This window comes from Phaethon aethereus (assembly GCF_964289735.1).
Source record: "Phaethon aethereus genome assembly, chromosome: 3".
In the NCBI taxonomy this organism is placed as follows: Eukaryota; Metazoa; Chordata; class Aves; order Phaethontiformes; family Phaethontidae; genus Phaethon; species Phaethon aethereus.
In genome coordinates, this window is record NC_138576.1 from 108,454,546 (window position 1) to 108,526,634 (window position 72,089).

The following is a 72,089-nucleotide window of genomic DNA, read 5'->3' on the forward strand; positions in this document are numbered from 1 at the left end:
AGATTTAGACTAGAAGGAAGGAATTTTTCACAATGAGGGTGGTGAAACACTGGCACAGGTTGCCCAGAGAGGTGGTAGATGCCCCATCCCTGGATACATCCAAGGTCAGGTTCAATGGGGCTCTGAGCAACCTGACCTAGTTGAAGATGTCCCTGTTGGGGGGTTGGACTAGATGACCTTTAGAGGTCCCTTCCAACCCAAACTATTCTATGATTCTATGCTAAACATCAAGCATCCTTTAATTTGCCACTAATCATCCCTGGTGAATACCTAAACCCTTTTGCTGCATCTCTGAATGTCCAGGATAATTATGCACAAAGGCATGGGGGTCATAGAGCTGAAAAGCCAACAGGAATGGTTTTCCCCAAGATTTATTAAATGCTCTGAATTATAAAAGCCATGTGTTGCCTTTATAGAGATAAAGGCATACCTTGATTTCTTACTAGCATCTTGTAACAGGAAAAATAGACTTTCACTCAAGCTCAGAACAGGCACGGGACTTCAGCGACAAGGCTGTTGGCACAGCCAAGCACTAGGAAAGCACAGCTGAAGAAGTCAGTCATGGGCACCGTGAGGTCCTTGGCTTTCAAGCGTACGAACTTTGATACTTCCTACTTCTTGAGTTGCTCTTTGGCAATTCAAAGCACTATATTGACTTCAGTTGCATAATATTGTTTCACAAACATATTAATGTTCCTGCTCTCGTTAATAAGCATTCCTATCCTGTTACCGCATGCAGCACCAAGTGCTCTTCAAGTGCTTTCAGGGTGAATTCAGAGAAGTGCACCGATATTTGCTCCTTCGGCCACAGCTCCTCTTTGAGGACCTCCAACCTAACTTCTTCCATCCATGCTTTCTGCGAGGAGCGCCATCCTCTGAGACGCAAGCAATTCCCTCCCCTCATTTTACAGGCAAGAATGCTGAAGATGAGAATCAAGATCACGCTTCAGCACATCAATATCTGTCTGCCCAGAAAGAGAACCAGAAACAAGGAAACCTCCCCTGACATAGCTGTCAGATGAGATCCCAGATCAGGGAGATCAGCCCCTGCTGTAACCCCTGCACTGGCTGGTGGCCAGCCTTGGGTAAGGATGTGCTCCAGGAAAGGGCTGAAGGAGCTTGCATCCCTCGGAGTGGGAACACAGCATTGCTACAGCCGCAGCACCACTCTCAGCAGAATGGTTTGCTCTTGATGTTGGCTTGGAGTCGACAGCTTTCAGGGGTCCCAGCTAGGATGGACCGCTCACATGGAGATCCAACACTGAACATCCAGCTGAAACACATGTCCAGAGTCAACAGCAAAGGAGGAGTAGCACTTCCTGGGACTACAAACTTAAAATTCCTGTGAGGCCTTCTCCTACTACTATTTTTCCAGTAAACATAGCTGAATGCTTCTAGTCTGAGTGCTCCAAAGGGGATCAGGCAAAGAAACATTAGGAAGGAAGAAAAGAAATACCACCACAGAGTATGTTGTTAGAAACTGTCATCTAGAAGGAAAGCTTCACTTCCCTCTAAGTCTGGCTGGCTGAAGAGACTGAAGTAGTAGTTTCAGAAAGCTTGAAAAGAGAATTTCACCTTCCCATTAAGACCGGATTCAGGTCCCACTTTGCAACCACGTAGTCTTTGTAGAACAAATACATTGTCGACACCTATCCTCCAGGCAAGATGCAGCAGCCTTGCAAGGGCTGTCAGTCGTTGACACAGACATTTTCCCTTCTCAGCCACAGCCCCATAAAGTCTGGTTTAGCAGTACCATGACCAGGAGTCCGTGCCGCAGAACAAACTGCCTGAAGACAATACAAAAAAGGACACAGGAACCTCTTTCTCTTTCCTCTCACCCACCAAGGCCAGGCTGGACACTTCTCCTACCTGGCTCCAACCACAAGTGAACTCTCAGACTCGCTTGGAAGAGCAGCTGCCATGTTTCAGGATGTCAGCACACCACTCTGACATCATTAACAGATCTGGATCATACTCATGACACAGGCAGTGGAGACAGGTGGTGTGCACCAGTGGTCCCACCAGTGACCCACACAGACCCCAAACCAGCCCCTGGGGAGGCACCTCCACAGCCTCAGGGTACTTCAAAGTCTGTACAACAAACGAGGCAGTCAGGCAAAAATCCTCTCTCTGCTCACATTTACTATTTGGGATTATTATCCACTGGGAAATATTGACATTCCTTATTGGAAGAAACATGATCATTTAAAAAAACTGCCTGCACCAAGCTATTTAAAAATTATTCCTTTACAGATGACTGAAAAGTTTGATAAAAGTCAAAGCATTTCTTCCCAAAAGCAACTTTAATTCATTTTAGATATGCATTCCAAAGATGAAGTTCTTTTTTGAGGTGAGCAATTGAACAGTTTCATTGCTAAAAAGGTCCAAATGATACACATTGATCTTATCAAAAGGGCTTCTTTCCAATTATTTTCCAAACAAAAACCTTATTAGAATTATGCATTCCATGCAATGCTTTACTGTTAATGAAATGAATGATTTTCCTAATGAAAATTAAATTATTTTCATTTTCCTAATGAATAAAATTAAAAGATCTTATTCCAAAAATTCTCACCAGTTCCACTTAAAAGAGAATTACCTAAGAACACAATGGAAATAAAGCAAATCAGTGTCAGATGAGCGCAAAGAGGTGCTTAGCCTTGACACCCACCCAGCATGGAAAATTTTAGCCTCAAATAGCTCAAGTTAGCAAAGTTATAAGGAACTGAAACATAAGCCTTCTCATGATAAGTGCAAGGAAACCACAATGAGACTAACAGAGCCAGACCAGTGATGACGAAGTGCCCAAGTCCCCTCTGTGAGGCAACAGAATTTAACCTTCACGGCAAAAGGGTTGCAGAGAAGCCAAGACGGTTTTCAGGTGGGTGAAGCTGCCAACAGGCTGGAAGTCCAGCCTTGTCTCCCAGCATTAGGATGCCAGTTGGACCCAACCAGCTCTCAGTCACCAGGAGGCAGCCAGCCCCAGGCCCTCCCTGGGAAGCTGAAGACTCCAGGAGGATCTCAAACCCTTGGACAGCACGTGATGTCTCCATTGCCTTCTGCAGTTATCCTATCTCAACCCAGCTCTCCCAGCTGCCCAGAGAGAGGGACTAAGGTGGACTTTTGGCCACGTAGAAACTCCTTTTCTATCTGGGTCAGCATTTCCACCTCACTGAAACAGGACAATGATATCATAAAGAAATGCGTAAAGTAAAATTGTTTTGCTCCAGGCCGGCTCCCAAGGCTCATTTCTTTCCCTGGTCAGCAGCTCATCTCAAGAAGTCTAGATACCAACTGCCAGAGGTGGCGTTCCCCATTCTTCACCACTCAGCAGAGATCAGGCACTGTCCCTCAAACCCAAGTGAGGAGGGACTCTCACTTCTGCGCCCAGTTTTCCCTGTGTGTGCCATCCTCTGCTTCTTAGCATCTCCCACGCATGACACTTTTCGGCAAGGTGGCTATGCCTTTTCTTCCCTCCAATCCTTAAAAGCCTGAACTTTTTTTCACCTTAAAGGTAAAAAAGGAAGCAAAGAGAAATACCATCTCCAGCTGAAACAGAAAGGAGACTTAATAGGCAGAACATCATGATTCTGTGGGTGTAGACCATGTGCCTGGAGTGCTACTGAAGGCATCGGGCAGACAGAAACATAAAATAGGAGAAGTTAAAGAAGTAAAAATACTATAGTATATTCCTTGGGAGCTTACAATGATCCAGAAATCCTTTTGCCCAGTTTCTCCATACATGACCCTTACTCTGACAGATTGCACCAAGTCACGGTTCCTCTGCTTCCTCACGTACAACGCGTGGTCATCCTAGCGAAAGCAAGGCAAAGGTAGCAGGATTTTATTTACTTAATTCCCCAGTGGTTTCTCTAGCCATATCTAGCACAGTCATCCCAGGAATTCAGCTGGGAGGGACATTAGGTCCAGCATACCCTGGATCCGACAGCTTGCAAGAAGCAGCTCTTTGCAAGGTGGTGAGTGGGAAAGGGCTCAGCTCTGCAGAAGCCTGTCTTAGACCAGGCTGGTACCGACCAAGTGGCTGCACGCATTCAGCTGACACGTTCCCCCCACACTGGGGTGTGCTATAAGATGCTGCTGTCTAGCTGTTCAGTCTTCGAAGCCAGTAAGATGCACACAATGAAAATAGACGAGGAAAACATTCCTAGCCTTCAACAGGCATTAGCCTGTCCCAAAACCAAACCTCCTGTCTGCACAGTACTTAGTGACCTGCGTGCCATGTGGGTGCAGAAGACTAAATCCCCATTTAGCAGCCAAAACAGTGATACCACCATGTGCTTGCCCTGTCGCTATGGTCCTTGTCTTCACACAACCTTCCTCCGTCCTGTAACACCAGGGAGGCAGCACTCTGCATCTCACAGTGCACCACGCAGACTCTGCCCCAAGCAGGGACGTTTCCCGAGTCACCGCCAGATCCCAGCTTTGGCTTTTTGGTCCACGTAGTCCCTGACTCCACGCTGCTATTGCGAGGTGGGGCCGCCACCACCCCCTGAGTGACGAGAGATGCTGGTGGGATGGTTCAATGCTCACCAGCACAACTGCCTGTGCCGCAGGACCTGCCAAACCGGCACTCTTGCTCAGCCTGAAGTCAGGGTTGCCCGGACATCTGCACGCACCCTGAAACGCTGCGAAGCGCCCCCCACGCCCTGGATTGTCTCTGCCATGGAAAGGCAGCCCGGACAATTGGGAGTACCCCTGGTGCTGTGCTGGAAGCTTGTCTTTTCCAAATACGTCGAAAACAGAAGGCCAGGGCTGGATGCAGGTTTGCTGAGATCAGGGCTATTCTGGTGCAGACAGGCTATGTGCTGCTGATAGGGAGGATTAATGAGCCAGGCTGCTCATCCGTTGCAATTAGAAACAACACTACAACTATTTTGGTGCCATTTCTCTGCAGGGTACTCAAATGGCTTATCAGCCCCTTCTATATCTCCGTGCAATCGTGGCTTTGTTAAATATAGGATGGTAAACTGCCATATGCACGCACTGCTTTTCCTTTAGAGCTAAGGTGCAGAGGACCATTTGCTAATGCTCATACAGCAGTAGAGAGGGGTTTAGCAACCGGCACTAAGACGACTCCAATCTCACTTCGTGGAAGCTAAAATTGCTCTGGCATTTTCAGTGCATATAGGACAGCTGGACACAAAGGACCTAATTTGCTCCAGCTTCAGGGAGAAGGGCCTCAGTGTCTGAAGCTGTGGCTAATCACCACATTTATCAGCAACCAGTTGAAGTTTTGAGAAACAGTTTTCTGACATTAGTAAAGCAAGAGGAGTTCTAGCTCCTGGGCTCCGTTCCTCACACAGCTCTCTGACCATGGACACCCTTCTCATCCACCCCAGCTGCAAAATGGAAGGGACAGAACCAGCATCTAAAGGATGAGGTCTTGCCTCCTGCTTCCACAGTATTATTTACAAGCATGGGTGATACTTAGGGGCAGAGAGGGACTCCCACAGAAATCCAGTCCTGTCTTATAGCAAACATACTGTTTCATGCAGAACCTATAGGGCTGTAAATGTGTTATCTGCCTTGACTCCCTGACAAAAATAATCCATGACTATGCACCAAAACTTCAACAAAAATTCAAAGTAGCAACTGGGCTCACATTTCAAGTTTTCTGAAAAGTTTTCAGTTTTAACTGATGCTACACGGGCAGGAGTTCAGCCAAGTCAGCCAGCAGCAACAGCCCACCCAGGGCACGGGAGTTTCCCTTTCAGACACTGCCACAGACCCCAGCCCAGAAGAACCAAGCCCCAAGGGGTTTCTCCATAGGTCACACTTCAGTGGGACCAACATCTGAAGCACAGCTGGATTCCACGCCATGACCTGATGGTCACCACAGCCCTCGCCACTCAAAGAACGCAGCTGAAAACAGAGGAGGGTTTGGAGAAGGAGCATGAACTGTCAGTGTGCTCCTCAGCACCCGTTTGCCTCCCAGTGGAAACAAATCCCCATAAGCTACTATCGGTAACTGCAAAAATTTGGTCTCAGGTGCTCAAATATTAAAAGATAGAGCAAAGCAATATGAGGCAGGTGCACAGCACTGCATCAAAACTGGGTGCCTTGAAAAGAGCTTTCAAATCACAGAATCATTAAGGTTGGAAAAGACCTTCAAGATCATCAAGTCCAACTGCCAACCCAACACCACCATGCCCCCTAAACCATGTCCTGAAGCACCATGTCCACACGTTTTTTGAACACTTCCAGTGATGGTGACTCCACCACCTCCCTGAGCAGCCTGTTCCAATGCTTGACCACTCTCTCGGTGAAGAAATTTTTCCCTAATATCCAGTCTAAACCTCCCCCGGCGCAACTTGAGGCCATTTCCTCTCATCCTATCACTAGTTACTTGGGAGAAGAGACCAACACCCACCTCGCCACAACCCCCTTTCAGGTAGTTGCAGAGAGCGATAAGGTCTCCCCTCAGCCTCCTCTCCTCCAGACTGAACAACCCCAGTTCCCTCATGTGGATGCCAGCAGAGCAAAACTTTGTTCAGGACTGTCAGACAGACCTTTGAAAACGTAAAAAGCTCCAGGCAAGCTCCTCAACCCAGTTGCCAATATCTCATAGTTTTTCACAACAGCATCCTCTTCCATCGCCCAAATGGATTTTAACAAATGACCAGAACATGCTCCTGGGCAAGTCGCTGCCTACACCTCTGGCTAGACATTTTGTACCTGCATGCATCCTGGACCAGAGACAGCTCTTATAAATCCAGTGGCTCTCTATTCAGAGTCCCTGCACCTCAGACAAACCTCTGTCCATCCTTATAGCAACTTACTACTCCGCTCTACAATGTGATCTTCTTTAAACGCTCCACTGGCATCTGCCAGAAGCGCAACTTGATACGAAGCCCCCAAGTGCCAGACAGCTCCTTCAACTCCCCATGACAAATAAATCTTCATGATAAATCCATGCTCTCCAATGTCACCTCTTATATATAGACAATCAAAGAAGCTAAGGTACAGCAAGTAGAAGTGTGAAGACAAGGCATATGAGTCAAATTACATTTAACCTCTGGTTTAGTGCTTTTATCTAGCAGAAACAGTTTGTCACATGTTCTAGCTTTACTCCCCAATTCATGTTAGGTTTGGGGTTTTTTTAAGTGTTTCTGTACTGTACTTTCCCCTTCCCCAGACACAGCAGTTCTTATCCCCGGGAATAAAACTAGGGGTTATTTTTCCTCATCACTGAAATGAGCCCAGCCCTGCGGCCGGAGCTCATGGGCTCTGTGCTTACTCCGACAAACCCACGTCACAGATGTCTTCATTCCACCAAACCCGCGTCACAACCCAGGAACACGCTGAACAGACAGGCATCTCACAGCAGAGGATTTAAGCCAGACTGGATCCAGCCAAATTCGATAGGAGCTCAGGCAACTTCTGAGGCAAGGGACCGTACCTCTACATGCTCCAGGATGTTGGCTCCACACAGACGCAAAGAGAAGGGCAGCAGCTCAGTCACCAGCTGGATTTCTGACTGCACACCGGGTAAGTCCTGCTGCAGCTCATTGCACACCTGACAGGCCTCCCCACCCTGGGGGAGACCAACTACTCAGCAAGTGATTGCAACACAGAATTTTGTCATCCCAACAGCCTCCCTTGTTTCTAGTAAGAGGCAGCTGCAAGATTGCAAGCAGAAAGTGCTGAAGGAGGTCTTGGGCTCTGGCCTCCTGCGAGAGATGCTGTCTGGGTAATACCCAAATCAAACCAAGAGCCCATCAGGGTGGCTGAAAATGTTCATCCTGCTGCAGTACACCTTGCAAATGACTGGCTTTCCTCTAGTCTGAGAAACAACATGGTTGGGAAAGATGCAGAAGACAGCTAAATCAAGGCAAGAAAGGAGACTGCTCCTCCAGCTCGTGGTCCACTGGGACAAGAGTCCGAGAGAGCAAGAGGAGATAGCAGAAGAAAGCAATCTCTCAGCAAAGAGAGCACCGAACTGAACGGAGAGATAAAATTGCACCCAGCAGCAGGAGGATGCCGGGGGCTGGCAGCACCTGGGATCGCTCCTGGGAACACGGCACGGCTTGAACCACCTCCCTTTGCTGCCAGCAGCAGTATGCTGCGGGGGGGAACCCAAGGGCTCTAATTATCAGCTACTGATGTCAGGCTGTGCTCAAATAATTTGAAACCTGCTCATCAGTAACCTCCTCTGTGGTACCTACAAGAGCAGCAGGCAAACATGCCACAGGAAAGCAGATACCTGCTAATGAGACAGCCATCAACCACTTGTTATCTCTCTTCGATTACCTCCTTAACACAGTCAAGGGATAGCATGCTTTATTTTTGTCATCCCACTGAATCAGCATCTTCAGTTCCCGGGAAGCTTTCCTGCTGCAGGTAGCACACGGACCGAGAGCCAGCTCCACTGTGGCCAAGCGGGACCCAAGGCCGAAACGCTCGGAGTCTGCTCGGCACTTTCCCACACCCCATGTGCCTCCTATCTCGGTTTCATCAGCTCCTGCATGTGCTTTTGAACACACCTTCCTACAATGAGTCTTTGGCAGATCTTGTCACCATAGGGTAATGATACACTTCCTACACATTTGCTTCATCTTGAAACACTCCTATCCTATATCTGTCAAGGGGGTAAGAGAGGGACCTTTGATTCGTCTTTCCCCAAAGGATGTTAGTACAACATTTGTGAAAGGTAAAGTCATGGGAAGCCTCAGAAAAATCAACTGCCAAGACAAAAAGGAGGATTCCGTTCAGTCCCTGGTGTGACCCAGAAAAATAAAACATACGAGATACTTAGCACGGAAAGTTAAACACGCTCTTGGCTCTGAAAGTCCAACCTTAAAACCTGGATAGCTTGCAAGATCAATGAATTGAACAGCTTTAGTTTTAAGAGATTTACAGCAGGTCTTAACACTCACACACTGATAGCACACCATTCAGTAGAGTTCCTAGTTTGTAAAGAGAAAGTAAATTCACAACCAGAAGCGGCACTTGCTCTGAAAACCTTGCCTTCCTTTGCAAGTTGGATCTCAGGGTGCTGCTCACAAGACCCGGGTCTCAAGGGCAATGCTCTCGGAAACAAGCACTCAGGGGTCTACCCCAAGCTCCCAAAGGGGAACAATGGAAAATAAGTTACAAGGTAATAGATTTTCCAGGACCGTACCTATTTCAGCGTACCGCGCACACAGGCACATAATGCTGATGCTGAGCAGGGAAAAGCAGGTCCTGTACTCACCGACACCCACACATGCATCAATGGCCATCAAATTGTTTTCCCAATTTATGTTTTGTTTCAACTGCGCCCCATCTCGGAGAGGCTGGGAGCGTGTTGCAGCCAGCGGTAAGAGCAGGGGATTGGTCTCAAGCCTCAGTTCTGACCTTAAAGTCAGAAATAACCTTTTTGGAGGCTTCTGTGGCAAAGCAATGCCCACGTCTACTTAAAATCCTAGTTAGCTGTGATACTCAGGCAGGAGCTTTCTACTGATAGCCAGGCACATATTCACATATTTGCAGTGCACCGTATCAGGTACCAGGAAAGGAGGCATCTCCAACCCAGGTGGTCTGAATCTCAAGTGACCATTCACTAGCTTCAGTAAATTCTGCCTGGGGAGGAAAAAAAAAAAAAAAAAAAAAAAAATCAGTATTTGTCCCCAGCCTGTCTCCCAGTGAAGTGACTCCCAGGCTGCCATTTCTCAGCATTGCCTTCAGTGGGACATAGCCCTCCCAAGCTCCTCTCCTCCAGCCCAGCTCCAGTCCCCTCCAAGGAAACAGGTCACAGAATCATTAAGGTTGGAAGAGACCTTTAAGACCATTTTAAGCCCAATCACCAACCCAACACCACCATGCCCACTAAACCATAGCCTGAAGTATCACGTCTACAGGTTTTCTGAACACTTCCAGCAAAGGTGACTCCACACAAAAGGAAGGGTTTGATCCAGCCCATCTCAGCTACTGACAGACCCACGGCAAACTCCACTTAGTCACAACCTCGCCTCACCCTGCCCCATCGTTTCCAAGTTCATCACACCGGAGAGCAAAATTAGGCACTACTTCTCACCACGACAAGCGCAAAGGCCAGTGGGGCTTCTGCAGCGGGGAGCAAGCCCTCCAAACCCTACGCCGGCACACGCAGCAGCCGCGCTGCTCGGCCTTACCAAGGCAAACACACTGGATCCTCCACTGCCACTAACTTACTCAGGGCTGCAAGGGCTGTTCTTTGGCTTAAGTAAGAACCAAATGCAAGAACTTACATGGCTGCAAACTCGATCCTGATCCAAGGCAGCACGCGTGGCAGCTGAGGCTGAACCAGGGAGGACGCTGCGAGCCACGTCGATGTGGCAGCCCCCTCCTGCCGCTGCAGACTTTCACATCAGGCCACTTAGCACAGGAGCAAGAAAACAATAGTAACAGAGAAGACCAATTTTGAATTTAATCCTCCTGCCCCTCATGCTTCAGAGGGCCGTGTCCCAGGTAGGCAGCTCACACACTCTCCCTCACTGAATAACCCACTTCCCTGGTGGAGCTTCAGTGCTCTTACGCAGCGCTTACAGCCAGGAACACAGGCTGTAAGGACCAACTTTTCAGCCAGCCCTCAGTCCCACTGCAGCTTTTGCTTCTCTGGCAAGAAACGAAGAGGTTTTCTGACCTCCTCCCTGCTATCAAACAACCTGCACCTGCAGTTCATGGAGAACAGCTGGAAGAGGCTGAGTCCAAACACCAGGAAAGGAGAGAGGGAGAAAGACCATATCTGCTGAGGGACCTCCTTCCTCCTGGAGCACAACAGCTCCCAACCAGCAGTGACTTCTCTGTCCAGCCACTCTCTTGTTTGCCCCAAAATGGTCACTGTCTGAGAGGTTTTGCCACCTGGGCAACACTCACTGCCAGGGGCGTCTCAGCAAAAGGACCAATATTGACCGAAGGAAAAAAAAAAAATCAATTCCAGTAGAAAAATAATTTAATAAAGGGATAAGTTTCAAGAAAATATCTGTATAGTAACAACATTTTAAGTAAAATGTCCACAAAAATATACATGTCTAATGTGATTATACAGAAGTTTTCTGACAGGTCCTGTTTTAAACTTGGTTCAGTCCATCCAGGTTTTCATCTAGGAAAAACCTCCGTGCTACCAGACTTCCTGCAATGTATCAGTTTGCACAACAGAATCATACAAGAAATGTTTTCTCTCATTTTAGGTTCATACAAATAAACTTTAGAGTTGGTAACAGTCCAGAAGGGATCAGGTTATACCATATCGTTAAAAAAAAAAAAGTAAATACCAACAAAGCAAGCAAAAGGCAGCCACCTAAGGGACACTGTCAAGCAGAAACATCAGCCCTACAATACATACCACATTTAACACTGACACAGCTGGAAAAGGAGGGAGATGAAGGGAAGATGGGCAAGAGAGAGGGGAAAATCCCAGATGGAGGTTTCCCAGGAATCATGGAACTGCTAAAGGAGCAGGCTATAGAGAGGCCAGGGAAAAAGCACACAAGAGACCAACATATTTCTAGAAACCGGACAATTTTGTAACATAGAAGATAAGCTAATTGCATGAAGATGAAAAGGAATCAGTGGAGAATGTTTATTTTTTATTTTTCCAAACAGCTACTGAGCTGTAGAAATAACAGGTCCGTCCCGAAGAGCCCTCACCAATAGTGCCAATTCATCTGAACAGCTCCAAAACTTCCAGGAGAGAAAAATCCGGTTACAGAAATTGAGGGATGCAAGAGTACAGTAGAAAATAAAGAAAACGTGTTTCACCAGCAGAGGACAGAAACACTGAAGAGGAGATGCCAAACGAGAGATACCAGTTTTGTCAAAGGGAGATATACACCGCAACAACAACAAAAAAACCCAAAACCACCACAAAACAAAAAGAACAGAACTAAAACCCATCCCACAGAGAGAAAATGGAAAATTGCTAAAGAAATAAAAGGACACACATTTTCCAAAAGATGTTTTGTTTTATAATCAAATTTTTTTTTACATAGACAACTGAAACACACCAATATTTTGTGCGAAAAATATTTTTAAATAAACTTTGCTTGTTCTCGATTTTTGTACATTCTGATATACATATGTAACAAGGTTTATGGCACTGTAACCAGGATCAAAATCATATAAAGGAACGAAATAATTGCTCTCATTTATCCTTCCTGAACCAAGCTGGCTGCCATTGCACTATTAGACTTTAAAAATTATTATCTTATTACTAGTAGACAGCCAACTCTAATTGGTTTGAACACTCAAAAACAAACCCCAAATTATTATTGCACAAGAAGCCAGTGAAGGCATATGGCATAGAATGATCAAAGTCCCTTACTGTTAAAACCTTATACCCCAAAATAGAAAAATAGAACTGGAACATGAAACACGCCAAATAAACTTTTTTTTTCTTCTTTAGTTTTAGTAAGGAGTGTGAGAGGTGCCTTGCAGCCTTTTTAAGCTGCTCCAATCTCCTTTGCATCGGTGAGTGTTTAGCTAGGTTATCTTTAGCAAAGCCTTTGCTGAACGAAGGCCTTTATGTTTCAGGGAGGTTTTTTTCCTGCTTTGTTTTGGCTGTTTGTGTTTCATCTTCAACTTAGGTTTCTTCAGTCTATGAACCTGCACAGACTACTTAGCCATAAACTCTACAAGTAGCTGGAGAGAAGGGAAAAATAAAGAGGAAAAAAAAAAAAAAGCCCGGTATTTCTTCTTCTTGTTGTTTTGATTTTAAAAAGTACTCCTTTTGCTCTGAAGCCTCCCTGCTCTGCCGGTGTCTGGGAAGGAAGTCACAACAGCATCCCAGACACAGCGAAGTTCTTGGATCTCTTTTAAAAACCTTTCCTTACAAAAAAAGGTTTTTATTCACAAAAAGTTTGCCACAAAACCCCCCTTGAAAGCTAAAAAGAAAAACCCAGAACCCACCCGTCACTGCCCCAAATCAGGTGAAGAATAGGTTAACCCCTTCATTGACCGCCTCCTCGCAAGCTTTGCCATCACACGACAGTCTCTACACCGATCAACTTTGGTGTGAGGATCCGCGGTGTAACACCGTTGTTCAGATCTTCTTCGAACTCCAGTAACTGCCCCATAAAGTTAAGGTTAGGGGAAATGATTGGTCGTTTGCCTTTTACAAATTTATAGGCATCCGTCATGGTCATGCGTGTGTGCTTCATTAAATATGCGATAACTATGGTGGCAGATCGGGAGACACCAGCCTGGCAGTGGATGAGGAGACCTTTTCCACACTGATGAGCTTCCTCTGGAAAGAAGACAGAAGAAAGTCAGATTTTTGCCAGTTTGTAAATTAGAAAAAGCTCAGTACAATTAAGAATAACTTAGTGTGAAAAGTCCTTTTATTTGATTACAAGCACAGCAGCATTCCCCGCTTCCCTTCCAGCCCGTCTTCCTTTGGGGTTTCAGAGTTACTGAATGCGAAACATACAGGTCAGTCTAACACTGAAAATCCTCACATTCACTTTTATCTCTTTTAGAAGATCTGCACATTGAGAGACACTGCTGTGGTGCTCATGTGCGCTGCCAGGGAGCATTTATTTAGGAGGTCAAGGCCCACGACGAGTCAGCTCGGGCTCCATCTCCACCTCATTGCAACACTGCTGTGTTACATCAGCATCTCAACCTCCCCTTCAAAGCAGGACACCACCTTTTCAAAAAAACCCCATGTATTTTCAGATTCAATTCATACCAATACAGTCCCAGCTACACGCTATGAAGAGACACCTGTCAAGTGCCTGTGAAGAAGCTGAACTAAACTGTGTTTCTAAGCTCAGGATATATAGTGCCAGCCATTGTGATAGGATAGACGTGGCCCTCCAGGACATGGTTTAGTGGGCATGGTGGTGTTGGTTTGATGGTTGGACTTGATCTTAAAGGTCTTTTCCAACCTTAATGATTCTGCAATTTGTTTCAAAGCCCTATTCTTTGAGGCTTTTACAAAGCTACTCTTGACATGAGCTTCAACAAGGCACTCTGCTGTGGTGTCTCTGCCAAAGCTGGAGCTGGATCCCGTTTATACCTTAGCAACACTTCAGTAGTAAGAGACCTCAAATTCTGACTCCTCACTTCCTGCATATCAAGCTCTGTGCATTTTGACTTGGTCACCTTCAGCAATGTGAAAAAGGGATTTGCTATCCCTGTCTCTTCATGATTTGAGCACAGCGACACGTTCTGCTGAACGCCACTCCTCCAGAGCTTCTCATTGGGAGTGGTGAGGAAAGGACAAGGTGGGGAGGATGGGAAAAAGACAACACACAATCACACACATGCTCTCCATCAAGATACATCACTTAAAGGGTTACAACCTGGGTAGTATTTAGGGAGGACAGAGCCCCTGGAACCACATGCTGATAGAACATGAGAAAGAGGAGAGTCACTACCCTACCAGCCTCCTCTCCCACAGCTGGCTTTTAAAAACAGGAGATAAAACTTTCAAGATGGGACACTTCAATCTATTTCTTCTGTTTTAATCCACAGGAGGAGCATAAATTTAGTTTGCAAGTTTTGGCATGAATCCAACTCCACCAAGATCATGGTTCTTCCCACCACACATGTTTAACCTGTATTGTGAAAGCATGACATAAAGCCAACTTCCCTCTAGACGTTTTTGCCAGTTAGTATTTCAGAAAGCTGAAACTCTCCAACGCATTTTGACACACTTTCCCAGAGAGTTTTGGACGATTTCACTTCCTATGGCTTTAGTCTTAGCTAAACCAGGGTTGGGTTGTGGTATTTTCAAGACATATTTAAAGAAACATAAGCCAATGATCTGCTGTTTAAACATTTCCAAGTCTTCTCAAATGCAATGTAAAGTTTACCCTGAGGAAGGGAAAGCTTTGACTAGGTACTTCCCCAGCTGGCTAAATTTACTACAGAGAAAAACTCTCAATGGAGAAATATTTGTTTATTAAAAACAAAGACTGACCCTGAAGATGTAATCATTAAAAAGGAAAGTAAAATGGGGTTTGAAACATTTTCTAAACTTCTTCAGAGCAAGGCTGCTTTCTCTGCCCTTGGTAAGATCATATGCCAAACGCTATCTTTTAATGGTTTCAAGAGCTCTGATCCTGCAGTTCATAGGGATGCTGGATGCAGAAATCTCCCTCCCACCCCAAGAGGACCTCAACAGAGCTTTGTGGTTTCTTTATGTAAGCTTAGCCTATTGCATCTCCCCATGTTGTTGAAGTCAAAGTTTAAGATTCTACTGCATTTCTTCACCCAGCTTTTCTTCCCAAAGGGTCTAAGTGAGGTTCCCTCTCCCCTGCCCTCAGAGAGGGCTTCTCTCCACCCCAAAAAGAGGCATTCACCTTCCCATGCACATAGTAATCAGCAGACTGGGGAGTTGACAGCACTACAGGAAGAGCCGAGGTTGGGTTAGGAACACTAGGGAAAGTGTGGTTTTAAGTGAAGATCCTCTAGTCGCCTACAGTATAGAAGACAAGCTCGAGGGCTCCTGGTCGCAGCTCTCAGTGGTAAGATTCAAGCTTTAATGCTGCACTCCATCTGAACCGCAGCTGAAGCAGCTATTTGCCTCTTGACTTTCACTAAAGTAGCATGGTTTACGGACTGCATGCATCAGCGCACAAGGACCCCCCGCCAACCAAAACACAGCTGGACTAGGCTGCAGAGCTGTCTGCTTCAGAGCAAGCCCCTGCCCAGGCATACGGTCCAGGCAGATGGGCTCAGAAGAATATGCTGATCTCAGACTTGCCACCCCGGGACCCAGTCTCACAACCGCAGCCCAATCCCTGCTGAGGCCTAGAGTACCTCCACAGAGCCAGCACAAGTAGGCTTGAGTTCCAGGAGCCATGTGCCCATACCCTGACTGAAGGGCCATAAGCATTGAAGGTTTCAGGGCAGGGAGGAAGACTGCTCTGCACACACTCAGCATGGGGTCAGCTAAGGACCCAAGCTGTGACGCAGCACAGAATCGCACTGCCTTTGTCTAGTCCTCCACCACTGAGCCTTAAGTATTGGTGAAGAGATTAGCCCAGCCTCAGCACAAGAATATAAAATTACATGTCAGTGGTCTCTCCAGCATATTTCAGAAAACCTCTCAGGACACATACTCGTGCTTCCCCAGCACAAGTGGGCATTCACTATGCTGCAAAAGAGGAGTGAGGGAAGGTCCTCAGAAGCTTTCAGTATCACATGTTGATGTCCTCACTGACCATCCTTGCTTAAAGGGGCCATCTGGCTTTAGTCTAGATGACCAACCAGAGCTGAACACACCCTAAACTTGGCTGAGGGTTGTGCTGCATAGTGAGGTTCAGAGCAATGTGGGTAATGTCACAGGGTCATTTCTTCAGCAGCATCCCCAAAAAGCTTCATGTCTGTGGTGAGCTCTCTCACATAGCCTACACGGTTTAGAGGCTTATTAGTACAAGTTTTCATCACAATCCACTCATCCGTACCTACACGATGAAGTTATAAATCTAATGGTAGAACAAGTGAAGTGTGAAAATTTGTCAGTTTTTTCATGAAATTAAGTTAGGAAAGACTCAGCCATCATTAAGACTAGTGACTATGAAAACTAGGAACACAAAGGAATCAAGAAAAGGGGACAAGCATCTGATTTTTTGGGGTTTCCTGAATTTGGAAGCCTGGAGGTAGGCATCACTATCAATGGATAAAAACTGCACCCCCAGGCTACTTAACCGGATATGCCAGAGGTGAGAATGAGTAGAAACATGAGGTGTTCAGCATTTCTGAACAAAAGTAAATACGGCCTTCAGGGTAGTTAGTGAAGCATAAAATTCACTCTAGAGTCTTAAAACAGGTAAAGAAAAAAAAAAAAGGGCGAGTATTTCTTGTCAAGGGTAATTACCAATGAACTCAAAAGCCTCTTCAAAATACTGCCTGAGATTCTGCTTGTTGCTGTCAGTGGCCGGGAGCCGCTTGTAGTTGAACATGCCTTTCTCGTAATGGTACAGGGGCAGGTGGGTGGTCACATTGATTACATAGCCTATGTTCATCCGCTGCATTTTCTCCAAGTCCTGAGCATCGTGCTCGTTTCCGAGGAAGAGGAAGGGCAGGATGGGGGTGAGCTCGGCGTTCTCTATGTCTGGTGTGGTGGGGATGGACTGAGGTAGTGCAGGGGGCACGGCAGACGCGCCGCCCCCTCCTCCCCCCTCCGGGCACTCTTGCAGTTGGAGGGAGTTATCGCAGAGGTTTTCGTGGTTCTGCTTGAAACCGCTGAGTCCTCCTGAAAAGAAAGTCCAAGCAGATATTTTGGTTAGACACCCTGAGGTCAGTGACACTTCGGACTCGCCTTTCTTCAGAGCACACGCTGGGACCACCAGCATTGGAGTTACCTATATTGTCCCCACCACCACCACGGTGACCAATGCTGGGCACGGCTGCCAACGCTGAGGGTAGCACGAATCGGTGGCACGCACCGTCCCCTCCTCCCTGAGGCTGACTGGGCCAAGCTCACAGACAAACACACCGCTGTGCAACATCAAGGCACCAGGGCTGCCTCACGTACGAGCCCATGGGAGGAGGAGAAGGAGAGGAGGGAGACAAAAGGCATTTCTCCAAGAAGGAAAACCATCACAACTACGAGCAAATGGGCTAGCAGCACACCAAAGCAGAGCAGCAAGCCAGCTAGGACAGCTTGTTAGCTTTACCTGTCCATGGAAGATTCACCTGCCAGGAGCAGCCCCACAGAGCATCCACACCCCGCCCCCGCCCCAACACCCCCAAGGAGGGGCAGGTGCAGCTCCCGCTGGCATCGCTCCGGGGAAGGGCACGGACCCATTCGTGCCGCTGAGCAAAGGAAAACCGCTCCTCGCAACCTACCAGCGACTGAGGTGCTCGCTTCACGTGTGGCAAACAGCTCTCCTTTTTCTGCCCCAGTTGTGTGAAAATATCTAGCTGGAGTTATTTTTAGGACATTAATATAGATTGGGAAATGGATGCAAGGGGGGAAGGGAGAAGTCACTTTTTTGGCGCGTGCCTCCCCTGGCTCTGCTGCATGTCTTGCTGGCTTTTTCAAGCAGCAGCTCTCCCCCCTTTTTATTTTTTTCTCAGGAGGGTGGCTCCACAGAACTGGAGCAAGAAAAGCAGACCTTCTTTCTACATCTCATTCAGCAATTACATCAGCCCCAGGCTCCCCACCTGCCCGGTTTCCATAGCGATTACACAAAGCACGCAATGACATCAGCTGGCATGACATCAGCTCTTTGAGTGCAAACAATACAAGAAGAACTACTTTGTGTAAGGCCTTTGGTAGGAGGCTGCGTTCCTGGGAGCCACTGATGTAATGCTAACAGGTGGCTCCTCCAAAAGAAAAGGAGGCAGAAAGAGGAGAAATGCAACGATATATCCCCCGCAGCCTCGCCCGCAAAAGCGCACGTTTGTGTTGTACCAGGGCACTCTACATCATGCGCAGTATCGAGACGGGTCAAGCGTGCAGGCTCAACTGCACTTTGCCTAATGCAAGCCAAAAAAAAAAAAAAACCACAGGAGGGGGAAGAGCTATACTGAAGTTACTAGAAAGAGCTACACTAGCCAAAATAAATGCTCAATGTCACCATCCTGCTAATGTTCTTTTTCTTTTTTCCTCTTTTTTTTTTTTTAAGAGGTTATTTGTCTTTTCCACGCTCTCTGACAATGATCTGGCAAAGGAAAACTTTAAGACAGAGCAAAAAACCACACTGTCACACTGGCTCTGGATTAGATATAGAGGGCTTCCACGTCTGCATCCCAAGTGCTGCAACTCCAAATATCCACATGCCTGCCCATAGGTGGGACCCATGTCTGTGCCCTACGCAGTGCGCAATGGGCGTGAGGTACACAGACCAGGTCACAACCACCTCAGCACTAATACAATTGCCCTTTTTAACATCCAGACTTCCCAAAGGATGGGAAGGCAACCCGAAATACACCAAGTGGAGTAGCCAAACATACAATAGTTTCACCCACGATTTCTTTCCTGACATATGCCAGTGAAGAGGTCACCTTTCCTAATGTCAGTCCACATCCCCCCCGCCTTGTTCTCCTCCCTCATGTGGAATAGGGAGTTTAAATATTGCTTGAACTGACTTTTTAAGCACCATACCCAAGCAATTCTCAGAGCAAACATCCCTGAAACATGTTTCTGGGGAGAGCATTACTAACCTGAACTGCCTCAGACATGCGAGCAAGGGAGGACTGGACAAGAACACTGGTACCCAGAAAGGATGCAGCAAGATGCAGTCACAGAGGGGAGCTGAACTCCAAAGCCAACAGTAGGAGCTTAGCTTGGATCTGCCCTGCCATACGAGTCATGCAGGTCCCAAAACAGGATCCAGACACCTCATGAGTGCTGTTCCTTAACCCACTCCATCCCACGCTCACCACACATGATCCTTGCTCCTAGCTGATTTACAAGGCACTAGCATAATTTAAGTGGAGCTCATGCATGCATAATGCTCAGGTCTTTTAAAAAGTTTTGAGACTACATCCCAAAAAAGGTCCAAGCAAAATTCATTATGATCAGTCAGGAAGAGTCAGAGATGGACTTTCCATGTGAAGGTAAATACAGTGTACAGAGTATTCAGGTGCATCTGTATTCCTTTGTCAAACAGCTGCTATTTCAGCATTTAAAGTCTTCCTGCAGTGGGGGAGAGGAGGTGGGAGAGAAGAGGCTGTACCTAGAGAGGAGGCCAACACGTAGCTACTGCAAGCCTGGTCTTAAGAGTTGATTCATTAAACTCAGCAAGGACCAAGACATGTCACTGCTACTGACAGCAACTCCAGATCATGAGGAAGCTCAAGGCACATATGCATAGACTCCACTTGCAGCTGTAACAGAAGCTGTTTTGTGGCTGAAGCTCCTCAAGCCTTCCCGAACCTGGGGCAAGAAGGAAGTGTTACAGAAGGCAGTAACAGAGTGTGGAGAAGCACAACCTGGCAGAAGCCTCTCACTAGCACAAAAGCAAGCTGCATTTTAAAAGCAGCTTTCCAGCTGCTATTTTGATATGCAAAAAGCCTTCATCGTATACAGGGAGCCTCACCAGAAAGGCAGTATTATATATCCACGAGGAAGGACCATTAGGATGCATAGCAGTGCAGTTTGAACAACAGCTATGAAGCTTAGACTCAGCTGTGCAGCCACCTTCAGCGACAAACCAAAATGCCAGCAGCTAGATGAGCCATCAACGTTCGCTTCTACAGAACGTCATGCTTGTAACCTTGTCTCTTCTGGCTTTAAACATACCACGTAGCTTTAATAACCAAAGCACAGCAAAGAGCCTGAACCACCCAGACAGTTTGACGCAGCCATGTGTGGATGTGGAGAACATCCCAGGTGCTTTTGTGCATGCTCTGCTCCATAACAGCCGCCAGGCAGGCTTTCAGGGGGGCTGAACCTACCCAAATGCAAGTGAAGGTGGACATGCAAGGATGCCCAGCACACTGGAGAACCAAAGTATTTCTTCCACAAGGAAAAGAATCAATGAAGCAGGACCCTTCACAGCAGATGGCCTTGCCTGCTATCTAGTGGAACACAACAGAAGACCGAGGGCTCTTGCTCGCTACTGATACCAGAGCCAGATATTTTTTTTGCAGTTATCATTGCATGACATCTCCCAGCAACCTGCCCTGCCAGAACAATCAGTGAGCAACAACAGACTTAGGATTATCCGAGACCTCAAAACTTCTAGGAAATGTCAAGTCAGCACCATACATGCTCCAGCTATTCATAGTTGTTTGTTCAAGTTCTTCGCAGCCATCTGCCCATAAACATCTCATCTAATGCTCCTCAAAATCCCCCACCGAGCAGTGCCTGAGCAGCAGCTGCACACAGGTTTCCCAAATCCGAAGCCATCCAGGAGCCTGGGGCTTGCACCAATGCTACAAGGCCAGGTGAGCAGCTGGACAGGAGCCAGAGCAGCTCTGAACAAATAAAAAAGACAAACAGCATGGTGCTTGCATAAAAACCATGCCAAATATGGCATCTGTCACTTATCAGAAGAGGGCAAATACGATGCAAAACAGGCACAAAAGGCATGGCAGAAACTAGGCAACCAGCTTTTACAAGGGACCATGACCTTGCAATAGAAACAATCATCTTCAATGAAAGCAAGAAAGTGAACCTTACCTGCACACATTTTATACAAGTGGGGTTTTTTGTTTGGTTTTTGTGGGTTTTTTTGTTTTGTTTTGTTTTGCAAGAGAAGACTGAGAATTAAAGTACAAGGAGTACAGTAACACCTGCCCTCCACCTCTGTCGTCTTTGGCACCTTTTTCAACCATTGCTGCTGCTCCGTGGCTGTGTGACTAGATACAAACTAGGATTGGGGTTTACAGTATGTTTTGGTCAATTTGCAACATGTTTCCTATCTGGAAACAGGCTCTTAGCCCACCATAAAGGGAATAAGTGACCTTGCTCCTCCTATAGTGAGGGAGCTTACAGAGAGGCAGTCACTGTGAAATACCCTCACCATAAAGTAATACCTTTGCATTACCTCATCGGTGTGACCGTACTTTGTTCTGAGCGGGGCAGGTACTGGGTGTTCCCACTACGATTACAAACAGGAACATATTTTCATACATGACAGACTGCAGATGTGGGATCCGCATTTAGGCAGAACATGTGATCCTGGGAGACAAATAGACCTTTTATACAGCTTTCCAAAGCCGTCCAGGCAGATTTCTGGATCTGCTCATCCTCGATTACAATACCGCAAAGCCATCTCGAAAAAAATAGAACGAACATGCACGTGCGTAACAGCATATATCCCAGGATGCTGCAAAGTATCAGCAGAGGAGATGTTTGGTCTGTAACTTCCCCTCCTCTTGAGTCTCTGGGCCCTCCTGGGGGGGGAGCAGCAGAGAATTTGGTGATATTGGGGTTCTGGCCACCAAAAGTTTCACTCGCTTAGGAACGAAGCCAAAGTTTTAAAACACCCACTTCGCACACACCCTGTCAGTACTGAGACACCAAACCGAGCCCCCATGGCTACATTTGAGTGTGTTTAAGGTCGAAATGTTACCCTGAGCATTTGGGGCACAGGACAGAGATATTCAGACAATTGGTGCATATCTGTTTAAGATGACGCTTTGAATTTGTGCAAGTACAGCCTGTTCCTTTAAACCTGTGACCTCATTTATTTACATTACTGCAGAAAAGCACTGCCAGAAGCCACAGCTGATGACAGTCTCATGTATTTTTCCACTAAGGCAACAATTAAACTGCTCCTGTGTTATTAATGAACAGATGACTTTGTGTCAAGTTGGTTCAAAGTACAGGATGCCTCAAGGTTAAGCAAATGCGACTCCAGCATGTAAAACTAGAGGCCAGGTACCACCAGCTGCTTCATGCACCTGGTGCTGCACACTTCCCCCACCTGGGCCAGAGGGTCAGGGCCCCAGGGCCACCCCTGTGCCATGCCACCATCGGTGCCCAGAGGTCCTGCTGCAGGGTGGCATGCTGGTCCTGCGCCACCACTGCTTTACTGACAGCGTTTAGGGCTGCTCCTGTACCATGGGCAGGGCATGCTGTGAACTGCAGCACCACGCTCAAGTGAGACATTTACCTTTGAGCACCATCCTCGCTCATCTTTCTTTTTTTTCTCTCCTTACTGTCACACATTCTTCCCCTTTGGCTCAGGCTACGGTCCCCACCAGCTTCAGCAGGTAGGTAGCATCGCTTCCCTTGTGCTGACCTTCCCGTGGCAGGTTTACAGAGGGCCAAGGCTGGCTGAGCTTGTTTGGAGGCAGTGGCTTGTTCCCAGGTCACAGCTATGTGCTAGGATTGCTTTCCTACAAGGGGAACCAGCAAGCTCCGGCACAGAGGCACCCTGAGGGACACCACTCCCCATCTGACAAGGGTTCACTTTTAGCAGCGAATCCCTCACAGCTTGCTTGCTTCCACCAAGGAAAAAGGAGCTGTACAGGCTGAAGCAGAATTCAGCCAGTATAAGCCAAATCCACTCCCAGGATGTGGACAACCACCGAGACCATCTCTTCGCACCACCAACCAACACCACCACTTCTGCAGAAGTTTATGGCTGTGCAAAAAGCATCTTGTATCTGGGCCATAATCAAACTGAAGGCCCACCACCTTATCTCCAACACCACTAGATGGCATGGAAAAAGTAAAAGAAGGAGAAAAGCATCTAACTCACCATATTTCTTCTGCAGTACTCCCTTAGCCTCAAGCAGGGGTAGGTCTACTGGGTACCAAAGGCACTAGCAGGGAAGGCATGGATGCACTGGGGGTGCACTCAGAGCACAAAGGCTAAAACCACCTTGCAGTGCAAGATCTAGCCATCACTTTCCCACAGCTGTTGCTGGCACCATGTCAGCCATAGCAAAGATGATTCAAGGTGCATACCGGGGATGATTCTCTGCTCATCCTGAGGTACTGAAAGAAGCGATGCCCAAATTTCCTAAACAACACAAGATAGACACTTTCCTTGACCAAGCAGGGCTTCACTTGCTCTGGCAAAGAACTGTGCTTCCCACACCTCTTCTAGAGCAATGGGGGTAATCCAAGTGGGTAATTGTATGAGTGTTCCTACTCTCCAAAACAGATGTCCTTCTCCTCACCACAGCTGCTGCTGAGGAGTGCGCAGGCCTTGCCCTCTCTGCTGGAGAAAGCTTGACATGGTTGAAAAGACGGTGTTTGGCCCACACAGCAGGAAGCCAAGATGAGAAGGGCAACTCCCTTCTGTTACAAGGGGTGGGGACCTATCAGGCCACACTCACCTAGGTGACATTAGGAGTTGCTCCTTGGATTTCAAAGGTTTTTTTTGTTCGTTTGCTTTTAAAACACTAGAGGGAGGCTGATGTGAGGTCAAGCCCACAGAGGGAAGCCCACCCCTCCGCAGTACAAGGAGACCACAGTCACACCAGGACTGCTTTACACACTACCATTCCTGCTGTTAGAGAAGGGGGGGGCACATAAAAAAAATCCATCCTTTTACAACGTAAGTATCCACATTTAGCTTAACAACCTACATTGCCCCCTTGTTTTCCAAAGTCAAAGGCATAACTGAAGGTTTTTCTACTTCTAGTGCTACTAGCAAGTAGAATAGGTCTGACTTCCCAGTCCTGCAAGCGTATTTCTCACCTGTCCACGGGAAGTTCAAAAGACCCATCGCAGGGTTTCTTTCCCTGTCGCCCACACGGCATTCAGCATCAGCCTTGCTGCGAGAGATTAAGCTTTAAACAAACATAAAAAAGTAAAAGTAATCATAGTTCAAAGAACAGCTTCCACCTCGATACACTAAATCTAATCTAGTCTCTCCCTCTAATCGAGCTGCCAACAGCACTTCAAAAAAAGGCAAAACCCTGCATTCCAGAGAACTTGCAAGGTCAGGAGTTTTTCCATGTAGGAACTATCCCGAAAGGTCAGTTTGTACACAAATTCTGGCCTAGAAGAATTACAAGCACACCCTTGACACAACCACTCTGAGGTCCCTTTAGAAGTCAAGAGCGTGACACCAGATAAAGAGGAAAGGTTTCCCCTCAGCAGTGAGGCATGTGTGCACGGTATTTCTAATCTCGCCTTGCTATGGCTCATGCCCCTTGCCACAGGGCATCCTCTGCCAGGGGCCTTCGCAGGCCCTGGTCTCGTTGACTTTTAGTTTGTACATCGACAGCAGGCGCAGCGCAGCCAGCCACCCGAGGGACCCATCCCGGGGAGGCAGGAGAGAGGTCACCGAAAGCCCCTTCCCTGCCAGGCAGGGCCAGAGGTGCTGGCTCTGCCCAGCTCCACTCAGCTCCTCCTGCCTCGCCACCACCTCCTCTCAACCCCATTGTCACTCCCAACACCCAAGTTTTGGGCCCGGGACACCCATGCAAATCCCATACGTCCCTTCCCTACCTTACTCGCCAGCTTTTCCAAGGATGCCGCTAACTTCTGGACTACTCACCAGCCTGCCCAGAAGCCACTGTGACTACTTCTGGACCACATCTCTGAATTCAACAACAGTGGTTCCAGCTTGCAACTGGAAATCCTGCTATGCTGAGCGAGTGCGGAGTCTGCTCATTTGAAATAAAGAAAAAAAAAAAAGTATTCACAGGAAAATAAACCACATGACGGGATCCTTCAAAGCCCTGAGTTATCCTCAGGGAGCTGTCAGGAAGGCAAAAGAGAAGGCCTGCTCTCAATTTTGGTACAAGGATTAAGCTATACAAGAGTGTAATTAGGAAGACGACAAGAAACCCCACATCCCAAACACACTACAGTGACGATTCTGCAGCGACGGACAAGGATTGGACCTACCCTCCCCAGAGGGCAAGCATTTATAGCAGAAACTCAAAATTAGACACATTACAACTTCTCATAGCAAAAGTATGCATTCCCGTGGGGATGTAGGCTAACATGAAGTCCAATTAAATAATCACTGGAAATGTCAGCATAAACCCTGAAGGAATACATACTTCTACTGTGAAATGCTCCCACTGGAAATCGTATTAACAAAAAGGTCATCAAGAAATGCTAAAGCTATGTACCAAGGAGGCAGGGGAAGTGAGGGGGGAGGGAACAGAAGCTATTTTAATGCCTTAAAGATACCACAAATGTTTTTATATTGACAAAAAAGCTATGAGTCTTCTTTCACAGACAGAGGTAGAACAGACCAGATTTGCCCAAAACACTAGGTTTGGTTTTTTGTTTGTGGTTATTTTTGGGTTTTTTGGGTGTTTTTGTTTTGTTTTTTTTTTAACCCATTACCAATGTGCATCCCTCAAGCAACTGGCCCACTTGGTCTGGAGACAACCAGCAGCTGGTGGGATCGCACATGAGCGCAATCCAGAGGGTTTTGGCTCAGCATGTCGAAGGGACTGAAGGGTCCCGGCACTGTGTCAGATGTCTGTAATCCTGGACGTGTAGGAGTGGACATTTCTGTTTAATTCGTATGTTTTAGAGAACACTGACATTTTCATCGTTCAGCCATCCATTTATTCACTTAACCCTTTTAAGGGCAACCTCTTCAGGACAGCTTCTTTCTAACGACAGAGCAGGCTGCTTTGTTTCTCCCACGGATGATCACAGGCTCTTTTCCAGCCTAAACCACTGCCCCTCCACATCAGAAACACCAGCAATGTTCGCATTAATATGAAAGGAAAACAGGGTGCTGATATACCACACCAGCATTTGGGAGTGCTGAATCTAAACTCTTTTTAAAGTGAAGAATTTCCATCCTTTTGGCTAGAAATAATAATAATAATAATAGCTGTCTCCAATTTAACACTTTCCAGCAAGTTATTTCAAAGCACATGAAGAAAACCCAAAGAAAAGGAAGGGTGTTGTCTTGACATACCCTAGTGCTACACTGTCCAAAAATAAAAGCAGCAAACTAGAAGTTTACTTCCAGCAAACTGGAAGTAGCATGGTGCAAGCCAGCCCCCACGCTGACACAAACTTAGGGACAGCCCTGCCAGCACCTGAATCCCAATCCTAACAGTCATGTTAGGGGTATGGCTTGACCCTAAAAACTCCAAGGGGCAAGAGAAGCTTGACCCAGTTTGCATCCATATACTCCAGTCGAGGGAAGAAGGAAAAAAAAAAATAAGAGAGACATATTTACAGAATCCAGAGCTAAATAGCAATCAAATAAAGAATCTCTTCAGCCAGACCAAAACCAGCCTGGGTCTCCTTGCCTCCACAGGTGAGTTAACACTAACATTTCCCAGAAGCATTAAGCACGGTGTTATCCCTCATAGATGTCATGCTGCCTTACAGGACTAAACACAAACACCTATGAAGCTAAGATTAACCTCATGTTAAATGATCACATTAAGTGGTTTTGTACCTAAAATACGCCTCCAAATTCTAAGCAGCAGCAAAAGGCTTATTCTTAAGTTTCTACCAACTGAACAGATAGACTCCCATTATCTTAGCAGAGACCAAGAAGAATTAGAGACCATCACCACCACAGTACAGGTCAACTGCTCTTACAACAGCTTTTGCTTTAAAACATCATTGCTCAACTGCTTACATACAGCTTAGTATCACACTTTGTCATAATAAACTGGAGACAGCCAATTCACTTGATATAACAGCAACTTGCAAGTTATCTTCTTTTCTCCAAATCTCTAAGCCATTGTAAAAAAAAAAATATATATATATGTTAATTCACATATGGACAAGGTGTAACATTTGTTCTTCTTTATATTACCTTTAATTGGAAGTGGTTCTTCTCAGTTGCAGTGAATCAAGTGGGAATTAAACCAGGCACGCTGCAGGCTTTCTAAGCTAGAGCATAGTAAAAGAGTTGGAACCAACATGTTCACATCACTTAATAATTATCTTTTCAATTTATTTTTTCCAATTTCCTCCTTCAAAGCCACTATCTTGGAAACAGAGCGATGCACTCATGCAAAGCAGCATCTAACCCTAGTGGGAGCAGTGGCTCCCAAGCCCTCCCACCAACTGAGCACACCCATGTCCCCCCAGCAGAAGGTGATGACAGATTTATAGTCACCCCGACTGCGCTAACCCCAGACCCCTCCGGTGGGGACAGGCCAGTGCAGGGACACATGAGCTGGCTGGACCCCAGCCAAGGAAGCTGTGCAGTTGAGCTAGACGAGGCTAGCGTTGCTGCAGCAGCAGCAATCAGAGGCTCATTCCTTCAGGACAAGTGGGACTAGGTGACACCCAGTTGCTCCCCGCAGACTTGCTGGCTCAGGTCTTTCTGCACACACTCCCCTGGGACATGTATTTAGGGGCACCACCAAAACCAAGTGCCAGGAGATCATAAGCATGTGCCCCTTACGGATCTTGGTCTCTTCACTGGGAGCGGAGCTTTCCTTTAGAAAGGAGATAACCTGCTCACCCAAGCAGAGAAAGACATGAAAAGGAACCTTGAATTTTTAAAAGAACAAAAACACCCTAGGGGCAAATCAAAGCCTACAGTTTATCACTGTATCAAAGACGTACTGCTGCTAAGGGACAAGGGGATGGGGGTGCTTCCAAGCCTGTCTTGAACTTTCTGCAAGAGGCAGCTGCGTTGTTCCAGGGCGCTGCTGTGATGGTGGATGAACCTGGGTAAGCCACACTTGACATTGATGGCAACAAGAGAGGGAGCTCAGTGTTACAAACGGTGCAGAGGACAGAAAAAGAAAACCCAGACAGACTGAAATGACTTGTCCAAGTCTTCAGAGCAAGTCGGTTGTGCATGCTTAGTCAAAGAGCTGGAGAAGGACCATTACATGGCCTTTGCCAGAGCTCCCCGGCCCCAAGACTGCCCTGCTTTCTAGGCAGTCATCCCTCTAGCCAGATTGCCCCCATTCTGCACCACAGGGAACAGGCACTTACATCTCCCCTCTCTGCTCCTTCAAGCCCTAAAATGCTGCTGTACAGGTCCAGAACCAAGTCAGAGACCACCTTCTGGAGGGACATGTGCGCTTGAGGAACCAACATCTTTCAGAGCAGAGGACGACACACAAAAAACAGCCTCCCATGGGCAGAGATGCCTCCAGATGTGCAGTTGCCTTAATTACAGATACTAATTGAAGCAAAGAGCTTCCTGTACTAAAAAGTCACAAGGCATTAAAAAAAACCCCACAGCTTCACTACTGAAGCTACTGGAGCACGGAGCATTGATCGGCCACCCCGCACAGGAACCACAAGCGCCCTGGGACTTTCCAGCTGCAGAAATAACCCCATCAAACCCCTCCATGCCTCCTGCTCACAGCAGCCCTCCATTCTGCCTCCACACAGGGTGCGTTGACAGGCACAGCCAGGACTGGTGGCCAAACCCAAAAGCACTGGTGCACATGTCAGCTTTACCACCATAACCTTCACCATTCATTGGATCAAGACCAGGTGAAAGGCAGCCACCCAAAAGACGTGCCAGCTGAAGCAGAAGCGAGTGCAATGCTCAAGAACAGCACCTTTATCCAGCCTCCTCTCAACAGTACTCTCTGCCAGCTCTGTCTTTTAGGGGAGGAGCGGAAAGGTGACATCCACCACTCTTCTTTAAGCCCCAGCTTACCAAACATCTTTGTGATAACAAGAACCTCAAAAAGAGTTTAACTTTTACAGTACAGAGGTGTTTAAAAAACACTGAAGACATATTCAGGGGAGTACCTAGAAACAAAGTTCCGGGAAAGCTCACAATAATTCAGGTCAGCCTTGTGATTTCTGTAGCCAGCGCTCCCCCAGGCCCACCAGAGACTTGCCAACAAGGCCAAGGCACCACGCATAATCTTATCTTATGCGCAAAGGGACAATGCATTAGGTCATCTTCATAGATTATCATAATCTGTTTCTTGAAACAGCATGACTTCTATAGTCCTCCAAGCCCATGCTGAATATTTGAGAAGTATTTCTCTCCTGGTTGGCTGGTAAACATGCAAAACAGACAAACGGTAAGACTGTGTGCATGCTGCTCCTATTTACGGCATTTCTTCACTTCAGAGTTGCTTGCATAAATAAAAAGGCTAATTATAAATGTGGCTTTTCACAGAGTGAAGAAGGAGTCAGCCTAAAGACAAGCGGCTGATTCCTCGCTTCAAATGCATGGTAAAGCCAAGGTAATCTCACTAAACACTTTTGTACTCCTGAGCACAGTAAAAACATCAGCTGCTCTTTCAGAAGGAAAACAACCCATGCACAGGTCCTAAAAAAAAAAAAGTCTATCTGTATTAATTGGCATCCAGACACCACTCAGACCTCCACTACAGCTACTCTTCCACTTTGAGCCTCTCAAAAAGGCTGTGCTCACCTTAAGAGTAAAAAGCCAGACGACACACCAGCAAGCAACTCTATATTACCAGTAGGGTGTCTCACCTCCAGCAGGGTAAGGGCAGCACATGAGGCAGTCAGCTAATTATAACCCAACAGCTACCTACCAGGAACATTGCAGGGGATGTCCCCCCCAGTTTAAACAGAGCTGGAGCCAGGTTTTTCTTTACAACCATCAGAGATACTTGCCTAATGTAATGGTTTGCTTCTTGACTCTTAGTTTGGTTTCCAAGGGTATAAGAAGCTGGAGAGCTTAAAAAAAAAAAACTCCTTCCTGTTCCTCTCTAAGGCAGTGTCATTGCTCTCTTCCCCCAAGGACAGTTAAAATGCGTCAGGCACTGTGCAAGCCAGCCCTTCAAGCCCTCAGATGCCATCATCTAGGAGGAAATGCTACACTTTCCATTACTGTTGAACAGGCGAAGTTTAGAGGTACACTCCTCTGCAAAAGCATCCCCTCAAAGTACAGAAAAAACTGTGGTCTCCAACCACAGTACTGCCCCCATTAAATAAATGCAAGAGGTATAGACACACAACCAATTTCCAGGTGTTATGGCCAATAAGATTATCTATTCCAGTGGAGAAAGAGATACTTTTTTTTTTTTAAGGTCCAGCAATCAGAGTCTGAAAACTGAAGGTGAAATCTCAGCCCTAGAGTTAGCAGAAGTTTCCTTCCCCAGTGACTGACGGGGCCAGATTTCCCCTGCAGTGCAGAGGGAACACACTTTAGTTTTAAACACACTGGACATTTCACATGTGTTACTTAACACTTAAAAATACACATTTCCCTATTACAACCATGACCTAATAATTATTCATTGGAGATCTGTGGTGGAAATAAGTGCCAGGCACGTGTCTGATGTTGGTCAGCTGGATTTGTTGACCATTGCATCAAGTTTGACTCTCAAATACACTTCTGCAGTTTAATCCAATTAGCATTTAAAGTAACACCAGTACTGTTAAATTATATAATTAATAATATTAATAATCTATTCACAAGAGATTATGACAAATAATCCATGGTATATCCTGACCAACAGTGATCGGGTATTCCAAAGGCAGTTAATCATAGCATTTTACACGAACATGGGACAACATAAAACAGGTACTTATGCCTTTTATAGGTGCCTCTGTGGTTGTTTCAACTTTGCTGATACGCAACTGTGGTGCAGTAAGAGGTCTGAAGCTATTCTTAGACCGTGGCAGAAAGCATGAAGTGGTTTGCTGGCAGGTCTTGTACTCCCCACTATAATGAGAGCAAGTCACTTCATTTAGTTCCCTGTTAGATAAGCAATGAGAAGACTGAAAGCCAGAGCATAAATAAGCTCCTCAGACCAGGAACAATAACAGAGAAGCAACCAGTTGTTATCACCACCAGCCGGTTCCTCCCCATCCCCCTTGCAGCAGTCCAGCCATCAGGTTACAGCACACAGTAGGGGGAAAAAAAAAAAAATTATTTGCCAAATTATGTTTTGCACCTTTGCTTTTGAATTTGGTGTTTCCCCACAGTCAAACACAGAAGCCTTTAAAAACCTAACACACAACTTCAGCGGATTCACAAGGCTCCCGCTGCTGGGACTCGAAGGCAGAGGAGGAAGGGCAGGATGAAGACAATACCACCAACACACCGGCCAGGGAGACAAAGGCTACTCCTCTTGTGTTAAAAGCTGCTGAGATGTGTTGGCACAACCACTTCGATTTTTCATTTTTGTTTCATTGGTAGATTTAACTTGGGGAAAAAAAAAAAAAAGACACACTCAACTCCAAACCTAAACATTTCATTCTGGGTAAAATAATACTTTTCATCTGAATGCAAATGAGTTTCCCACTTCCTACTTTTAGGTCCCAGTAGGAAACTCAAGCACACAAGCCCCCAAGACTCCGGGCCACTTTGCTATGAGCTGAGACGCTCAGGGAAGATGCTCCACTGTTGGGTTTGGGGGAGACAAAGGGGCACAACCCCACCAAGGAGGGCCAGGGCTGCTGAGCCAGCCTGAGGCCGCACTGCCATGCTCCCCCTCCCCAAATTCAGCAACAGCTTTGCCATTGGCCTCAAGCAGAAGGGACGCTGAGCTCACATCACTGGTTTTTCCTCCTCCCCTTCCCAATACTAAGCAAAGAAAAAAAAAAAGCATCCACAAAAAGGGAAACCTAAAGGTTTCAGTAAACATGCAACACCACGGTCTAGTATGAAGGTGCGTGGGTGCTGGGGGGAAACATGATTTCTTCCTACTTCGTACACAAACAGGCTGAGCAGCAGCTCCAGCCCTGGCAGCTTAGGCTGCTAGAGCCCATGTAGCAGCACCGTGAAGTACGTGATTTTTTTTTTCTTCTGTAAAAATAGGGGGTTTACGCCTGTCTCAAGTGCTGCTGTGCCTTGGGAACAAAGAAATAAGCAAGTCTTTCTTCTAAAGAGCTTAAATCAAAATTATGCAAATGTTATATTTATGACCAAAACAAATGCTCCATGTTAAAGGAAGCAGCAAAGAGGGTCATGGATAGGAAGGGAGGAACGGAGGTCTTAAAATCCCCCCCGTATTACAGCATATGTAAAACCCCTCGTCACAGTGCTAGTTTATATATCGCTCTGCTACATTAAAAATAAATCAGGCCACCTCTTTTTGACTTCAGCCTAACAAGGTACCCCATACATACATTTATCTATAGATCACAGCCTGGCCTTTGGAAACAGCACAGAGATTCTCTGCTGCTTAGAAAGACTCAGGCACCCAAAACCCAAACGCACGCGGGGCCAAGCCGCTACCCCAATGCGCTGCAAGCCAGAGCTGTAACCCAACCCTCAGCTTTGCCGATCGGATTCGCCCCACAACGCGACACCGTGCCACGAAAACAGCAACGGGGCCGCGGGCTGACAGGCAGCACCAAACATGGAGAAGGTGGCACCGGATCAGGGGGACAAACTTGGATGGCCAGGCTAGCAACCACTGTTTGCAAACACAACACGGGGGATCAGATGGGCCAGCAATAAATTAGGACCGGATTGCAGCCAGCAAGAGAAACCGCTCGAAATAACGAACGGAGGCAAAGAGGGCACCCCAGCTACCCCCGGTTTCATTTCGGAGCCTGCACCCAGGGGCGTGCGTGCGTCAGCTCCCGGGGTGCCGGGGCGCGATGGGGAAAACGCCGTCTGACAAGTGAAACCAAATAACGAGCACCTCCAGCGCCGTTCCTCGGGCTCAGAAACTTAGCCACGGCCTTCCTAAATAACGCTTTCTTGCGTGCTCGACACCGGCCGACCCCCGTTCGAGCCCCACTTCAAAGGAGGGGAGGGGAATTAAGGTGATGGGGGGAGCTCCTCGCTACACGCTTCCCCAGGTGAGGTCTGCTCTGGCCCAGCCGATCACGACACCCGCACAGCAAAGGATTTGGGCTGCTTCTGTCTTCTAGCATGCTTCCAGATCTGTTGGCAGAAGAGTCGGGGCAGGGAATTTCGACGCTACCATTTCTCGGTGGTTGAAAACCAGAAGCGGCCCGAGCAATCCCGCAAGCACTCAGTTCAACCCAGGGCTGGAAGGCGGGAGAAGAGGCTGCCCACAACCTGCCCACAGGACCCGGCAGCTCGGTGCTGCCCAACTACAGCTCTGTGGCTCCATCTCAGCCAGGGCCTCCTACCGCAGGTACTAAAAAACTGCTGGTTTGAGGGCCACAGGAGCGTCAGTGTTTTCAGAGAAGCACAGAGAAGATGCCTTCAGCATCCCACTTTTCTAAGGATAGGAAGGCTTCCAGACTACAACCGTACATCCGGTTGTAAGAGCTGTACAACAGAACGACTACTGCCAGAGACACAGGACTTCAGCATTAACCTCTACCCTCCACAGCACCTTCTCCCCCCCCCCCCCCTTTTTTTTTTTTAAACAGATGAAGGTCACCGTCATGACCAGAGAGATTCAATAAAAGCATACGGGGAACCCGTAACAACTGTCAAAGTAAACCCATAACTTGCTGGAAGCAATTTAAAAAAAAAAAAATAGTTCAGTGCAATTTTAAGCTTCCACAAGATAACACCCACAGAAGAGTATCTCCCAGGACCTTTAGCTCCCATAAAGCTCTGAACCTAAACAGAAAAGGGGATAAACTATCAGCCCAATCCATGCTCCTGCCATGTTGTGCACGTCAGAAGTAGTAAGCTGTACAGAAAAAATAAGTGAATTAGATACATACAGTGTGATCTAAGCAACAACTCTTTCCACAAGTTGCTCAGAGCCACAGCCAGCTTCTGCCAACCATGCCTCTGAATGGCATAAACACCCATGGAGAGGAGATTCAATCTAGAGGGCAGCATTGATATAAATAGGAGCTACAGAATCAAGTGAAGAAAGGGAAGCGTCCTTGGATGCTGCCTTAGCTGGTGGGGCTCATTTCCCCCAGAGCACTGAGGGATAGACCAAACACCACATTAAAACAGGAGCCTTTCCTGTAAAGTCATACGCATATATAAGCACGCACACATGTAAACACAACGCTTTCAGATGACTTTTTAGACGAAGTATCTCCCTCTGTCCATTACTCTGGCCACATACCACCAAAACAAGGCTTGACTGCTCCTCAAGTTTTGCTGACTGGTCCATGACACAATGCCTCAGACCAAACGGCCTCCCTCATCTTTCCTCCTCCCTTCTACTCTTCCACTGCCTATCTCCAGCACCTACAAATTCAGTTTTATACAGACTGAAATAAGTCTGCTAAGTAAAGGTCAATCTGACGAGCTAAAAGAGAAGTATACCCTCCTGGACCTCTGCCCCTGGGGCTATAAATACTCAGAGCAAGCACCAGACAGACACCAGGAAGCACATTTCCCCCTCCTTCCCGTTCCCACCCTTTCTGCTAGTCAAGGACAGCAGGAAGAGGAAAGCAAGCATCTCCTCGCTACGTTCATGGAAGACATTTGCTTTGCCATCCGTGACTCAAAGTGCACAGGGCTTCCTAGAAACACACACATGCTTTGGAAGTTCAAGCATCAGCAAGGCTGATGGCAGAATACACACACTACAAAGCAAACCACGAGGTTACAAATGGGCAAAGAGAAGAATTACCTTTTAGGACTAGGGGTTCCTTGCCTTCTCGCTTGAGTGACTCCAGCACTATGTGGAGTGGCTGGGAAGGCATTACTCTGCTTGGCTCATTGGTATTTTCATCATAAACTATGATTTCTTTGGAAAAGATCCTCTTGAAAGAGTCCTTGCCTTCCCGGCAGGAGATCAAGTCCAAGACTGTGATCTTGCCCTGCTGGAGCCTCCTCCGGCTGATCTTGTCAGAACAGTTAATGTGGACAGCCCCTTGAATGTGGCTCTTATTATACTCCATGAATGGCCTGCAGTCAATGATGACAGGCCCTTGGTTCTGTTGGTGGCTCTTGCTGCATTTGGTCATCTTCTTTGCCAGATCGTTGGGGTAAATGATTTTGATGCTAGCGAGTTGCTTGGTGGTGCCTGAGACTGGGCTCCCCACTCCGCCCAGCGGGCTCAAGCTGCCGGTGTTCTCATTGCTGTTGACCATTTGGTTGGCAGGGCAGGCGGTGGAGGCTCCGGCACTGGCGCTGCTGGTGCTCGCTTGAGTTTGGGCCTGAGTGTCCTTGTCGTACGTTGCCACAGTGCAGCAACTGGCACTGCTGCATCCACAACTCACGGAGCGTGCAGAGCCGTTAGATGAGGGCATATACGTGAGATTAGCAGTCTTTAGGGACACGACAGCTGCGCCAAGCAGACTGGAGTGGCTCTCACCAGCAGCAGAGGCAGATTCAAGATAGCTAGAGTCTAAACAAAGGTTGAGATCCTGAGGTCTCACTGGCCTCGAAAGTGCCACTAGTACCCTGTCGTCTAAAGGAGATGGAGGCATGAGGAGGCTGAGCACTAGCAAGTTAAGAAGAACTCAAGATCACCCTGCAAAAGAAAAAAGAGGGAGGGGGCAATGGGAAGAAGAAAGAGGTGATGAAAACAGGTCATGAAGTCACATAAGCCCACAGATACGACAACTCACTCTGCTAACACCCACTACCCACAGATAACTGTCGGAAGGGGTTGTTATCAGCTCACAGTAGTTGCTAAAGAACCTTTTCCAATCCTGCAGCAAATACTTCGGCTATCTGCGTGCGTGCACATGGCGGGCAGAACACAAGCGACTAGCCCGGACTGTGCAGCTACACCCAGGAGGAGGCATCTGTGTACATGCAGATGGTGCTGAGCTATTCTGAAACCCCAGGCTGCAAGGCATGCGACCGATAACGAGAGAGAGGCATGTTCTCTTCTTCCCGTTGCTTACTGCAAGGGAAGCAACTACTGGGCTGACTCTACTGCTGGGAGGAACGCACAGGAGCGGAACGTGTCAGTGGTGATATGCAACTTTTCCAGCAAGTTGGAATAAAATCAGATTGTGAATAAATTCTCTGAGATGGTTACAAACTTGAACACAAAAGCTAAACGAAAAAAAACCCCAAAACACACACAAAACCAAAACCGCCCAGGAGAAGACAGGCAAATTAGGTCCTGAAGATCTTTGCAAGAAGTAAGCGTGTGCCTTGCGCTTCCATCCCCTCGTTAGGGGGGTCCATCCAGCCCCGGAGCAGTAGGTCCCTCCTCCCCAGCACGTTTCACAGCTTCTAGAAAGAGGGGTCCCGTCCGCCCTGGCCAAGGTCACAGCCTGCCCAACCTCTGGCCTTGCCATTTGCTACAAGACAGCACACAGGACTAGAAGCCCCCCTCCCCTTTCCACTCCGGGGGGGGGGGGGGAGAAGGAAAACAAGAGCAAAACAACCTCAGAAAGAAAGCCCAGACATTGCCTCCCGTTCCCCAGCAACTTTCGGAGCAGCTTGCGGCTCTCGCTGGAAGACACATCCCGGCAGCAACTTCACCAACTCCCCCAAGCCCCCAAAAGCGGGCGAGTGCTGCAGCCCCGGCTCGTCTCCCCACCCGCCTGTGCGTCGGGCCTGTTGGTAAGGGGCACGGAGATGCCCCATCCCCAATAGCGAGACCTCCTGCCGGGGCGGCCCGCAAGACGCCGTGTGTGCGTGGCGGGGGGGGTGTCCTTTCCACCAGACACCGGCAGCAAACCCACGGGCACCTCCGGAGAGAGGAAAAGTGCCGCGACCCACCCGCCCGGTGACGGCGGAGGGACCAGGGCCGAGCGGAGCGGCCCCGGCAGCAGCTCACCCGGGAGGTTTTCCAGCCTATTCTCGTGTTCCCAAACCTCTCCTCGCCCCTTCGCGCTGTTTAGAAAAAGGATAAACAAGCCCCGGGCGTCTTCGCCCGATGTGGTTAAATATAAAAATTAAATAAACGAGGGAGACAACCCAGCGCCTCCAGCCAGGGACGGGGGAAAAGAAGAAGGGAGAAAAAAAAAAAAAAAAAAAAGCAGAAGACAAGCAGGAAACTGAAGTTTGACCCCCGAGCGCCGGGACCCGGGGCCGCCGCCACCGGCGCGGCGGGCCGGGCCGGTGCTCCCCTGTCGCGGCAGCCGTGCCCGGGCTCCCGCAGCCCCCGGACCCGGGAGGCGCCGCGTCCCGCTCCGCTCCTCTCCCCGACCACCCTCCCTCCCGCACTCACCGGCGCGGCGCGCTCCGGCCCGGTGCGTCGCGGCCCCGCGCGGCCGCCGCTGCGTCTCGCGCCCGCTGCCCCGCGCGCGCCGCCCGCCCCGCGTCCCGCGCGCCGCCCGCACCATCCTCGTTACTTTCTCTTTTGCTACCGCGTAAATGTACGGCTCGGCGGGGGCGGGGCAGGGGGCGACGGGCGGCCCCGCTGGCCAATGACCGGGCGGCGGGGCGGGGACGGAGGCGTGGCCGGCCCGCCGGGCGCCGGGGCGGTGATGTCATCGTCAGCCAATCGGGAGGGCGCGGCGCCGGCCCCTCGCCCCGGGGCAGCAGCTGCTGCCCGTTGACAGGCGGAGGCGGCCGGGCCGCGCGCCCCCCCGGCCGCAGCGCCCCCCGCAGGACGGGGGCAGCACCAGCGGCCCCGGGGCGGCTGCGGGACCAGCGCTGCGGGGCAGGGGCTGGAAGCGCCTGGGGGGTACGCTGGCCTTGCCGGTGCGGCCCACCTGCACACCCGCTGGGGGAAACTGTTTGCCAAAAAAAAAAAAAAAAATCCCCTCCAAAAGAAAAAAAAAATCATAATTAAACGCCCCAAATCAGCCCCTCCATCAGGAAAAGCCACAAACATCCCCGAAACCCCTGGCCTGCCGCCGCGCCAGGGAGCTGCTCCTCGGAGGGATGGGCCACCTCCCCATCACCACCACTCCCCAAATGGCCTCTCGAAGCAAGCTGACAGAGCGCGCCCGCAGGCGCCCGCGGCCCAGGTGTGTCGTTTCCGCAGGCAGAGCTCTTTAGCCCACCCCCGGGAAAGGGCCAGCCTGACCACCGACCGCCTGCGAAGCAGGGCGGGGAGAGCACAGCCCCCTGCTCCTGGAATTGCGGGGCAGTGGGGCAGTACTGCGTGTCCTCCCCAGCCCCCGCGACCAGCAGTTCGGTGATGGACAAAGCGGCGTCAAATCAAGGAGGTTCTGCTCCTTTAGGTGCCTTTCCCAGCAGCCCTCCCGCAACGAAAATACGCCCGCACGAGATACTTTGAGTAGAAAGACAATAACTTCCCCGCACGGCGGCTGTAAAGCATGGGAAGGGCAGAAGACGGCCTCCGCACGCAGCTCGGAGCCGGCTAGGCCTGCAGGTCTCCGCCTGCCTGACCTCCATGTTAAAGATGGATCCGGTTGCTCCGTGTCATGCAAATTCAGACCAAATCCAGCTTCTGGCATCCTGCCAGCCCATCCTCGTTCCGCAAAGATCATGAGCATTTGGGTTAGACTGATCTCTCCCAGTAAAAAAAAGAAAAGCGTTACAGGCTTGAGGACAAGATTTTAGGAACCAGTTACAAGGACAAATATAAAACCCTTTCACCCTTTCTGTCAGACCTTGACATGGGTGAAATAATGAGCTCCCACCCTCTCTACGGGTGCGCTACCAGGCAAAAGGTGAAAATTGATTTTTGAACCATGTGGATCAACTCATCAAACACTTAGGAGGGTACCTGGCAGCAGCATGAGATTTTTGCACCCCTTCCTTCCCCACTGTGCAATCCATTTTAGCATTTCCTCGTTCAGCAACCACATCTCATCACGTATCAAACCGTCACGTATCAAACCGTCACGTCAGAGACGGGGAAAGTGGCATTGCCAGAACGATGCATCCTACCATGTCCTCCCTGACAGAGGGAGTGCCGGGGAGTTTCACCTACAACCAGGAATGCAAACCCTTTGAGCTGGAGGAGGAAGGGTGAAGCTAGAGCAGATAAGACATTGTCAGTATGATAACACTGAGCCTAAATTAGCCCCCAAAGATCTTGGCTCTGGGGTGAAGGCGAAGGATTCATTTTTCAACTGGGATTTTCAAGTTTTGACTACCAATCCAAGCGGGACTATTACCAAAAATAGTGTAAAATTCAGTAATAGCAGCATTCAGCAATTTCAGAGTAACAAAAATCTCATGAAAACAGGTAAGATTTCAGAAGCATTGAACACTTAATTTTTTTGATAAATAGTTCTAACTTAAACGGCAAGTCGAGCCATTCTTCTCACAGCCACCCCTAAAACAATCAGTTGCTTTCCCTTAAACCTTCCTCGCAGGACAGTGACTCATCCAGCACAAACTCAGGCTTTTGGTTTCCAGTCTTGCGGTGCCACTGTAGGGCACCAGTTCTGCACGCTGGAGGGGAAAGGGGAGCCGGGGCAAGGCTCTCGCATGCAACAGCTTCACCTCCAGCAATCTGCTCCCACTGAGGGCAAACACACGGACAAAGACGTTGAGCAAGTAAGCCATGGAGTGGCTTCATCCTCACACCGGCAAAGGCTGCACTCGCAATGTATTACCTTCTGAAGGCTTATAAAATGTAAGTCACCAAGATACCCAGCATTTTATACTCTAACATTGGTATGCAATTGCTACATTAACAGCTGCCCTCCCCAACAAGACAGCAAACGGATTGATGGAGAAATGCACTGGTCTCAAACTGTCTCCACAAACATGGTTCAGTTCCTCGGAGGTGCCAGTGTGAGACACAACAGTAGCTTTTTCATGCTGTCTATTCCTCTTTGTCCGTGCCTTGCTGTGGTTGGCACGAGGCTCACCTCAGAGAGGAGGGTTAGGCTCCTGCTTGCCTCAAAACTGCCCTTTCAAGCCATGCTCGGGCTTGGGGAAGGAGGTCTCCATGGGCTTGTGCTCTATTCACCACCTGAAATGGTCCTTCCAACCAGGGGAGCTGGAAACTGTGTTTCTGTGTTTGGGCATCCTCCCAAATCTAGATGTGTCCTAAAACAAACACTTGCTAGAAAACACTTGGAATCATTGATTTAGCTATCTTTTACTTTCTGAACAAAATTCTCAGTACTAACAACGTGAACCAAGGAAACGTTTCGTGACTTGTTTATGGAGAAGCTCGCAGAACAGCCGTGCAGAGCTTACCCATGGCAAGCACTGCTCCCTTCTGAAGGATACTCAGCCTTTGCCAACTTTTCTTTCAATACAAAGGGAGGCCAAACATAATTTTGACTCGTACTTGACTTAACTTTGCATTTTTCTAAGACTGTTGACTGTAAGTTGCTATTCGTCCCTGGTTTCAGAGGATTTCCTACAGAACTTTTACTGACTTCATCTTTAATATATTTTATTAGCCTATGACATAAGATTGGCCTTTTTCCTGCCTCAGAAACCACAACCCGCTGTAATTTTTTTTTTTCTGAGCATATTCAATGAACAGCTTTCTAAATGCTTTTGCTTTCTGTAATTCAACACTCAGACACAACTTATCTATCCCCTAACAACTAAACTTCTGTTTTCTGAAAAGCATACAAGAACTCTTACTACGAAAGCTGGCAGATAATAGTTAAATTTCCACTTCCAAGCAGTAGCAGCACACAGGATTTTGACATTAATTTTCCTCAAATGCTTTCACCATCATGGAGCAGTTGCTCCCACATTTGTAGAAAACCTCAAGCAGACAAAGAGAAATCATCTCAGAATTGAAGCAAATACTCACAAACCCTCGCAGTATACTAATTGCATAAAATCCAATCAAACCCGTTCAACCTCACAAAAAGAGTAAAGATTGCTAAAAACACATGCTGAATATTGAACAGATGTGAAAAAGAAGCCATCCAAATTCTCGCCAGTAACACAGACATCCCTTAAGTGCTCTCAGACTACAGAGTCCCTTGTTATTGAAAGATTTCTTCCACGTCAACCGTTCTTATCTTCCACTTTACAATCAGGGATCTTTTCTCTTGTTTGGGATTAAGAAAACCCAAACCAACACCTTAGTCAACACAGCCATGTACAGCACCCACCCTGCATCTTAAGCAGAGAGGAAGGTCTGCTATCCTGTCCCCGCCTTAATGTTCAGATCTCCTCTGAAATTATGTGTGAGGAAGGGATTTGACCTGATGTACAAGACAGTACATCCCTCCTGTGTCTGCTGCCGTCAGTGCCGCCCTCTCCGTGGTAGCGTTATTTTGATTTGAGGAGCACAGTAACAACCGAAGTTAGGTGCTCACCGTAACAGGCTGTGTAAGGACAATAAAGCACTGTCACCCATCCCTCCTGAGACTGGGATTTAAACAGAGCAAAGAAAGTTCCCAATTTTACTAGCAGAAATAGGAAGCAAGAGGTTGAATGACTTTCCCAAAGCTACACAACAGCTTATAACGTGGAGCAGAAAATAGGGAAACCTGGGGAAAGCAAAGGTGCTAAACCAGCACTACAGTTAAACTGCAAACCCAGTATCTTGCACTTCAGCAGGTATTGCATGAAATGGATAAAAACAGATCTCCCTGGGGCCAGACTGAACTTCTTTCTGTTCACTACTTAAGTTTGCCCATTTGGGATTCTTGATAGGTTTTAATGTACTGCATCGCAACCCCATTTATCCTCATTAGGAATGTCAGTTCACTACACAGGCAAAGCTGAGAAACCTCTTGATTTAGTTTCTGTTAGCCTTTTGGAAGAAAAGGATAGTCCCTTTTTTCTTCTTTTTTTTTTTTTTTTTTGAGTCTGTTTTCAAGGCACCTTCCTCAGTCAAATATAAACTTCCCTCTTAACTGATCCTCTAGCAAGAGGGAACATAATCTTTAGATGACAAACAGGTCATCTTCTAAGGAAGGTGGTGGGTTTAAAACTGTGCACAAAATGAGTTTCTAAGGAAAATGAGATCCAGTAGTAAGCATAAAGATGAATCTTTGTACTCCTGATTGCTTTTTGTGGCTTATCTCCAATAGACATAAAATATATAAATGTATAAATGTATAAATGTATAACTATATAAATATAATATATATAAAAATATATATATAAAAATATATATATAAAAATATATAAAATACAGATATGCTGCTATAAAAAGACCTAGGTGAGAAATTAAAATGAAATAGCTATGGCACTATAACTCCATGTGCATGCTTTTGCTGCACAGCAAGCAGTCTGTGTTGGTTCAGTGAGCCATGCAGGACGCTTGTGTGGTGAGCTACCATGGCACTAGAAGGTGGATCTGGACCAGGAGATGGGACACCTGCTCAACTACAACCCAGCTAGGGTGGGTACCATGCAATGATGTTACGGGACTGCAGATTGGTCCTGTAAGTAAACAGGGTGCCAAGCAGGACTGCGCAGCAGCAGCTACAGTATGGTCACACCATACCTCCTAATCACGGCACAGGCACAGCCCTGAGTGGGACAAGAGCCTCTGAACCGGAGGTTGGCCTGAGCCACTCCTTGATGTCTCATGCCCTGGCAAGCCAGACACCCACCAGCAGTCAGGGATGGAGGGTGCAGCCTTCCTGCCCGGTGGAGAAACTCTCCAGCTTGAGAGCGGTTGCTCCCAGCCTGCCCTGTCATGCCAGACACCCACCAGCAGTCAGGGATGGAGGGTGCAGCCTTCCTGCCCGGTGGAGAAACTCTCCAGCTTGAGAGCGGTTGCTCCCAGCCTGCCCTGTCATGCCAGGCATCCCTTCCCCAGGGGACGCCATGGGACCATTTGGGCAGGGAGGTCATGGCGGTGAGCAGCATCACTTAAGGCAATAACGCATGTGGTCAGAGAGGTAAAATCAACCCATATCTGCTGACCTCTGAGCCTGCTCCAGCTTAGCTCCCAGCCACTCTCGTGGGGTTGTGGTCGCACACTTACCCTGCAGCCCTTGCAGACGTCCTTGGTGCTCGGCGGCAGATCTCGGCTCGAGACCACCCTGCAAGCACCTGAGCTGCTCCAGGTGGGATGGGTTAGGTTGAATAGTAGCTGAAGTAGGGGACAAGCTAACCCAGGGGCATTTGCCTCCAGCAGTCTTGTGAGCACCCCTGTGACCCTTCTGCCCACAGAGTGTGGGGACGGCTGTGTGCTGGGAGGAGCGCGAAGTGGTTCAACACCTTTAAGACGTGGAGCTCGACTGAGAAGATGATCTGTGCTCACAGCTTTGTTTATACAATTTCATTAAACAAATGCAACTACAGATTGACATTTTAATTCCTCCACAGGACATTTACCCAGGGCTTCAAAACAAACATAATTCCACTTACCTGGCAGTATATGCCACCTTTAAAGCAACACAGGAATGTTTAAACAGGAGTTTGCTTCAGTAAAGTCAGCTAGTTTTTCAAACCTGCCTGAGTCCAACTTGTTCATTTGTATTTAAGCTTCTACAACCATCTCTGGCTGCAGCCTGGCCAGGAACCTCAATAGGACAGAAAAAGATTTTTTTTGTTGTTTTACAGTCTTTTTATCATTATGATTTCCCTGTTTAAGCAGCTGCTGTTTGGGTGAGCATGCAGTGACTGACCTCCCCAGGGGACAGGTACCACAGGGAGCAGAACAGGCTCTGGTCACAAGAAGACTTCAGGTGTGCTCCTGGAGCCCCTACACCACCAGCACGAAGCAACATCAGAAGCACATCAACAGGAAGGGACAAGCAGCACATCTGTGCCGTGCAGGAGGGGACATGAGGGCCAGGGAGGGAAGGAGTAAGAGAGTGTGAAAAGAAAAAGGGAACTGCTTTCTGAAGGTCTTTATTTATAAATCACCTTCAGGCCAGACATGGTCTTACTTCCTTTTCTTAGATTGGGTGAGATCCCTCGCTCTGTCTCTCCTTAGGTGAGCCGAAGGGGAACACACCAGTGATGGGGAGCAGAGCTAGGAAGCAAGAGGACTGGACAAAGTCCAGCTGGAGTCACTCCTACAGCTCTGTTCAGCAGTTTGGGGTCATAAAGGGTAGTGCCTCCTGGCTTCAAAAAGAGATCAGGGAGGGTGAATTATTCAGATCAGCTCTGTCGGAAAATAAATGCATGGATGGTTGGTGCCCTGACAATAACTGTGAGCTGAGAAAGCTGAAGCACTATTGACAGCCAGCTGGGCCAAATCCCGCTCTCCATTGCACCCAAACCACCCTGTCGATTCAGTGAGAGCAGACTCTGCCTGTCGGTGCACTGGCACAAGGTCTCCTTCCCAGAGGCAAATATCCGATTGTCCTGTCCTGGCAGCCTGGGAACTGCAGATGGACGTGCACGGGGTAGGCGAGGGCACGCCGCAGCTGACACCGCAGGACAGGGGGCTTCTGAGGGTCCTTCCAGGGCCTCCGCTGAGAGGTGCTGTATGTGTGCTGCCAAGCAAACCTGAGCCCTGGTGCCCCTTTGCAAAGCTGGGTAAGGCCAAGCCCTTTCCTCCTGGTGCTGGGAAGGACAGCTGCCTGCCTGCCAGAAGTGACAGCTCTTGCCTTTTGTGTGCAAAACCTCCTGGTTTCTCTTTCACCGGTCAGTGCGGCTCCTCCCTCCCAAGCCACAAGAGTGAGAATATTCCGTCTTGCATATTCCTCCCTCCAAACCCATAAACAAAAGGGAAAGAAGGACAGGAATAGGGCCTTTATGGCTCATCCACACTTGGAAGCGTACCAGAACAGATCTTCATAGATGTTTGTTTCAACTTCCCCGGTACAGCCCCCTCTTCAGGAAGGGCAGCTCCTGTCTTACGTGAGAAGGTTCTTGTCTTCCAGAACAAGCTTCCACAGCAGACCCTCCATCTGGATGGCAGTTTTGGACCTGCTCAGCTGCAAACACTGGCCAGGCTTTGAAGGTCAGGGGTGTGAAAAAGCACAATGCTGTATGGCCAGATGAAGCCCAGTTAGACAGCAGATGTGCCTTTATAACACAGCTGAGATCCTACCAGCCCCACTCTCTGCTGTGAGCGACCTGCCTACTGGGGGCAAATTGCAGCCCAGATAGATAACCAGCACTAGCAGACCTGGTTCAGAAGCAACATTTTAAACCAGCATTTTGTGCCTGTGTCACCTCCGGCTGCTGCTCCTGCCTCGCTGCTTGCTCTGCGCTGGTCCATCCACACACGCAGGCACGTGGCGTGGGGACATCATCCCATGGAGACAGAAACCAGCAGAAGCATGGATCCCCCTTCCTCTACCTCTTCTCACACCAGCTCAGCTCTTGAATTTGCACCAGCAATTGTGCCAAAAGAGCAGAGGGGCAGCAGCGAGCAGCCACCGGGGTGGGCAGCTCTGCCCCTGCCCAGAGGCGCAGAGCAGAAGAGCTTCACTGATAAAGCACCCCCCATGGTGGGAAACCAGCGGCTCTGCTCCTTTGCGCAAAGACTGCCTGAGCCTGCACCAGCCTTTCTCAGGGGCGTCAGCGACGTGGCTCACTCACCCACTTAACCAGGGAGAAGGACGCCAGGCTCCCAGCCTTCCCTCCAGCCCAGGGGAGACGAGGGGACGGACGACACACGCAGGCAGGCTGCAAGGTAAAGTCAGCGGTCAGCAGTGCTGTGCTCTGGCTTTTGCAGGTGTTTCAGAGGAAACTAATTGAACTACCATAAAATGACTCCGAATGTTTGTCCTAAGAGAACATCCTAACTAATTTGTTTACAGCAGGGGCTTTATATTCTAAGTTGCTGCTCATTTAGATTAGTATTCAGTGCCAGTTTCCACTCCACCCCATTTCTGTCTGCATTAGAGCTGTTAGCATCTTGCCTCCAATGAAAAGTGCATCAATATTCCTTGGCAGCAGGCAGGGGAGGCTCTGTGCAAAGCCAGAGTTTTCACAGTTTAATGGATGTGCAGACTTGCGAACCTGGAAACTTTTGCTCGGCCAGACTAGATCGTTCAGCCCAACCACCTCCCTCATTCAGTGCGGCCACCGCCAGAAGGGAAGGAGAACAGGTCCTCTTCTGACCCATGCACCTTCTGCCTGGCCACACCAATGACTGGACGGGAACAACTCCTGAACTGCACAGACCCTCTCTGTGGGCCAGAGACTAATTTCTTAAAGTACATTTTCAAGCAACTTCTCCTGCCTGGGCTTCAAGCAACTTCCCCTCCACGGGATAAACGGCCTCTTCCTTGGCTTGATTACAGCAATCCTAAAATTGGAACTGAGAAGTTAACAGGAAGAAAGAGCTGGGATCTTATTGAGATCAACTCTATTTCTGTCACGTTGACTGAAATAGGCAGTTGACCTTGTTCTACTTAGGACTACCACAGCACAAGCCACAGCTTGCTTTATCACCAGCATGGAGCAAGCAGGTACAGCAGAGGCTCCTCAGCACTCTCCACCCAGGGTTCTCACCCTGCTTCACAAAACCCATGTCTCCCACCATGGTTGAGCAAACAGCAATCACCCCCATGCAACCAAAGTCAGGCAACGGGGAAAGTGGAATTCGTATTAATGGGCTCCAAATTCTCATCTCACTAGTCAACGAGCAAAGTGCTCTGGGTCACAGGATGAGCTTGTTTCCCTCCTCCTCTGCTTGTCCAAGGCGGTGAGCCGTAATTATGCTCACCATCTTCCTTACACTGATATGACAAACCAGTTTAACTACAGAGGGTGCTTCCCTTGCCAGTCTATTGTATGGCCAATGAGCTCCACGCAGATTTATGCAGCTTTCATTGAAGAGATTTTCCCTTTGAAAGGGATGACAGTTTAATCAAAAGCATCTCCTGCCTCCACAGAGCCTCCCTCCCACCAGAAAACCACTCCTCACTTCCTTCTGCTCCCACAGCTGCCAGCTGGGTCCCACAACACACCTGTCATCCCCCTTAATTTTGTCCCATCAACCATGATGCTGGGGGCTGCTGGGACTTCTTGGGGGGTTGCAGGAGGCCAGGCCCCCGCTAATCCCTGCAGGTGAGGCAAGGCGATGGGGGACATCAGCTCACAGGTTGCTGGTACGAAGTTCTTTCCTCGGGAGGCTACCACCGCTTTTAGCTTAGTACAATGCACTGGCCTTGCCGAGACTCTAAAAAGGATGTTGCTCAAAGGGGAACGGCATGGTCTCTCGCTCTCGTTCAGGTGTCCCCTCTTCCTTTGTGAGGTGAATATATTAAAGCCACCGGCAGATGAGGGAAGGACATTGAGGGTTAAAGATGGTAGGAGAAAACTACAGCTCAATTTTGCTCTTACCAGGTGAGCCTGTCTCTGTGGTCCATGCTTGTGACCAAACTTTAAGCAGGCAAACTATGCTCTTACCACGTAAATCAGCACGGGTCATTCAGATGACAGAGCAGTGGAACAGTATAATCAGCTAATCAGTATAGTCAATGCTTGCAACTGATAAAAATTTTAAGGCAAATCCTGCTGAGTTGACTCATGGGATTGAGGGACCTCCTAAGTGACTTCTACCACTCTTGACAGAAGGAAAACAACATGATGTAATTAAGGTAGAAGAGGAAGCCGGCTCCCTCGTGCCTACTTGTGAGAGTACAGCAAGCAGTATTGGGCCATAAGTATAGATCTTGTGCAAAATGCTTATTCTTGCTTAGAAGGTAGATTACGCACGCTTGGCTTAGGCTGGCTGCTCCTAATAGGAAATCACAGTGCCCTCCTCTTATATAGCAAGGTACAAAAATAAAACCAAGTTTATTTAGGGTTAATATTCATGTCCCAAGCACTGCTTACGACTTCTGTTTTCCCACGCTGATGACCCTTGCAGCTGATGGATTGTGAAACCACAGTGCAGGGACTCACACAACAGATGTTAGCAGTGGTGATTACACACTATGGGCTTGCTTCCCCAGCCCACCGAGGATTATCACCACACCTACCATCTACTTAGATACCTCCTTAAGAGATTAATTTGTTGGTTGGACCAATAATAATTTTTCCCCCTGCTACCTGCTGAAAGCAATTCAGCATGCAGCCAACAGCTGACCAGTCCTTTTTCTTACTCCAGTCCAGTTCCTGTAGTTCTCCTGACTTCTAATGAGCTCCTCTGGTCTTCATAAGTATCCCATTCTCACTAGGCAGCCACATGGCTGCTCCAGAGCTGGCTATAAAATCCCTACCAGCAAGCAGTGGCCCTGGCTCCAGATCCCAGCAGCATTCTGCCCTGCAGCAGGTGCAATGTATTGGGAAGACATCTCTTAGTGAGACGTTCATGTCACAGTTTTGGGTTACACAGCTCTGCTCTGCCTATGGTAGTCTCTCAAAGAGCACAGCTGTAGCTTCACTTCAGCATCTGCTGGTGGTTTTGGTCAGCTCAGCCCTTGTTTCTCTGTTCAGCAGCAAACTGCAGATATTAGGAACTGGATGAGCAAGCTTTAATCAGAGCCCCCTTTGTTTTATCAAAGCAGCACCTGAAACAGTGCATGTGGTATTCAGGGAGGTGTGGGACAGGCTGGTGGTGCAACACTATGGTGAAGCTCCATCACTTCACCATAGTGGCCTTTTGCAGGTGATCTCTGTAACTCATGGGTCATCCCTTGAACTCTGTCTGGAAAGAGTCACTACAGATGAAAACAGTGGTAGTGCCAGTCCTCCACAGCTAAGTCAGTGTTGCCCACACCACTCACATGGCAACAACTGCACCAACCCCCAGGCTGGCCTCCTTCCTCACCACTGAAGAACAGTTTAGAATGAGCTTATAGTAATGGACCTTTTACATCTTCTAAGCTTTGTCAGCATGTTGACCAGCCCTCCATGCCACCTGCATGAGATGAGGAAAAGAGGACCTGGCACTTTGCAAGCCAGTCAGATGGTGCCATACCCAGAAGTGGCCCTACAAGCTCCAAAGTGACCATCTGAGTGATAAGATCCTGTCCCACGGGAGCATAGTGGCTTAGAGATCCCAGGTGACCTAAAAACAGACTGTTTAGGACATAAAAGGGTGAGGAGCAGACACAGAAGGAAGAATCCAGGGCAGATGTCTCTCAGCCCCAAGATCAAACTAGTAAGAACGTGCCAGGACACGTGTCAGAATTGCAGTTCTATGTGAATCCCGCATCATCATCAGCACACTGAGATGGGCTGATGGCGTAAACAATGCCTGGGTGTTTTTCACCATTGTTTCCAAATTCTGCTCATTTTCCTAAAGCCTTGCTGAATTTTGCTTTTATAAGCGTGCTCAAAGAACACTGCTTCTCCCCCTTCTTCTCCAAAATAAGGCCATTAATTACAGAGATCTGATAATAAAGATACAGTAAACTTGCAGGACTTTGTATGTTATTTATGAGGTGGTGACTCAGCCTTAAAATGCTGCGGAAGCCAGTGTAAGTGGCTATAATCGAGCAGAAGAGAAAGGTTTAAATGGCAAAGTCATGTAAAACAATCACCTGTACCCCAGGACAGAGCACTGTGCAAATATTTCCAAGCTGTTCCAATCATTCGTGCTGCATCAGGCAAATCAAGTGGATTTCCTCAAAAATGAAATGGACTTTTCCTAGCCCAGTGAGTGTATTTACTATTAGTCTTATTAAAGTAGTTTTCAAATATGACTAATCCCATCTGGCCAGCAAGAAAGTAAATAACAGCTTTTTTTTCCTGTCAGATGCAGCAGTACGACGGCACACAAAGTCACCCCAGGTATCACAGGTCTGCTCTGAGCTCTGTCAACAGACTTTCATTCAGGATTTTAGTCCCTTTCCTTTCTAGGCAGCCATGCCACCCAGATGAGGCACCCAACCGTCGCTGCCTAAATTAGATGCCACCCCCGGATCACTCCAGTGCTCTGAGTCACCCCCCTGTCCACTGCTTATCACAGGAGATCTAAGAGGAGATGCCAAAGTCAACAGTGTGAGTAATTACTCACGATTTTAATCAGAGGAGTGTAAAAATAAAAAGTGATGATATAATGAAGTGAAAGATTCTTTCTTGATGAGCATTAATTAAGTCATGGTCACACAGCCCCTGTGGGAGCTGTGAGTAGATTATGGTCTTCAGCTGGGGCAACAGATGTGGGTCTACCAAGCCATATGGCCATTATGGGATTAATGTTCAGCAAGGGGCAATTACCATCCCTGCACTCATGCTGCAAGAGAAAACTCCCTCTCACCATATCCCCAATCCCTTTAGGCTCTTCCTCTTCCCAAAGAGGGAATTACACCCTTCATCTGGTGTAAGATATCCTGGTTCCACATCCCGACTCCCTTCTGCTCTGCTGCTTGGCCAGGGAACATCCACCCAATAAGCACCGGTCAGGCATGCACAGTGTTTCAGAAACACCACAGAAAATCACTAAGAAAGAACAAATTTTCCAAGAGGTATTTCCAGAGGCATTACAGTAGACATACGTGTTGACAATAGCGGCTACCAGATCCCTGCGTGTCTGGGCACAACACATGTTCAGGAAGATTTATCTTCTCTATTTCTTTACTTCCTACAATGCAGAATGACTTCTTCAGAAGTAAGCACTCCAGAGAGACTTTTCCTGTTATATTACTGAAGATGTACTTCCCTGCTCACATGGGCAACCTTACATCATGATTCAGTAGTAGCAGCACTGCCCAGGGGCAGTTAGAAAGGGATGGGAACTGGAGTTTTATTACCCTCTTAAGGGCACAGATCATCGGCTAAACAGGTTCCAAAAATAAAAATGTAAAGGACTAAAACTTATGGTTTGCATCTTTCTGGCATCATGGCCAAACAAGGGCCAGCAAATGTCACAACTCAGCCCAGCCGCGTGTCCAGAACCACCGGTAAGCACCGCTGAGTACGCCTGTGCTGTGTGCTCACGGTCTGTTCTCACTGGCGTACATGGAGAAGCTCTGGAGTATGTTATATGCTCAGCCATATGTTAACCTGCCCACTTTAAGGACAGAGAAGAAGCTCTAGGTGCACACCTGGATGATTTCCCTTGTAGCTCTGTGCCCCATACCTGCAAACGGCGTGCGTAAGCCTGTGCCTGCAGCTAACAGATGGGGGCAAATCTATTTACTATAAATTTTGCCAAGAATGGGGAACGTACGCTATAAAAAATGTACCTTGTGTGTGTTCAGTGTTAGAGATGAGCAACTCAATGTCAGTTTTTAGCTCCAAACTAATTTTAATGGCTGAACTGTACGCATTCAAACAACAGGGTAGTGGAAGTCGTCACAAGCCCTTATCTGCAACAGCTCTGCCAGCTGCTGCTGTGATGCTGTTACTCACTTCTAACATTTTCTTTTCTCAAAAGAGTCTTCGCCTGTCGCCTAGTTATCTGCAGGATGAGCAGAACGGGGATTGAGGAATGTGCAGCAAAATTGTTTCAGACCCATGGAAGCTCTGATAATGAATCACCAAAGCTTTCCCTGCCAGGGAACACATTTCTAATCCCAAGCACAGCCTGAGCACTGCTTCTCCTCTGCTCTCATCTTCCCACTGCTCTCTCGTCCGAGAGTCAAGACCAGAAGAGAAGAGGGGTCCTGCAGTTCCCAGGCATCCTGTTTTTTCTCCTGTCCACTCACTGGCTCCCTCCTGACTCTCGGATCACACCTTCATTCCCAGGAGGGGCTGGGATAGGACAGGACACCCATGGCAGGGATAAACTGCTCCTGATGAAGGAAATAGTGACATTCCCGCCTACAGGTTTAACAAAATCAGCACCTCTTTAGCTTTTCATTTAGATACCACCTACATCTGACTACACTGCCTGTGATTAGCACTAATTGTAAATACCACGGGAGTGAGCAATGTCCTCCATGTTAAACACAGCACACAAACAATTAGTGCTCCATACACAAATAAGGAATTACTTCATTGGGTGAAGGATGTATGCAACTTCCATTATGGACAATAAACAACAGGTCTCTTCATCTGTTCCATTCGTCACTGCAAATATAAGTCATCTCTCATCCATAGCATTTATTAAAAGACTGCATTGCATTATAAAATCATACATCCTTTCAAAATAGATAAAATAAAAGCTTAGGAGGACAGTCGTGTGATCTTATGGATATTTCATTCATAACTAATGTTTTTCTGGCAAACTTTGCATAAATAAAACTTTAGCTTGGCCTCGGCAGAGCAATGGGGGTTTCTAAGCGTTCTGTCATCCTGGCTGGATCAGCGTCCTGCAACCTGGCCTGCCTGGGAACAGCAGGGACCATGAGCCACCACTCAGAGGCCTGGGATGTGCACATTCTACTAAGGCATTCCAAAGAAATCTGGATATCAGGAAGAGCTTGGAAATTTTAACTTAAACTGCAACCTTTGGTGTGAGGATCTTACACAGTGGACAGACTTGGAGAGGGAGCAGCAGAGGAAGGGAAAAGGAGGTTGTTTTAACCTTATTGCTTGTTCAGCCCATTATAAAGGAAAGGATTTGCAAAATCCAAACCTAGCTCAGTGTAGGATTTGGGAACATGCATGAGTAAGCAGCTGGGAGGCTTTGTTTTGATTTTTTTCCTTTATACTGCTGTCTTCATTGCTACATTTGCTGAGGTCAGTATATAAAATGGAGCTTGCACGTGAAAAGGTGATAAAAGCAACTTTTCTCCTTGACAATGTCATGCCTTCAGGCTTTTCATCCATAAAACTTAGTGAGGTCTGAACAACTATGCATATTAGTTTCAATTTACATAGTGTGCATAGATATATTTACACACACACAAAATGCTTTTGGTGGTTCCCTCCGTTCCATACAAACAAACTGGCGTTGCGGGCAATCCCAGTGACCCACCTACTCTGACACTGAGCCTCTGAGAGTAAAAAGATTCAGCAAAAGATTGAATGAACTCCTCAGTGGACAACCAAGGAACAGCTACAATATCCAAGCCTTGGCAAATGCTCCTGAAGGTGAGACTCGTTAGTGCTTTTGATTCCTTTTAATAGAGTTGTTAGGAGCAGTCTCATTAGCCCTCTGTTTCATTCACTCTTAATCCTGCTTGCCTCTTGACCTTGAGACACTCTCTGAAAGGAGTGTTAATTATGCCTTGTGTAAAACAGAGCGTTATTACTCCTCACAAATTTGCTGCCTCCTGATTTTTCTGGGATACTCCCACACTGCGAGATGTACAGTAAAAATTTGGTGACCTAACTTCCCCAATTCACGTGCTAGTTAGCTGAGTGAAAAAAAGGGCTGTGATAATCTCAGGCGGTTTCAGTGAGCCATTCCTTAATCTTTTGGCTTGATCTTTCCCATTAGGGGAGCCTTCCTGCTCCTCTGTGACTTTATTCCCCTGCTAATGAAAAAAATGCTTTGGAGAAGAGTCACGTTCGGGTTGAACTATGAGCTCACTCATCTTCATCAAGGGACAATGTTGCATAATTTGCAATCGTTCATGACAGTGATGACTGGAGTTGATCAGTCATGGTCAGACATTCACAGTACAGGGAACACTTTAAAACATTTGTTATCAAGCTATGGAAAAGGGGAAAAAAAGGTGATTCATGAGCTTTAACCATTTAGAAATCAAAACCGGCACCGAGGTGGTAATTTCACTGGAAAGGTGGTGCAGCATATAAAAAAAGAAGTGAATGCTTTCAGTGACTACCCTCCAACCTGCATGTAGCTCACACCCTACTAGGTCACAGAGAGAGGACTTTCTTTTCCAAGAGAATTATCTGTAACCGTTGTGGGGCGGGGGAAGAAAGGTTTTGCTGAAATTCCACCAGTAGAGGATATAGCATGTACCCAAGGGTTTCATGGTGCCACAGTTTAACAGCAGTCGGGTGGATGTGCTATAAAACATGGCCATACCCTACAGATGCTACAGTCCCCCCTGGGATTCGAGAGTTTTCAAGAACAGGACTACTCGGGCTGCAAAACACCTTCCTGGTTGCGCAGTACCTTGAGCCCACTTAGAAGAAAGAAGAGCCCACAGCTTAGAGAAAAGTTCTGAGCGCCCGCTACGCGTAAGTATAAATTCACAGGCAGGATATGGGTCTCTCAACTTTTCAGCTCAGATCTACTTGACCAAATCAACCAGTTTATTTTAGTTTTCCTCTGGAGAGACCTCTTTGTTGGCAGAAAAACAAAGGATTCATACACTTTTTCTACACCAATGGACTTTTTTCCAGGCTCACAGGCCCTCAGAGTCCAACAGATACCAGAGAGCAGTTACCACTGAGGGTGTAAAGGCAGGCACGGGTATACCAGGTCCTGCAGAGTCAGAGGAGCCCCATAACCCATCAATAACGCAGTACTGCACACCCACCGTACGGTAGGAAGACCAGGGACAGTATTTCTTGTGGCAGCTGGGGGCAAATGTTGCCAAATGTCTCAGACTGCTCCTTTCTGCACAGGCATCAGGAGCTAAATATTACAGTACATTAAAAAGCCTTTTTGCCTCCCATGGGCACATCATTTTGCATAGCCCCATGGAGCATTAAATCCAATTCTATATAGCTGCATGCAAAATAGTAAGCATCAATGGGCTGCCTGAAAGTTGATGTGATATTACAAGGAGAGATCTCTGTATATAGCAAAATACTCATCCTCCCTCAATCTATATACTGTTCATAAATCAGTACATTAAAAATAACAACAACTCATGTTAGCACAAGATATAATGAACTGTGTTAGACTCATCCAACCCAGCTTAGTCACAACACATATCCCAGTTTTAATACTGGTATGAGTAATTCTGAGTGGAAATCTGAAAAAATGAGTAACCAAGGCCAACAGTAACAACGAGGCCAATGTCCCCCATCACATTGGTCAGAATAGCTCCAGTGACACCAAGCGAGTTTTGCCTTCTTGTGCCACTTGAGGCTCACGCCCTTAATTACAAAGGAATAGTGGAAGCTATTAAGAAATCCCTTTAATCCCAAAGAAGGGCAGATATTTTGCCATTACCAGACCACGTAGTAACAACCTACTGATTGAAGGCTTCACTCCACATAAGCACAGGCCTGGAACATTTCTGACTGATAGACCAAATGTTTAACATTTTGTTGCAAGTGACCAGCTCTGATATGGCTCAACTCTCCTGTTACTCAGGGTGCTGATAGTTGCTAGGTGACCCTGACCCCAGGGAGGAGTTTCCCCCATGGATGGGCCAGATCTGCAGCCAGCAGTGATGGGCACAACAGCACCGGTCTATCCAGCTGCTGATCCAGGCTTGCCTGCTCAAGCTGACGACAGAGCCATTGCCTCCAGCTTACATGCGCCATTACTATATCCTCAGGATATATTCTCATATATTATTTATATTATATAGATATAATATTATATATATAGGATATATTCAGGATATATATCCTGGGAAGAAAAGACCTAGGAAATAATTACAAGGATTATTCAATGGTGCGTTAGTGGTGCACAGCATTCAAGAATCTGTATTCCAGGTCTGGCAGTGAAATAAACATCCCGGCCCTACTGAAGATATCACAGATTTTCCAGCTGAATGGAAGAACTGAACATCATGCAGGAGCAAAGCAAAAGAAAATTTTACTAAGTGTCATGCTAGGAGATCACTACGTCAAAAACCTTGCTATGATCCTGCCTTTCGAGTGACACTTTTGTTAGCCCTAAGGTGTGGCCTGCGTTACCGTTCTCCCACTTATGGGCACGCTGGGAGCAGCAGTGCCCTACTGAATGAATGAGAGATAGAGGAATGGAGACGACTGCACAGCCTTCTGAAATAACTCTTTATATAGAGATACACACAGGGACGCACAGAAACTAGCGGGGTGGAGGGCTGAGGGTTTTGTTCTTTCTTTAATTGCAAAGTTTCCTTGAGTGCTTAAAGCTCAAAATGGACAAATACTCACTTCACAGCCTCCTCCAAATCTCCCTCCACCTCCTGCATGCAGCTGGCCAGTGGGGGCTTTTCAGACTCACAGCGTTCCCCATTGTGCAGAGACCCAGCGCAAGGTCCATGTGGCACCTCTGTCCAACCTAAGCTTTCAGCTACAGCTAACGTGAATCAGAAAGTGTGACAAGGGCTCCCCGTCACCTCGAGGAGTGAGCTTTACCTGCAACCCCACCACAGTCCATCCTTATCTGGGAGATATGAATAAAGCCATCTACAAAGTTCAAGAATTTTCCCCATGCTTCCTCATACCTCATACACCAGACACGCAAGAGATGTGCGGCGCTTGCATCATGCAGGCTCTTGCCACATCATCCCCCTTCTAGTCAGAGCCCCAGCTTGAGTAAAACCCTTGCCACTCCTGCAATACCTCCCTGATGCACTCACGGTCATGGGACACCCTGTGCCCGAGCTGCCCTGGCCTGAATGGTCACCTCGGGGTAGGTTAACCTTTGGAGGGGAACAACCTCTCAGTTTGTCATATGTCCTCCACCCTGGAGAAGGAGTCCAGTTAGTCAAGAAAGCAAATGGGAGGCAGCAGGGACACGTGGACACATCTCTCATCATACTTTCCCTAGCAAGTATGTTAACGCCCCAGCTCAGCTGACTTTCTCCAAGGTGGGACTTTAAAGCAGCATAAAGAGGGATGGCTGCATTTGCAGGCAGAGGCTCTGCACCCGTTTATCCTCTGGAGAGGATTTGACCCTTTTCTATTTATCCATATCAAAGTCTCTGTTTTTAAACACGGCATTTCTACACCAGAGCTTCAGTCACCCTCTTCACACCAGCGTCCAGCAATCACAAGCAAGCACATCAAAATAGGAGGGCAATAAAAGGAAGAAGTGGATTGCAGAAGAGAAAAAAGAGAAAATAATATTCCCCATATACTCTACTCATGTCTTCATGCAAGTACACATCTCTGAATCCAAACCACTAACTTTTTCCTTCAATGCTTCGCGATACACAGGCCATGCAGTGTAACCTAACCAAATAGTTGTTGTGAGGTCTACACAAGGCTTCAGTATTGGATCATCCTTCTTGGAAAATCCCCAGTAGCAGATGAACTCCACCTCTGGAAATCCCCTGCTCATAGCAGTTCAGTCCTTTTTGTCTATGGACAAAACCCAAGCTGTATGCTTTACTCTCCTACATGGGTACCGCAAGGCCAATCTTGCATGAACAACAGTTAGAAAGGAAAGGAGGCAGAGGTTATTTTCGGCCACTCAGATAACGAAAGAAGTACAGGCTGAGGAAGATAGATAGGGAAGAATCAGACATGCTTCAGTTGGCATTTATTGTCCTACCAGGGGCAGGAGGAAGACCACATTGAAAGGCAGCAAGTGGGAGAATGACATGTATCAGACTCAGCCCTCCCCCATGCTCCCAGCCCTCCTGCAGCCCAAGCCAGGCAAAGGGGACATATCCTGACCACAGGGACCACGCTAAGTTCTCCGTTATGGAGAGGTGGCCTTAATCAGCACAGCGCTGGTGGGATCATTCCCTCATCCCACTGGGCTGGCTGGAAGGAGCAGCCCAGCAGCCCTCCAAGTCCTGGGGTGATCACCGTCCTCCTGGGTGACCTGGTAGCTGCAGCAAACAAGTGAACGTCATGGTCATTCACAGACCACAGCATCTTTAAAAACTACCGCAAACCCCAGGGATAGCTGCAGTCCCTGACAAATGCCCCTCTCCCCCGTGCTAAGCAGATCTTGGCACAAAAAAGAGCTTGGCCCGATAAACCGAGGGCTTCCATTCAACGAAATCAATGCTGGCAGCCACACCAAGCATGTTTGAGGGCAGACACATGGCTGGCACCACACAGCACTAATGTGTTGGCCTTCAGCAGTGAGGAGAGCTGCCTCCTCCTCTCACAAAGGGTTAAAATGATATGATCTCATGCACGGAGGGCAGGCCCAGCGTGATACCTAAAACCAGGCTGCCAGCCTGAAGCTGCCCCGCATGAAGGACCCAAATCCCCCTTGGCTGAGCTGCTACAGAAGCCTGAAGCTGCAGGAAACTTGCCATTGCAGCTTCTAATGGGACATAAGGAGAACAATTTTCACTTAGGACAACATCAGTCCTGAGTCATTTGCCAGAACTGGAGGAGCAATGATGCTTCTGTGGTCAGCTACAAGGAGCCACACCACCATCTCTTCTCTTGCTACCTCATCAGAAACGGCAACTGAAAAAACCTGAAATATCCAAACAGTTGCTGCCCCATGGCTGCATGCAGTCAGGTCTGCAGGCTCAAGGGCTTGCAAACTGCTGAGGTCCAGCTAAGAGTCTCCCTCCAGATCCTGGGGAGAAGGGCTGAGCAAGAACCCAAATTGCTGTGACCTGCCTGGTGGTCTTGTTGTGTGATGGAGTGAACGCAACCTCCTTGAGGTTGCTGCCACATTTTATCATTTGTCTGCTGCTCTCCAAGCTCTTTCCAAGCTTCAACTCCTTGAGCTATTTAATACTTTGATAAGATAGGCCAGTACAATCATTCCCACTTTCTAGAAGGAGAAAAGGTGACAAAAAATGGGAAGCATAAGTCCATGACAGTGGAGACAGGTCCAGCAAGTCCAGCCTTCCTCTTTTCTCTGGTGCTTCCTACAGGTCTGAATTTGGATCTCTGAAGGTAAGCAAAAATGAAAGGAGGTTGTGGTCCTGTAACTCAAGCAGAAAGAGGAAGCTAATGCTCAACAGACAAAGCTTTTATTAAATAAGCTCTAGGTCAGGGGTCCTTGAGTAGCACCATTTCCTTTAACTGTATCAGGCATAAAATAATACTGACAGCTTTACATGACTGATGGTGAGGAAACACTAACGTTAAGCAGCGATCATTTATTTTTAATAACTTTTAGCAACTAATTAAGACCCAGGAAAAAGGGATAAACCCTGAAGGAGGCAGTTGATGGGCAGTGGGACACACCTGCAGCCAGGGACTGGCTGTGCATGTCCCCGGGGGCCTGACTCTGATACCACCATCACACTGCTACAACCCCACTAATTCCGGTGATTCAGGTGGGATCTCCAGGGGTTACCCGGTGCAACCACCCTCTCACAGCAGGGCTGGCCTTAAAGATGCACCCAACCTTGAAGCCAGACCCCACCGCTCAGCTCTTCTACGGAGTTTTAGTAATTATACAGGGGAAGAGGGAGGGAGTGGGGAGGCAATTCCCAATCCAGCCATCAAGCTTCCAGGTAGTCCGTCCCCCACCCTGGAAGGGGTGTGATGAAATGTTCGTGCTGCACAAGCCACTTCCTGCTGAGCTGCTGCATGCGCAGTCAGCGCTGCGTAAACCCCACCGCTGCGGCATCATGAATCTGGGTCAGCGTCTTGATGCACCCCGTGGAAACGGATCCTCCCTCCCTCCCGCTGCCCTGGCTCTGGCCGGGGTATGCGCTGGGATCGTCTTTTCTTCACATCCCCTCGCTTGACGGGGATTTTCATCCGCTAGCCTTCACTCACAAAACACACCCACCCACCGTTTTTTGGACGTGTTCCCAAATTCATTTCAAGCCCAGCAGCCGCAGAGTGGACATTTTGAGTGGGTGAAATGCAGAAGAAAATCCACATGGAACAACATGCCTTGCAGCTGGCATCTCAAGTGAACGAAATCATGGCGTGCTCCAGATTTGCCGCAACTGCCCTAGGAAAGGTTTTTCAAAAGCCACTGTTGTGCGAGTGCTTCTGCTGTGCTGCGTTCATTAAAGTCTCCTAATCTCCAGTGAATATTCGCCCAAGGCCCAGAGCCCATGTCTTAAAATTGACATGAGACTGGAAGTCTCTGATAAAGGAAGACACGAGATAGCGGCAGCAAGAGATATCAAAGGTCAGAGTTGAAATATATTGCAGGTCCAAGCAGATTAGCTGCCTCATTTTCAGCTGGTTCCCATCGGCACGCCACGCTTCCCCCTAAATATTACTGACAGAAAATATACATAGGCTACAGTATCCGTGGGGCAAGGTCCAGCGCAGAGCCAAGACTCTGCTGCAGCTGGGCCTCCCCTGTAGCAGCCTTGGAGAGATGCTGGGGTGTCCTGCCAGACATCAGGCACTGGCAGAGGCATCCCTGCTCCCTTCCCTTGGGTTGACAGCGGTGGCATCTCATGGCTTCATCGCAGTGGAGCATTTTCTCCAAGTAGCAGCGTTTTCTCACTCAGCCTGATGGACTCATTTATATCAAAACCATCTCTCAGTGAAGGGCCTGAAATCTTGCCCCCAAACTTTCAAAGGCCTCATAGATTCATTTTCAGCTCACAGCCATTTCCATCTCTTGTCTCCCTGCTCTGCATCAGAAATATAAGTTACATGGGCAACCACCTCCCTGCCGTTATGGGCTGCAGCCTGCCTGGCTGGGACAGACAGCCAGCCATCCCTTTGATCCTAATTAAGCCTTGACAGTAACAGGAAGGGAAAGCAATTCAGGGGAAAATTGTATCTTGTTCCCCACTGTCCCAAAGAAGACGTCCTCCAAACTCACCACTTCAGGAAGACAAAAAGAAGAAAAAAAAAGAGGCATCGAAAAGACCTCTGCTTAAATCAAGGTAGTGAGGAGAAGTCCAGAGACCTTTCCTGGCAAGGTACTAGTAGGCGAGAGTCCAAGAGCTGTACGCAAAAGTGAATTTTTGTGTTCAGGTGGTTTGATTTTTTTATTCCCCTTGGGCTCAGGGAGCTGGGCTGCACCAAGAACAACAGCTCAGTTCCCAGTTTCTCCATCTAGTGAAAATGAGTCCCAAAGAACCTGACTTGAAGTAATGGCTCCCAAACAAAAACAGTTCTTTAAATTGATTAGGCATGGCATAATCTAGAATTTGGAGAAATTATTCTCACCAAATGGAAACCTTTTTTAATGTTAAATAAACTAAAACTTTCTTTTAAGTAGCATTTTGTTTTTTCAAAAGTAACACCAGAAAAAAAGGAAACCAAAACCTGCACCAAACTTCTGTGCAGTGTGACAGCCTGCAAAGCTTTAATTTTCATTTCCTAACAAAAATATTACCGCAGAAATGTTCTTTAATACCCTACAGAGATATGGTAGCAGTCACTGACCATGCTTAATTCAAAAGAATCATATCTGATCGTTTTGAGTCATCAAAATTATACTGAAAATCTTGCAAAAGCAGACATTTTGCAAGACTATCATTATTCTGCCCCTTAAAGAAGGAATGATCTAGGTGGCACTGTGATAGCCCGCTGCATGAAAGCTAATCAGAAGGAGCTAATTTCACATCCAACTTTCCTATAACATTTTGAGGATTTGCTGGAAACATTCCTTCTCACACAGCCATTAAAGAAAAAACTTTTTTAAAGAAGCCAATTGTCAGTTTAATTCATGTTTGAGATTATTATTTGTCTTGCTGAGGAGAACAGCCAGCTTGCACGCCGCAGAGGACGAGCAAAGCGGAGGGCTTTCACGCAAGACAAGCCTAGATGAGATTTCCGAATCGATTTAAAAGGTCTGCCTGAATATAATTTTCTTCCTTATTCAGGAACTGCTAAAAGGCAATCAATAGCTACGCAGCCTTCTTTTGTTTTAGAAGATTTTGGGGTAAGGAAGAAACATTGTTCTTAGCACAAAAATCCATCTGAACAGAACACGTTTAAAGCCATCCCAAGCGCTGAAACTATTTTTATTAACAAGTTGTGGTAATTCATTCTTCCCTGTGTGCCTGTTGGATGACATTAGTAAGATAGTAGCTCATGGCAGGGCAGCAATCTAAACACCATGGACCATTAAAAAGATTTCTATTATTAGGAAAGTTGAGAACCGGTCTGCTCCAATGCCTTCATCTTCACCGTGGCAGAGGCAGTTAATGAGGAAGAAGCGAGGAGACAAACCATACCTTCCTCCACCCCAGCCCACGCTCCTCTGCTGCCCACCACGGGATCGTGGCCGAGCCTCCAGGCTTGTCTGACTCGGCTTTGCCCTGCCATGGGCACAGTACCGTTGGAAAAACACCCAGCTGAGGCTGCGCTAAGCTTTTTTTTTTTTAAAAGCTCCCGAGTGGGATCAGGACCCTAGTGAGGGCCTGCAGGTGCAGGTGGGTTGCGCAGGGCTTGCTCTCCTCCTTCTTGCAATCCCCAGCACCTTCTGTGGGAGCCGCACTGAATCACTTACAACAAAATTTTTAAAAAGGCTTATAAATGAATCCAGTAAATAAAACCATCTGAAGTTTTTGTGGTCTGGAAATGTATTTTTTCAGATGTTGGCATCTGGCATGGGTTAGAGCAAGAAATGACGTGGACACACAAACACCTTCAATTTAGGTAGGAAGCTGTAGTCACCTCCAGAGTTTCCGAGTTTGTGTCATGATACACACAAATAGTCCAAATTTTAGGTTTTCATGCCAGCTAGAAATTCCTTTAAAAGAAATCAATTCAGAAGTGTAGAAATAACTCACTTCTACAACGATCTTCTACTTCGTCACCATCACTGGAAATGTCACCATCACTGTAAGCATTCAAAAAAATGTGTAGACGTGGCCCTTCAGGCTATGGTTTAGTGGACATGGTGTTGTTGGTTGGACTTGATGATCTTAAAGGTCCTTTCCAACCTTAATGATTCTGTGATACCACAATATAAAGCACTGCTGCCTTTGATGAGTTTTAATATTAGCATTCCCTTCAATGTAAATAGCCAGAGTGAAAAGTAATAGGAGCATTGCAGGTTGAAACGAAATGCCTTGGTCTCATCAAATCAATGCAGTCTGGCACCGATTGGGACAAATCGAGGATGTTGAAGCGACCACGAGTCCCCTCCTGCCACCCCCTGCATGCTGGTGTGCTCCCACAACACGAGTCACTTTTGACAGACTCTATTTTCTGATGCACATGTCATTCGGAGAAAAGCTCTGAGCCATCTCTGCGGAAAATAGCTCCAAAGCCTCCGCGCCGCGGCACACGCATGCACAGGCTGAGTGCCCTCCTGTCAGAAAACGGGTACAAATTCAACGCAAGATGGGGCAGAAGACATTTTACCAGGGATGCAACAACCTCTTCCTTGCTTTTTATATCCCTGTGTAACAATTTCATACCCAGATTGCAAGGGCTTTTTTTTTTTCCCCTTAGCTGTGCTCCAGGCCATGCGGATACTACCGCAACGTACACATTAAACAGTCATTGGCAGTATACTATAATCACCCAGGAATGCACTGGTTGTCACATGGGGCTTTGCTCAATACAGCTGTTAGCTGGCCCAGCTGAACAATAAACATTTGAAGTATGGCAAATGTTCTTTGAGGGGGAAGGTTTGTTATTAATGTAAATAAAAAAGGACTCTTGAAACAGCCTGACAACTTCAGCTTCGCTTGAGGAGTGCCCAAAGTTATGAAGCTGGAGAATACAGAAGTTGAAAACCAAGGCATTATTTCCCTGTTATTCAAGCAGTGAGAATTCATTTTAAAATATCTGTATGACCTCAGGGGAGTCACAACCACAGAACCCAGAAGATTAAAGAAAATAAGCTTAAAATACCTTCCTCATAGAGTCATGCATTTCTTTCCTGATTGTAAGAAGTGATGGGCAAACCTCAAAAGGTCCAGAGGTTTGGATACATCTCCAGAGCAGCTGACGCCTTCTTAAAGTCCCCCTCAGGGAAGATCTCTGCTCACATTTATTGGGAACAAGAAAGACGGTATGGCTCGAGCTCATTGCCTTGCACTGCCAATCCGTTCATTACCTGAATGGGATGCCCACATTGATTCTCACACAAATAATCAAGTCTCCAAATCCAATACCACTAGCAACGATGTTGGCCAAACCACAGAGGAGGTCAGAAGCTGTGACAAGCCCACAGAAAGTTGTTCAGATGGCATTTTCTGTGGACAGAAAGTCCTGGGAGAGATGAAAACCATTGAGAGTCACAAAATAAAAGACAATCCAAGAAGCAGGCTTTCTTGGAGGGTGCAGCTTTCCCCATCAGAGATATTCCTCCCACCATGCCAGACTACCAATAGCTGATTACATTGGCAACCAGCCAGCCACTAGCTTTTTTCAATTGCTATTTACTCAGAATTACATGTTTTCTGGTGTCAGCTTTAGAGCTAGATAAAACCTAGCTGCAGCAATAGCTTTCAAATCAGCTATCATCCATGCTTCAGTCAACAGAAACCTTTAATTAAAGCATTGAGTTACACAGGTTCTGGTTACCATATAACTAGCAACATCTTCAAATATTTGGATTGTAAACAACCTTCATAACTTGGAGACAGGCATCATCTTTCCTACTTCATGTCAAAGGCTGTGCAGGCATTTTGTAGGTGTCTGGCGATAGGGAATGACAGAAGAAAGTGCTGATAAGGTGCTGCAGCGCAGCAATAAGGTAGTGCAGGAAAAATACAGTAGATATTTAATGGTTTGTGATCCTTTATTTTCCTTGGTTTTGGAACAGACTCTAGGATGTCTGCACTTATATTATCCCAGACCTGGATTTGATGGTACACTAAGCCATGAAGCTCATTTTTGCTCTGGTTGAAAGTACAAAAAGATGCTGATTTTACAGTACTTACTAGCCAGCTGCTTTTAATGGTGTAGAGATATTTATTTATACACTATATCATAAGCATCCTATTTAATCTTGCTTTCAGATTCAGGAGAGAGGACTTGCATATTAAAAAAGACCACTGGACATTAGAAAAAGTATTTATGGAGGAAAAGAACAACTAAAGAGATTCCTATTAGCTAGATGAAAAACATAAAATGTGCTAAATCAGTAAGCTTTCTGATCAGTATGCAATAAGTATCTGCTCAATCTAAATAGACTGAGCCTGCTAAAACATTCCACAGGCCAGATGTGAAATGATATTTAGACAGCCTAGTAAGTAACTTTAAATTCTTATCTATATCAAAACAATGGAATTTTGTGTATCTATACCTCTTTATAAATATCTGCTGTGAATGATTTCTGTCCCTTATTCCTCTACCTTCAGTCACAAAGTATAACCCTGTTGTCTATGATCCAATACTAAAATACATGTCAAACAGGACCCCTCATGAAAGAGCAGACAAGAGAAGCAGCAGAGCAGAAGCCCGTCGGTGCCCATGGAGTGACCAGCAGGTCAGGAAAGCCATATTCTGTTATCAAATCCAAAACCTGCCTTCTGTTGGGCTCTGGGCCAATCCCCCAGGGCTGTATTTTCAGATTACTCAGATACCTCAAGGTACAGATAAATACTCAGTGGGATTCAGGTTAATCTTCACTGAAACCCTCAAGGACCTACCCATTTAATGACTGCGAGGGGGGAAATACGAAAGGCTTCCCATCCTGATGCTAGACATATGACTATCTTTAGAAATCCTGCCCTCATCCAAAACTATGAAATAATTACATTTACCCATTCCAAAAAGCACTTTGAGGTCTATGGGCTTAGGTTTCATTTGAATAAAGCATTTCAACAAAGGTGAAGCATCCAAGTTTAAAGCCATGACCCAAAATGGAGTCTCTACCTGCCACCAAGCCCTGGAGGAACATACGTTCATGAGATCCCTGTTGGACCGAAAGTTTATCAGGTTCATCAGAAAGCCTCTGCATGACGATAGCTGCCCGAGGGGAACCTGATAATATCCACCCTAAGCCTGAGCTATAAACTAGATGTCTCCTCCATCTTCCGCTCTCCTTGAGGGATGAATCCAGCAGATGCTCTCCTACAGTCATCATCTCTCAAAAACGACGCTTTAGGGATGTCACCTCCTCCCCTACCCTTGGTATATTAACTGCAGTTTTATAGCAGCTGATCTGGGAAATTCAGCATCTTTCTCAGCCATCTTCTACCTTCTCATGGGGCATTTAATTGCCCAAATGCAGTCCAAATTAAGAAGAGAGTTTGTAAAGAAGGGAAACAGAGACAAGAACAACTCTTCACCTCTCCCCTCGGAGCGCTCTCACCATGCAGTAAAAAATTCACCATTCATGGGAATAGATAGAAAGAGGGAGAGAGTGAGCCTTGGAGAGGGCATCAATCTGGAACCTGGTCAGGACGGACTGATCCGTGCCCCTGAGGCTGCATTGGAGTTTTAGTCAATGAGCACTCAATGTAAAGTGTATAAAGAGCCACTGAAGGAGCTCAGATCTGGGCCAATGCGTAAGAGGATGCTATTAAAATGCAACAGACATTGCCTCATTAAGAACCATGTGGCACAAAGCACCCTATTTTGCAGGGTTAGGCATGAGGCACGTTGCTTTGGAAGGTTTTTAAAGGGTTAGGGCATCATCCAAAGCCATTCACCTCCATGGGATGTTTTTCACTGACTCGCCAAGGTTGGATCAGGTCATTGTGACAATAGATCTTGTTATATGCAGAGACGTATCCCCGATGCTGAGTGCCCAGCACACTGTCATGCATACATTTCTGTATTAGGCCATAGGACAGGCAAATGCTGTGAATATTGTTATTCTTCCAGTAAAGTATCTAACAGCCACACGATCGCTCCACTTCCAGCACAACCCTTAGGCACTTAACATTTACTCGCAGGAGGTGTCATTCGATACACCCAAATATTTCTCTGTGCTTGGGGGCTCGCTACAACAGGTATACTTCTGGGTGGTTTTTTTGTGGGCTGCACTTTTAAATTCTTAATCACCGTATTGGTTAAAGAAGCAAGAATGCATTTTGTGTTCAAAGCAGTGTAGATATCGCTAGGAAGGCGCCCCTTCTCTAATTAAAACCATCCATTTGCTCTTTGTGTACAGAGAATCGTAACACAGCAGGAAACAACTGTCATATCAAATACCCCTTTATGGTAATTGTGGTTAAATACCGACTTTTTTAATGGTAACATACTTACACAGGTTTGGCAACAGATGCAAAAATAAGTAATCACTTTTTCTGGAGGGCTACCAAAATGGCAGGTTTCCCAAGTCAATCAGTCCTCCCAGGGGCTGGGAATGCAGAAAGCAATTTAGTGCTGCAAGGAATATGACAATCTATTTATAATGGCACAGTATGCGAGACTGAGAGGAGAAACTGCAGCTGTCGTATAAGGATTATAAGTGACTGATTGCTTCTAACAAAACGTATTGATATATCAGAAGGAAGTACAAGTTTAGCTGCCTGGCTGATTCTCTTTCCATCGTACAGGTGTGGTGCCAGCTTGAAAGAAATCAGACGCCACAGCTAAATGTCATTTTGCAATCTCTTCCTTGACATGCTGGGTAGCCTTTGTCAACTCTTTTGGGGACTTACTGCGTTGGAGCCCATCTAGGCTTTGTTAAAATGAACAGAAAGGCTATCCCAGTTTCAGAAGACCCCACGGGAGCACCCTGAAGGATAGAGAGCAGCCCTAAGTATTAAATAATAGTCCTGTCTCTTCAGTTTTTGAAAAAGCTTTGCTTCCTGTTTCCTTATTTACTCCTTTTCCAGCTGCTGTATGTATTTTTATGGGCTGTTAAATAACAGTCCCTCCATCCTAAGGGAAGGCTGCTTGCCAGTGCAGAAAAGCAAACGATTCCTGCATACTATGTACGGCACATTACACATGCCAGATGTTATAAAAACTATTATGTTTAGGATCAAGGACACAAACGTTAGCAAACAGCACAATTATCAGAGCACCCAAAGCCAGGGCACTTTGGAGAACCCATGATCCAGCAGCTGACCCACTCCCAGGAGACTCAGGCCCATGCTGTGCTTCCCACCCCGTCTGAAAGGGCCCAAGGACAACAGCAGCAGCAGGATGGGACTTCCCTAACAGCGTTTTCAAGGCCCTACATCCTTTGTAAAGACTGAAACAGAAAATATGCTTAGCGAAACGTGCTTTATCAACTAGGATGCTGAGCATAATCTTTCTGTTAATATAAGCAACGGGACTTTTCACTCGCTGATGTGGTTAACCGTAGCGCAGGGTGTAGTCTACCTCCTAAATCTGTGTTCACTCTTTCCCTGCAAGAAGATAATCCAGGCCTGATGGCTTCCTTCCTACACTCTTACCTACTACACAGTCATCTGAAATCAGAGGGACAGAGATGAGAGTCTGATGAGAAGCCTCTTGCATGTAAATAGCTGCATTTTACACCTTTTACTCCCTTGGAGCATGCACCTTCCACGGTGGTTTGAGCACGCTCACCTTGGAGCAATGAGAAGAAGCCCAGTCCCCACATTATGTATCCCACTACCCTGACTTCCTCAAAGCCAAAAATCATCAGACATTTAGGAACCCTTAGGTCTCTTGATTATAGAAATTCAGGACTGGAAAAGGCACCCAAACAATTAACCTATCCCCCGCTGCTTTGCCTCTCGCCGTCACCTCGTGATCATTCTCCGACACGAAGGTCTGACGCACACGCTGAGGCTGTCTGGCCCGAAGTGGTTACTCCATCGGGCTGTTTTCAGCTAGCGCTGTCTGTCTTGAATATGTGCCATTTCCACACATTTTTTCATGCAGCTGGAAGAAACCCCTGATTATATGGCAGTACCAGCTGGTGACACGCAGAGACAACCCCACGCAAGGTAGGGGGTCACCCCTGGCACGGAGACAAAGATGAAGCAGGCAGCAGCGCTTCGTAGAGGAACAGACCAGGTACCAGACTGTTGCGATCCAGCTGCCAGCATTCCTTCATTTTCGCCTTGTTCTAGCATGGGAAGTCACCTATATGCACAAACCCCGCACCTGGAAGTGATTTTTTTTGTGTATGTGCTGTTTGTAAAGAGGTTTTTCGCTCTTTGCGTCGTACAGACAGCTGCAGCAACATGACTCTACCTGCTCTCCCAGCCCTGCTCAGTGGCACAGAGGGAAAATCATGTTTTGCTACATCCTAGATGAGCAGCCAGGGCATGGGAATTAGATATATATACACATACGCACAGTCCTAGCAGATTGTATTCTTTCTATGTAAAAAAGGTGCATTCCTACAACATCTTTCATCAGGGATCTTTGAAATACCAAACCTTACCAGAGCCCTGTAAGAGCTGGGGTAGTCAAGGGAAACAGAGAGAGCTCTTATAATGTCTTGTTTCAGCAGATTGGTGTAAGAGCAAGAAACTATCTAGGCATCCCGAGAAACAGTGTGTGGGGCTTCAGGGGATTTTTGCTTTTAGAAAGTTTTCATTTGCATTTTTCAAAATTTTCTCTTTTAAAACATCGATTAAAAGATAATTTAAATGATGTTCGGAGACAAAACCCTAATTCTGGTACCCTCTGGAAACCTCAGGTCAGCTCCACAGCTCTGCCATGTGCACTAATGCTCTCCAGCCATTGCCGAGATACGCCACAAGACACATAGGTGGTCTGAATACATCACGCAGTGATAACAAGGAGCCAATGCAATTATTCTTCACTCTTCAACACTGAAGAAAGAATTAAAGCAGTGCTTTAAAATTGAAACTAACTAATTTATACCATTAAGAGGTACCTTTACCCCTTCAGATTAGTACAATGAGGCCTTAATGCAATTGAAATTTAGACCTAATAGGTTTTCGTTAATAAAACTAAATGAAAGACTTGCATATTAGCTATCCCTTGGCCTCATCTAAACTGTGGGACCTGGGAAATTGCAGAACTATGCATGACTCACCTCCATGCTAGAAGGGGCCCAGGTATGTAGGATTTTATCTCTTCCCCCTCCCTCAACAGCCTCATTTGTGAAAGAAAAACAATCGTGTAGGCCAGAAGCCAGCTTCAGCATGCTCCAGCCATGTTCATTGGGCACCTGCAGAGCAGTTCTGCCCCACAGTTTAGTCATGGCCCCTATAAGTTGCCATGCCAGACTAGAAGCTGAAAGAGCACAATTTCTTCAGTTCATCACAATATGTGACAAGAGGACATCACTCGAGGAGGAGGAGCAGGAACATACGGCAGCTGGGTATTGATATAAGCAGTCCCGGTGAAACACGCTTGTTCTGAGTGCAGTGAGAAAGTCCCCAGCAATCCCTGCTCTGCAGTCTCCTCCCCAGATTTCATGCACCCCCAACCTTTCCTGCAGCCAAAGGGCAGAAAGAAAGCCTTTGACCACATCTCAAAATTTCTCTAGGAAGTTTTCCTCTGTACTGCTTTTCCTCTGCTACTACCTTCAGGCACAGGATCGTAGCAAAAACTTCTGGCCCAGCATCCACCTTCTCCTTAAATCCAAGAACTTCACCCCACAAGACTTCCCGATCGCTCCTGAAAAGGGAGGCCAACAGTTACAGCCAACCCTTCCACTGGGGTGAACACGTGCAATGAAGTATGGGCATTTAGAGCAGCATACGTGTACCCCACAGATTCAGGCCTTCATTGCAGCTAAAGGTACTGACAGCTACCTTGCATAGTCGTATCTTGCTACTGTACTGCATCAGAAGTTAAAGTCAGGTAGGGAGGATGAATAACCCTTCATATTAAGAAACCCAGAAGCACTCTGATAAGGAATGCCCACACTAAGATGAAGGTGACTTCATTTTAGTAGCTGGATTCTGCACATAGATCTTCAAGTGCAGTCTTTTTGTTAGTCATATTTTGACGGGTGCCAAGAATCTAGCTACAAAGAACATTGTATAACTCAGACATGGAAAAAGTTAGTTCTTTGTGGTATCACATTTTAGCTGAAAAACCACTTCCTCTCCTGCATAGAAAAGCACGAAAGCGTAGGCTTTGGTTTTATCAGTCATTGCATCTGCGCCTTCTTAACAAGCTTAAAGTCTGTCAGCCAAAAATGTGAGGTTCATTGTCTGAATCTTTCCCTCTTTTACATTCATGTAAATTTGAAACATCTATAGCTTCATTGGAGTTTACAAAGGTGGAAATGATGAATGCTGGAATTTTGTCTTTTTCATTCAAGAAGAACAAATTGTTTGACAGAATAATATGCTTTCGCTTGAGGAGGCTCAGAAGTTATTTCTCAGACTATGCCAGCAAACTACATGGAGTTCCACTGTGCTGTTGCGCATGGCTTCCGGGTGGGTTGCAGGCGAGTTATGGGCTCTAGGCTAACGGCACGGCTCTGCAGTGACAGTGGTCTCTGGGGAAAAGGAAGCATTGACTTTTAGTGAATGGTTGCTCACAACCCTTCTGGCTGGACCTTTCTGGTTACAGCCAGAGTCTGGCTTGACCATTTAAAGAACCAATCTTTTCCTTTTCTGGCACTTGTTACTACTTCCACTTATTGTTATTAGAGCAAAAACCACAAGTATTTATTTTAAGGTTATCTTTATACCCTGAATTTTCACTAGGACAGTAAAACAGGTGACAGTACCTTTCTATCCTTTCTCTCATGCTACTTCTTACATATTCAGGTACCTTCAAGAGGGACACTACTTCTTCAGTGCCTTTCTATAGTTGAGCTAAGTATAACTCTCAGTGTATTTCTGTGGTCACCTCTATCTTTTTTATCTGTCTGTCGGCTTAGCTAGCTGTCTGGTTTGATTTTTCTAGTTTGCACTTAACCAGGCTGGATATTTCCCCTTTGTCTTTCCCCATAGTCATATGCATCAATCAGAGCTTTTTCTTGCTTTTGCAGCAGATAGGGAAGAAATATAGATGAAGCCATGCATATCAACGCTTCCAAAGAAGAAATCTACACCACACAAGATGTTCTGGCTACATCAACCTTAAGATGTGGTAATAATTTGAAATAGAATATAGGCCTATAAAGTATTAAAAAAAAGTAATAAGATCTTGTAATTATGTAAGAAAAACATTGAGCTCTTAGTAGGAACTACAGTATGGCTAAGAACAATATATCCCTATGAGCTAAAGGCCTGCTTTTTATTATAATCATTTAACTGATTGCTAATTTCAGTTGCAGAAAAGGCAAAATAATTTATACAGAAATTACACACATTTTGGTAGCAGAATAGTAAACACTGCCCAGGTGACCTTCTTTAAGAATGAGATTTACACATTGTCCTGGTTTCAGCTAGGGTAGAGTTAATTTTCTTCATAGAAGCTAGCGTGAGGCTATGTTTTGGATTTGGGATGAGAAAATGTTGATAAGGTGCTGATGTTTTGAGTTGTTGCTAAGTAGTCAAGGACAGTCCAGCTTCTCATGCTGGCCTGCAGCGAGCAGGCTGGGGGTGCACGGGAAGCTGGGAGGGGACACAGCTGGGACAGCTGACCCAGGCTGGCCAAAGAGATATTCCATACCATATAGCGTCATGCTCAGTATATAAAGCTGGGACAAAGAAGAAGGAAGGGGTGGAGGGACGTTCGGAGTTATGGCATCTGTCTTCCCAAGAAACCATTACGCGTGACGGAGCCCTGCTTCCCTGGAGATGGCTGAACACCTGCCTGCCCATGGGGAGTGGTGAACGGATTCCTTGTTTTGCTTTGCTTGCGTGCGCAGCTTTTGCTTTACTTATTAAACTGTCTTTATCTCAAACCATGAGTTTCCTCACTTTTACTCTTCCAATTCTCTCCCCCGTGCCACCGTGGGGGAGTGAGCGAGCGGCTGCGTGGTGCTTAGTTGCTGGCTGGGGCTAAACCACGACACACATTCATAAGAAGTTAATAACTGGCATAATTATTGAGAGTATTTAGTTCATT

At 47.1% G+C, this 72,089-nt stretch overlaps 1 protein-coding gene across 1 annotated transcript; it reads right to left on the bottom strand.

Annotated features, from left to right (window-relative positions):
• Positions 1-12,545: 12,545 nt before the first annotated feature.
• DUSP10 (dual specificity phosphatase 10) lies at positions 12,546-35,518 on the bottom strand (the record flags this gene model as incomplete). The annotated part of the gene is made up of 3 exons (XM_081998374.1): positions 12,546-13,225; positions 16,808-17,185; positions 34,717-35,518. 3 exons carry the CDS (start codon positions 35,516-35,518, stop codon positions 12,960-12,962), a joined length of 1,446 nt encoding a protein of 481 aa, XP_081854500.1. The 3' UTR covers positions 12,546-12,959.
• Positions 35,519-72,089: the final 36,571 nt, after the last annotated feature.